Source organism: Phaenicophaeus curvirostris, chromosome 12 (assembly GCF_032191515.1).
Source record: "Phaenicophaeus curvirostris isolate KB17595 chromosome 12, BPBGC_Pcur_1.0, whole genome shotgun sequence".
Taxonomy (NCBI): Eukaryota; Metazoa; Chordata; class Aves; order Cuculiformes; family Cuculidae; genus Phaenicophaeus; species Phaenicophaeus curvirostris.
In genome coordinates this window covers 6,091,246-6,163,334 of record NC_091403.1, presented here as the reverse complement: position 1 = coordinate 6,163,334, position 72,089 = coordinate 6,091,246, and the positions used below count along the sequence as shown (strand labels likewise).

At 36.6% G+C, this 72,089-nt stretch overlaps 2 protein-coding genes across 5 annotated transcripts; both read right to left on the bottom strand.

The window, feature by feature from the left end:
• Window positions 1–15,861: 15,861 nt before the first annotated feature.
• Window positions 15,862–32,137, bottom strand: DTWD1 (DTW domain containing 1). Of its 2 annotated transcripts, XM_069866480.1 has the most exons (7): window positions 32,043–32,086; window positions 30,147–30,318; window positions 29,090–29,371; window positions 28,218–28,361; window positions 26,711–26,987; window positions 21,647–21,895; window positions 15,863–16,151 (listed from the first exon to the last, which is right to left on the bottom strand). In XM_069866480.1, exons 3-6 carry the CDS (start codon window positions 29,363–29,365, stop codon window positions 21,666–21,668), a joined length of 927 nt encoding a protein of 308 aa, XP_069722581.1. In that variant the 5' UTR covers window positions 29,366–29,371; window positions 30,147–30,318; window positions 32,043–32,086; the 3' UTR covers window positions 15,863–16,151; window positions 21,647–21,665. The 2 variants fall into 2 exon arrangements, with proteins under 2 accessions (XP_069722580.1, XP_069722581.1); XM_069866479.1 differs by lacking the exon at window positions 30,147–30,318 and having other exon boundaries at window positions 15,862–16,151; window positions 32,043–32,137.
• Window positions 32,138–39,678: 7,541 nt separating this feature from the next.
• Window positions 39,679–71,874, bottom strand: FGF7 (fibroblast growth factor 7). 3 transcript variants are annotated; one of them, XM_069867018.1, is made up of 4 exons: window positions 71,670–71,874; window positions 70,578–70,772; window positions 43,584–43,687; window positions 39,679–43,191 (listed from the first exon to the last, which is right to left on the bottom strand). In XM_069867018.1, exons 1-4 carry the CDS (start codon window positions 71,707–71,709, stop codon window positions 42,997–42,999), a joined length of 534 nt encoding a protein of 177 aa, XP_069723119.1. In that variant the 5' UTR covers window positions 71,710–71,874; the 3' UTR covers window positions 39,679–42,996. The 3 variants fall into 3 exon arrangements, with proteins under 3 accessions (XP_069723119.1, XP_069723117.1, XP_069723118.1); XM_069867016.1 differs by having other exon boundaries at window positions 70,578–71,162; window positions 71,670–71,872; XM_069867017.1 differs by having other exon boundaries at window positions 70,578–71,147; window positions 71,670–71,872.
• Window positions 71,875–72,089: the final 215 nt, after the last annotated feature.

Here is a 72,089-nt window from a genome sequence, read left to right as displayed (position 1 = left end):
TATAAAAGAAAGCTTTAGTTACTCATGTCTGCAGTAATATGCAAATTTGATTTACTGGCATGTATAAAGCAGGCATCAGATCTGTGGACAACATGTGAAAAGTTTCCAATACATGAAAGGTTTGACAATTATTTTCCTTTCTCATCAGGGTGTGGTGAATGCTGGTTACAAGGACTTGCCAAGCAGAATGGCTACTCAAGCCAGTAGCCTTTATTCCAATAACATCTTGAAATTATTAAAGCTGTTTCTCCTGAGAAAGAATATTTTCACTTTGAACAAAAGAATGATTTTGATTATGGGGCTATTCATGTCATTAGAGGAATTTTGGTAATGAAGGTGAGTTTCAACACCACTTAAACATTTTTGATGAAAACATGCAAAACGCCTTCTATGAAAGCAGTGATTTTGTTAGTGAGTCCAGTCATTCCAAGAAAGCATTATAATTCAATGTCTACATGATAATGAGGTAAAGGAAATTTCTGGCAAGTTTCAAGCACTAGAATATGGGGCAAAAAGATACTTATAAACAAATTTATGAAAATATTTTATAAAAAATATTTCAGCCCTGATTGGACATTGTTAAGCTGTATCCTGCATAGTCTCTGCTGAAAGAGCAGCAGCTCTCATACCTGGAGTTAGAGATACAGTTAAATTAGACATCAGCCTGAAGAAAACTGATATTTCTTGTTTATTGGCTGCAATTTTCTGTATGCAAGATGTTTCTTGAGATAGACTGTTTTGAGTTTTTTTTTCTGTTAAGTTTGTTTGGGACATAGTAAGAGGAAGGCTTGATTTCTGTAGTCATGGTGAGTTAAGATTGACAGGAATCCATATTTGCCTGCAGGTAGCATTAAACTGAAGAACAGTCATGCTTAACATTTAAATGTTATCTGAGGGTAAGAAAGTGTTTGTAAAGAGGAGTATATTCAAGTTCAACTTTTAGGGAATGTAGTCTAGAATTTAGATTGGTTTTCTTATTTAATGTTTGTTTCCTGGGCTACTTTTTTAAAATTATGTACCTGTTTTGAGATTTTTGTTTGTTTTTTCCCCCCTCCAGTGTCAGGTGTATAATGTTTGATGTAGATCAGGCCAGATTTGGTGCGGTATGAACACGAAGGTGGTTTTTACAACCGACTGAATGGTCGGTGCTGTTTTACAGACCAAAAGTTATCACAATCAGTATAAGATAAAGGCCAAATCCTGCTCTACTTACTCATAGGAGTAATCACACTGATTTCAGAAGGACAAATGAGTAACCGTGACAGGAGTTTGCCTGAAGGGTTAGTCCATAACATAATGAAAGGCATGATACAAGAGGAATCCATCACGATGATTGTTCTGTTCTGCAACAGGAAGGTATAAAATGTTACTTCAGTAACCTTTTTTTAGGAACGGCTCCCCTTTCTTTTCAAAGAAATGAAAGCCCAAGAAGAGGCAGAGCCGTGCTCTTACAGTCTGTTATAGGAAAATGGCAACCACAGTTGGGATTCATGTAAAAGGTACAAGGGAATTAATTCATCTGTATTTCTTGCTGCCACTCTGGCATTTAAATGATAAGCCTTGCTAGGAATAATGATGTAGAAATAAAATGAGCTCCTGAGAAGTATTGTGGATTAATATTGAAAAGCAGCAGGCAGTGGTAAGTGAGGGTTGCTAACGTATCATGTTGCTTTTCCATCGAATGAAAAGCTAAAAATTGAACTTTTCAAGATCCTTGGTGAATCTCTGTATAACTTTTGTTACCATGAAACTTCTTCTGATATTAATTACATATGAAATAAAGAGCCAATATGGTATAGGTTAGGGACCCAATCCAGAGCCAATTGGAATTAACACGGACTGTTCTTTAAAGCTTTTGGATCAGGGCCTGTACTGTATAACTCCAGATGTCATTGTCTGTGTTTGAGATATATGTATGAAATGGAAAATGAATCATATAGCAAGGTTTTGATTATGCTCAATTATATTTTCCTCATAAACAAGATTGTTGTGCTCTTTGAATTAACTACCTTTAAAAACAATGATAGAATGAAAGAGAATAACGCAAATGGTCACAGAAAAGTATACGTGCAGAACACCTTTTCAAGGGTTCACAACCTCCTGATCAAGGTAAATCAGTAACAGTAGAAATCTCTCTTAGTGAAAGGAAAGCAATTTGTGGTGGTACAGAAAGTTGATTTTAAAGGAAGAATAAAAGAGAAGAAAGTCTGGTTTGCTTAGTGAAGCATTCCATAAGCAAGCTTTGTACAGCATCTGAAAGATCTTCCTTATTGCCTCCTCCCAGGGTCACTGACTTACAAAACATTTTATTATCCACAGTTTAAGTTCTATTTTCTTCGATTTATGTTGGGAAATTTGTATACAGGCTTTAAGGTTTTTATTAAAATCTTCCTCAAATCATAATCCAACTGAAAATTAAACTCCTGTGATCTCCAAGAACGAGGTTGTGATATCTTTCTACATTGGGCTTTGTCTTGATTGGAGAAGTTCGTACTGCATGTTGATTTGCTGAGAGCTTGCTTGGGTATATTTAAGAAAACATTGTGCAAGTGATGACAAAATATGTCTCCAAGTAAAATATCTTATTATCTTGGATTAATGAAATGATCTAGTCTTTTTCTAAAGAGGGAAAAGCATTTCCTTAAACCACCAACGCATATGGTCAAAAAGACCTAGTACTGGGAGCAATAATATTTTTCTCTGAAGGAAGTATTGTTGAACTCTTTGTGTGGTCTGCATCTTTTAACAATGTTCAGATGCTCCATTGTGGTCTGTATTTCTACTAAAGCAGAAAAGGTTGTGAGAAATCACTTGGGAGTTTATGACATATTTAATTTTGGAGTATTTTTATGAACTATTTCTCCATATTTGCCCAAGTGGAACATTTTTTGTTTAAGTGATGTAGTTTGGCAGTCCCATATGCATCTGCCAGACTCAGGGGTCCCCACTTCATCCTCAGGTTGACAAAGATGGTATTATTCCAAAATTCATTTTTTGGCAAAACCAATGTATACAAGTTATGGATGTAACGGGATGTGCAGGAAATGCCTTCTGCTGTCATGGGTGTCAGCAACACAACTACAGCGGATGAAGGATTTGGGTTCTATGCTTGTTTTTGTTTTATGATTCATAAAGAAAAGAGCTTTTTTAATTCTTGTGAGTGCATACTTCTTTCTTTCTGGGTCTGGCAGGTATTTTAGGACTGACACTTCTTTCTCCTAATCTTTCTTTTACTCAAATAGCAACTAGACTTGTTCTTGCTTGGAACAGTAGGTATTGCACTACCCAGGGAGTCACACCTGGCCTCTGTTTACCCCTTTTCCAAGAAATTGTATTCATTATTGCTCAGTGTACTGTCTACTTCTTTATTTTGTCCTGTATGCTTCATTATGACAAATTTGCAGTCAACTTCATTAGGAGGGACCTACAGGATGTCAAAACGAGGTTAGCGACTTACTCAAAGTGAATTACAAATGGTATTAGAGTTTATGAGTTCCTGCATCAAAAATTTTACTGGAAACCCAAGGACTGTATAATGATCATTGCTTGTAAATATAGGAATGCCAATATAAGTATCAGCTTTATGTTTATACCCACTGCCTCTACATATTTTTCCAAGTGATAAGATGACCAGAGAAGAAAACGTTTAACTGAATTAATGGGAATAGTGAGAAGATGTGATGATGAAGCTTTGATGTCACCTCAGGTGTATATGTATCTATATCCATTGCTTTTTCATCTGCATAGAATTAGCTTCTTTCTTGTGTGGTCTTTTCCAAAGAGGAAGATATCACCAGAGAAGGAGAATGTTTTTCCAGTTGATGGAACTACCAGGTTAAATTTTCTGAAGATCATCCAAATAGCTAGGTGACGTTGCCTAATTAAGATAGTACATCCATTTGCCATGATGTACAAGTACAGAGCTGCATCTCTGAAGGGGCAATCTGAGCAGCATCCTTACTGAGTCGACTGCCAATTTCTTGGAGCAGAATGCTTTACAGACTTTTCCTGATGTTTTCAGCTAAAATTTCCATTTATGATAATAAAATAAATTAAAATTGGATTCTACTCTAAGCAAAGCTGAATGCAAGTGGACCTCAGCTTAGCTTTGGTAGCATTTTAATTCCAATTTAATATTTAATAGAAATTTATGCAGAAGAACTTCAGGCAGAAGATCTTCATCTTTTAATACAGCTGCTTACGTATAGTTTTAAGAATTAAATTGCTGAGACAGCCCCTGAAATCTCCTCATGCTCACCAGTTCTGTGAATGAGGCGAAAAATCATTTTGGACTTTTGGTGCGTGGGGTTGAGTGGTCAGGCATGGGAAAACTTCAGATTACAGAAGTGTCTGTGTCAGCAACTTAATGCCCAGAAGCAAACCTCTAACAAAAATGTTTGCACAAGTGTGCACAGTGGAGCGGGATAGATTATTAAGATAATTGATTCAAAGGGATCATTGTAAATCCAAACTTTCATGTTTTGTTTGATCACACTTGCACAGAGACTGCTTCTCCACAGACAGGGTTTCCTGCTGGAAGCCTCTCTTGGAATGGTAAAATAGTTTGTGTTGAAAGGGACCATGAATGTCCAGCCTGACACCGATAAAGGAAATCGAAGTCCAACACCATGTGGAACTGAATTTGCAACAGGAATAAACTGTGGTATGCAAAATTATGTTAAAACTAGTGTAACTGTTGTGAGTTTTTCCTTGTCAATTCTTACGGGTGAAATTTGTATTTCTGAACAGGTGGTTTCTGAATTATATGAAATGTTGGGTGCATTTGAATGCCCTACTACAGAATATGATTATCTCTGCCTTCTCTCTAAAGCAGGGTATGGTACGTCTCTACGCCATTGGAGAGAACATTGAACAGGTTATTCCATGTTAAGTTTTCTTCTATTCAATAGTTAAATAATCCAAAACTAGGAGGGTGGTCTTGGCTAGTGAAGCTAGTGATACAAGCAAGCAAGGAGCCTGATTCTGCCTGAAATATTAATGCTACAAGCGGCGAGGAACGAGGGGTATGTGCAGAATCAGGTCTTCCAGAAAAACTATTCACTTATATGGGCAAGTATTTGCTATCCCTCTTCATTAGATCATGGAATCTGTCGTCCCTAGGGCCAGGGAAGCATTTTTACAGCCTTTTTGTTTTCTAATGGCCTTATTTGAGCATATTTCTTTGACTGTGCTGTTTCATTCAAGAGAAAACAGCTTTGCATTTCCAGTCAGTTGCAAAGCAGTACCACATTCATCAAAGAACTTGTTTAATTTGCAGAAGTACCAATCTGTATTTAGTTTAGAGTGGAAGTGTATCAGGAGAGAGATAATAATTAGTTGTATTTGCTATTTTTTTAATCCATTTCCAGATGCTGTTTAATGCTTGTTAAAACTGAGCTTTTCTTGTTAGAGGTAGATTCTAATTGGCAATTATCTTTAATAAAAATGGAGAAAGGAAGTATTTTGGGAAGAAAAAAATCTGATAGTAATCAGGCCTGAACTGTTTCGCTTACCTGCCCTTAAGGCTTCCTACATCCTAGAAAAGTGTTCAGTGCTAAACCTGGAAGAAATGAGGTGTCGGATTTCATTAATACTTCAAAGTTTTGTTTTTAAGCAATACCATCACTGGAGAGAAATCTGATGGATGTCCTGGAACTTAACAGAACATTGCATGGCAGTCAATATACACGGTAACAAAGCTTGTTTTCCAAATGGTTGTTTCACAGTCAGTTTTACATTGGAACACCATACTTTGAAATGATATTGCATTACCATACTAGAACAGCTCATGTGTGCTAAAAGAATAAAGTAGAACACTTCCTTCTGCACTGTAATACGTGGAAGGACTAATAAATGCCTCAAAGCTTCAGAGTCCTCAGGCTGAACTGGAAGCGGTCTCGGATATCCTATTCTGCTTTATCCCAGATCTCCTCAGGATACTGTTGTTATAGACTTACTCCATCTCAGCATTGTTAATATCCTTATACTCTGGTTTCTCTTCTGTCAGACTTAACTCTTTGGACATAGATTTCTGAAAAGCCCATAAATATTTCTTGAAGATAACAGCTATCACATGGTCTTTGGCCTTTCTGAATCTTGCAAGAATGTCATCAAAGGGCTGTATTGGTCTGTTAGTTATGATTTGAGTATAATGGATTTTTCTGGCTACATTGCTTTTGATCAAATTTTTGACTCATTCAGTGTTATAGGTTAAAAGACTTTAATATTTTAAATTAAGTCACTATGTGCTGTTTAAACATCAGAAGGAAGACCACGTTTTTACTAAATGAAGTCATGTAGGTATTTCAGAATGTTTTTATATCAAAACATGTAAAATAATAAAAAAAAGAGAATTGGAACTTAATATTTAGCTTGATAAAATTCATTACTTTTACCCATAAAGTATATAATAGCTAAAACAGTTATAGATTTGTCCAGTGCAGGGCAAATCTAGCAAAGGTGTAATATCTTTCGGCTTCAACTAATGTGATAAGTATTTTTCTCTTGGGACAAAGTATTAAGAAATAAGCTTGAAAACAATAAAGAATAAGGCAGTAATTGAAGCATTGTAGACTAATATTAGAAAACAATATGTCAGTGTTGACAGTAATTGAAAACATGTACTCAAATATATGTCAATGGATCCTGCAACTGAGTTGCTGGCACGCTAATTAATTTCATGGTTGCTTGGTGGATTGGTGTCATAAAGAAATACAGAAACCAGAAAATGAGAAGTGAGGAATGTGGAGAAGTCTTATAATCAGAAATGGATATTCACTTGCATTAGTAAAGAAGAAATATTTTTCATCTTTAAAGATAATCTATTGGTCCTCAGTCCTGGGGATTTAAAAAGCCTTACAATGTCTTTATATTTCTTTACAAAGAGTAAAGCTTGAAGTACAGCAACCCTACATGTTCAATCTTTCCTTTGTTTTTCAGACGATATATTTCAACTAAGAGCCAGCAGGGTTGTCTAGTCAGAACACTTCTGGATTTGGGAATGCCCGTGGTATGATTAGGGTGTCAGAGATTTAGGAGCAAACATCAGTAGAAGCACTGAAATCCTCACTAGAAATGCTTCCAGAGATGTCTGCAGCCATGGCTGTTGGTGGCACAGAGGGTATGTACACTTCCACAGTAAGTGTCCTCTATTCACAGCACACTTGTTAAGCGTTATTAGATAATTTACTATTCTTTGTGAGGATAGGAAAATACATTATGAAAGTATAGGAATTCCTAACGATGGCACTTTTAATAAGGAGATAGTGTGAGCTGGAGTGCAAGATCTTAAAAGCTGAGAAAAAGCTCAAGTCAAATGTTGTTCTGAAATGAAGAAACTGATATTTTAAAAAGTAATGAAATCATTGGATGTTTTTGGAACTTCCCATCTATTTTCTCAACTGAAACAATTTTCTTGTTATGAATCTACCAACTGTCTCAGTTGATGTGAATTAGAATGTATTAATTTTGGGGAAAAGAAATATTTGAAAAACTTAATTCAGTTTTAACACTGATTCTCCAAGGAGGATTTTGTGTCTTGTGCTTTGGAAGCCAGTAGAAATTCTCAAAGATTGAGCTTGAAACTTGATAATAGAGAAGGGGGGAAGGTACTGCTGCTTTCCCAGTTTGTCACTTCAATTGTGGCACTTGTGCGCCACACAATATGTCTAGAGGCATCTGGCCTGCCTTGATTTGCCACAGGCGAAATGTGTTTGGAAACTCTGGTGGGTGCATTCACACAACTCTGTCCTACACGTAAGAAACAGTGGCTTCAAAAGAGCTGTTCTGGCTCTGTTTCTTACAAGCTGTCATCCGAAAATGTTCTAGCAATGTATTTTTGGAAAAAACTTAATTAGGTTAAAATTCCCTATAACTATTATATTTCTATTTCATTGTACAAAAAGGAAAACATTAAGAAGTATGAACAGTCTTTTCTTGCTCAATGGTCTGTTTATGCTTTCAGTATGAAACACAATATAATATTTCTTTTTTTTTTTTAATTGAAATAATTTAGTTTTGCAGGTCTCGCCATTGCAAAAGGAAGTGATATCTATGGCTTGCAGCTGTGTTTCACAGTCTGCTGTGGTGGGAGCTCTTACACACGTTGAGTAACGTGGTTAAATATCCACACCTCCATGTGCACCCTTCTGCCAGGGTACTCTTTAGTTTGTCACATGAAATTTAGGATGAGTTTTAGTAAAGGCACTTTTTTATTTTCCTCAGAATAGACTTGAATCCTAGGAGGACTTGGGGGCTAATTCTTGTAGCTCCTTTGCAAGGGGAGGGAATTAGCTTTATATGACTTAGCTTAACAAATTTAGTAGGACTAGAACACAAAGAGGAAATTAGGGAATTCGGTTTTTTTGTTCATTAGGAGAGATGTTTATGTTGTTCTCAAGGATTTGTTTTGCTAGATTTGCTAGAGACTAATTGTTTAATTAAGAGTTTGTTTTAGATTCCATAGAGCATTACTCTCAAGATTCTGATGGGGAAAGCTAGTGGCTAGAGGAGTTTATAGAATCACTGGGTTGGAAAAGACCCACCAGATCGTCGAGCCCAACCATTCCTATCAAATGGTCACGTATCTATGAGTTACAGTAAGAGATCTTCTGGGTCCCTATGCAATCTATTATTGCCTGCTGTGGTGATACACCATGTTAGAGCAGCGTGTGTGCTTCCAGGTTTGCTGAACTCGGCACCGTTTCTACTTGGGCACCACTAGCTGAACGCTGGCTTGCTAACAGCATCCATGGCTAGTATGGTAATTTTTACATTGGATCCAAGCTACGGCCCTGGATTAGTGTGTGGTCTTGGTGTTACAAGACTATCCTCAATTATGGTAACGATATTGAGAGCAATTCTTGTACCTCTTCATTGCAAATAAATACAAGTTATTTTGCCTACACATCCAGCGCTTGCTGAATGATAACCACAATGCATCTTGCATCTTAGCTGAAAAATTTGGCATAAATTACGAGGAATGAACAAAGAATTCTGCAGAATGTTTATCTAGCCCTATAGAAATTACAAAACAAGTCTGCAAGACCAGGCAGGATCCCACAAACCACACTGCAGAGATCAAAAACATTTTAGCCAGCAGCAGTGCTGTAAAATAAGCTGTGCATGTTTATCTAGTCGGATGCATACGTAATCCTAGCCATTGCTGCAATTGTGGACTAGTTTTGGAAAGAAGTAAAGGAGTAAGGGTCTTGTCCTACAAAAAACCAACAAATTATATCAGCTCCTATTATGCCTGTGTAATCTTTCAGCAAAAATTCTGAAGTTGTATCTGCTTACATGACCAAACCCAGTAATAACTGGGCATAACAACCTCCTGCTAACTGGGTGCTTGAATGAACTCTTAGTTGCTTTTGTTTCAGTTATTTAATATTTTAGGAATTGTATAATTTCCTGAAATATTAATTTAATTTTTCTTTCCCTTATGTGGTGTTTTCTAAATTGCCGGGGCCAACGCTGACATCTGCAGGTAGAGCAGATACACCTGTTAGTAAAATGCTAGTTTTAGGATTTCTTTTTGACAATAGTCTTGACTATTCAGGGTATCTTGATTGGTTCCCCTGGATGAACTCTCTGCCTTGCATGGTGTGTGGTAAGGAAATACCAGTAGTTTTTGCCCTTTACCGTGTGAAAGGAGACTAGGGCATCTACTTTGTAAACTTAGAAATGAGATGTTGCAGGAGACTGGATGACTTGGACTGGCTCCGTGACAGAATTTTGCTCATAAAGGTGGTAAATAATGAACAGTTATGACAACTGCATAGACGTCTGGTGGGTTTTCTAGAATTAAGATCTGGCACACGAACTCCTTAAATGCCAAGAACAGCAAAGAAAATAAATTATGTTTTGGTTGCACGATGCGGAGCTGTAGAGAGATATCCAGCCAACTGAAGGACTGTAAGCAAAATATGTATGTGCTAGGAGACCCCTTCCCCATTTTTACCCTGCTTTTCAGTAATGTCTTTACCTACAGCTCAAGACCTTTGACGTGGCACTTCACTGAAGAGTGTAAACATGCAAAAAATTCGGTTCCTGCTGGTCACAGGCATGGTGGACTGGGCATTGACTGGCATGGAGATTAAACTAGTGCCCTTGAGAGAGTTGATTCCCTCATATCAGAGAGGTGGTCTTATAACAGAAGAGAACTTGCATAGCTTTGCCCAAGGTCTAGCCATTCTGTATGCAAACAGTTCCTAGTACACTAAATCTAACAATTACTTTAAAAACAACTGGGAAAAGCAATAAGAACAATGTGATTTACTCATAAAACCAACAATGTAAGGTAATATTTTATAAAATGGTGAAGGATCTCACCCAGCAGCTGGTTTTGAGGAAATGGGAAATGTGCTGTTTCATAACAAGCAAGATGGGAGATGTTAGTTAAACAAAGAACATCTTTGTTTTGCTAGGGAAAAATGTTAAGGTAGTTTAGGGAGGAGAAGAAAAATTGTTTAAAAATGGCTGAAAAACAAGGCTTTTCAAAGGCATATCTGAAAAATCTGTTTGAAATGTGTGATTTTTATGCCAAGTGGGACGCTGAAGCTTTCCAAAAACCCAGAAAAGCAATGCGAAACTGAACTGTTGAACTATTGCTGTATCAGCTTCACAGCTTGTTAAAGTAAACTTTAATGAGCTGAAGAATAATGCAGCCTGCCTTCCCAAACAAACTACATGGGAATTTACAGCAAATGAACTATTTATTCTGGGATTCAATGGACTTGGAACTGTTGTTTTGACCAGTATGGTCATTTAATATGTTCACATTTAGGTTGTGATCAGATTTTTGCCAAATGTCATTTTTGGTTGGATAAGGCACAGTATCTACAGCAGGAAGGAAACCTATAGAAGTTGTTAGAGCTTGCACTAAAGCTGGATTAGACCAAGCCATTGAAATGATAATGCAGTCTAATTCTATCATTACGCTGGCTGAGAATTCAGTTGTTTGTTGTTCAATTACTCAGTTGTAGCCTTTTTCAAGATATCTTGGGTCTTGCACAACTAACTTAATTTCACTGTTACTTTAATCACGTCAAACTCATTTCCACTTTCTTTGAATCCATCCAATTCATGCTTGTTGTCCAAATATTAAAATTGTTAAATATCTCTTTCTCCTTATATGCCACTCGTGTCTCAGATGATGTTAGCAGTCACTCTTCCATGGACTTTTCCCATAAATACAGATCTTTACAATTATTAGTCAACCTCATGCCTAATCATCTGTGTTCCTGTGTATATGCTACACTTCCTTGGAAGCTGAAGCATTCTGGGCTTTCCAAGAGAGTACTGTTTTTCTTTACCTTTAAATGTATTTTGAAAGCCTAAGCCTGCTGAGTCGTTCAGCTGCAGATTACCTGAGCACACAATATTAAAGAATTGCCCAGTTCACCTTGACAAATCTACTCTTCTCTCTTTGCTTTTGTCCTTGATTTTAAGTGTTTCAGGGCAGAGTTTTCTTCGCTGTCTGTTGCAGTCTCATACCAAGTATTAACTGTTAATTTGATGAAGTCAAAATGTGCAAGAGACTTGAGAATTTGCATTGTAGACTATATAAATACAATATAAGCTAAGAAGGGGGTTGTAACAAATGTTTGGTCACAAACTACAGGGCTGTATTTCTTCTTTCTTATGTTTGCAGTGAAACCTTTCTCTCAGATGTATTCAAAAAGTACAACAGTTTGGTGACTTGGTGCCTATGTTTAATAGTGTCCGGGGACGTATGTGACATTAGTGACAGCTGACTGCCTCCTGATGCAGTGAATTACAATCACAACGAATGTTATAGTTCTAATGGTTGGACTCGATGATCCGGTGGGTCTTTTCCAACCTGGTGATTCTATGATTCTAATGAAAAATGTTGGTTAACTAGAAGCATCCCGCTTCATAATACAGCCTACAACTTGGCTTGGCAGTTCTACAGCCCTCATCCTTTTGTAACGATTCAGCATAGGGATAAAAGGTTCATCAAGGCGCTAGATCTAAGACTACGCTACTCTTAATTTCATCAGGTTTCCACCATTTGTCATATTCTGTAATTCTGAGGTTTTACTATTGATGTATATTCCAGCTATGATGTCAGTCAGTTTTGCTTATTATAATTAGATCTTAAGGAACAACGTTTCACTTTACATCCATGATCTCAGCAGGCAGCTTTTCTCATCTTAATAAATAATGAAGGTCTCTAGTGTAGACTTGGGGGTATTGGAAATATAAAGAATTTGGGCAATTTTTACCCTTTGAATAGCACTGGTTTATAGCAAAGAAATAGGAGGTGAAGTTACTGAAGTTACTTCACTGGGCCTCCCTCTTCAAGTCAATTCTCATAAAATAAAATAAAATAAATAGCTTGCTTTCTCTAAAAATGGGTAACCTGGTGCTGCCAAGATTTATGCAGGTAATCGGCTGTTCAGCTTGTTATTCCTCCAAGAAGGGCAAGCTTTGGCCAGCGTTCATTCTCATTTGGCAACAACAACAAAAGAGTTTGTGCCATGATATTTTTGGGAGAGCATAATTTCTGTAGAATAACTATACGTGGCAAATACTAGTGGAGATCAGGAAACATTCAGTTTTCACACATCTCACCTCCAGGACAGCACGGCCACTGAGTTGAAACGTGCCAGCTAATCATTCTTTCATTATAACAAATTAGAGAACGTTACAGTATTTTATGACTGTATGTGAACAAAAGTCTATGGTTCCAAATACACAGGAGAAAGTTCTTAAATAAAATAGCTCTTGCACATAAGATTTCCTGAATTTATTGAGCACTTGCTGTGTAGCTGGTTGATCTGCTTTGCACCTCTGCTGCGACCTGAGTGAGACTTCGGTCTTCAATCCTACAAGCTAAAGACATCAGGCACCATATATACCTGCAGCTGTAATCGAGCAAACTTCTTCAGCTGACCCAAGAATACAGTTGGCTTCTTTCAGATGCAGCTGCAAGCAGCACTAAGCCAAATGGATGGGTCAGCGCGATGAGGGGCCTCTGAAAGGAGAGGAATAAGGGGAAAAAAAGGTGCCTCCCCCAGCAAAGCAGGCTGCTGTAGAGAGTAACATTAAGTGCTGTTGTTTTTGTGTAATCACATTAAAAAATCCAATGGAAAACACTCGAAAGTACTAGAAATTTGCTATTAGTCAAGATGTTTATAGACTCTTCCCCAAAAGGTTAAAGAAATTATTTTTAAAAGGGTCAGAGGCTTTATTTGCAATAAAAATAGTGAATTCCAAACAGAACACTGCAACATTAAAGCTCAGATGCACACAAATCAGTGTTCAGGGTGTTAACGATTTGCGGTTTTAATTTTCCGTCACTTAATTGTCCCTTTTGGATTTTTCTTTTTTTTCTGTGTAAGTCCTAAGGTTGTGTGGACAGTAAATCTCGCCTAATGTATTCCACGCTGGACACGTAGGAAGGCTGTGACAGCTGTGATCATTTCTCTGGAGATGTTTATGGTCTGTAGCATCAGCAAGAAAGGCAAAAGTGGCTTTATAGTACCTCTAGACCTTCCCCCTCCTTGTGGGGCTGCTGACTATTAAACCGGAGACTACATAGGCCACTAATAGGTGGAGATGTGGTAATTTCAACAGCACCTTTTCCGATCTTTGTATCACCTTGCACTGGCATGTAGGAGTTCTTCTCTGTTTTCAGAGCTGCTTAGCATCACTGGACTCAGCTTAGTGGATGGGAGGCAAACTACATGATTTTGTTCCAAACAAAAATGCAGGTGATAGCACATAAAGGAAGGTTTACGAGCTAAGTTTAGTAGCATGGGATCTTGAATTTACTGCCTTTGAGAAGACTCCATGTCAAATCTTTTCAGCTTACAATCTTAAAATGTTTCTGACTCACTGTCCATCCCATAAACTGAGTCTGGAGAGGTAAGATGATGTGTCTGCTTTTTATAAACCTCTGAAATAAGCGTAGCTTCATTGCTGTAAATGAGGTTAATTTGCTTTTACTATTGTATCTGATGAAGTTTGTTGATGTTCTAGCTGCATGCCTTTTAGGAACATAGAAATAGCAAGGGAAACAGACATTTCTCTATTAGACTGCTTTTAGTCCCCTCTATGCTTAAAGTAGACCTATGGTTGTCTTAACACCTGGAGGCTGTTCTCCATCTAACAGTACACTAAATTCCTTTGGCTCGCACATCTCAGCCACTTGGAGGGCTCTTGCAGAAGAAATAAAAATGGTTCAGCCAGAACATCCTTGCCTTCTCTGGTTGCCAGGCTCTTGGGAGGCACAGCCAGCCCTGTAGTTTAAAAGGTGAAGTCCTTAAAGAGGACTGGAAGCTGGAATGTGATGCTGATTTTAATGAGGGCTGTAGGAGGCTGAGTGGATGTACAGACCATTAGGTTTGATTTTACTGGGCAAACTGTGAACAACTTAGAAAAAAAAAAAGAATTAGTAAGGCACATGGATGAGCATGTTTGGCAGAGGAACAACGTGCTTTTGCAGATGCCACGTTTCACAAACTCATTAATGGTTCGTTGAAGGGCTCAATGAACAAGAGGATGAGGGCATCTAGTTGGTATTGGTGGTGCTACAGCTCTGAACTAAGCCCTGTTTCTTTATCAGTAGAGTTAATCTACAAGTACACCATTCATGAGCACTGTGTTTAGAGGCTGTAGGAATTATTAGCAATTTGTAGATCTCTGTTCTGCCATCTTGACCCAAACTGTGAAATCTCTTGGACTACTATAATAAAATGTTGATTCCTGGATCTGCAATGGATTGTATGTAAATTGAGTGCTTCTTGCCTGCAGAGCCATGGAAATATGGAACTGAGCAGAACTGAGACTGTAGATTTGCACTGTGAGTAGTGTTGAAATAGACTCCATGTTGTAACATAATGGATGTCATCCTCAAATTCTACATATGTGCTTTGTTTAGTGACCTCACAAGAGCCTTGTGCAAAACTGCCTCTTAAATCTTAGGAGTATTTGTTTTCATAGCTTACACAGACAACGCACAAAACTTTTTTACTAGTTTTCATTAGTACATATAACTGTCAAGATTTGATTCTAGGTCTGAATACTACAAATGGACCTAAATTTTTCATTCAGATGGAACAACAAACTGTCATTGTTTATTGTACACTTGATTAATGTGCTTTGGTGTTGTCTTGATAACTTGAAGCAGTGGCTTTTCCTCTCATAATAGCGCATTTTCTATTGTATTCCCTTTTGGTCTCAGATACAGACTTGGCTCCAGTAATGGGTGCAAATGAAACAGTAATTTCAGCAGCACAGGAAGATCCCAATTCTATTATCTCTGGCAAGCTAATCCTGTATTTCTGGGAAACAAAAGAAGGTATAAAAACCAGTGACCGAGTTCAGTATGGTGTTAGCTAAGTTAATTTCTCAGAAGAAAAGTGCCAGTGCATCGAGAGATAAACAAGAAATGTCTTTTCAAAACTGCTGCCTCACAAGATGAACATATATAAGCATGTTCAACTGAAAATGGTCACTGCCTATACGCAGAGGGCAGAATTTTCAGAGGCGTAGAAAAAGAAATTCTGCTCATTTCCATAGGGCTATCCATATGTTAGAACACCTACAGTATTGCACGTTACCTTGCTAGCTTGAATCTACTGCGCTAGTTTCCATGGATTTCAAAAGATTCAAGATCTCCCGTTTCTTACTCCATTATATTTTTTCAATGTATTTTCCTTTTAAAGTGATCAAGATTGTTTAGGCTATGCCTATGTAAGAGAGTATCCTGCATTTAAGAGTTTGGCAGTATAAATTTGTTGGCAAATTCCCTGGCAGCTGCTTCAGGCATTGAATATAAACCAGTTCCCAGACCGACTAAGCCATGCTAGAGGAAATGAGGAAGCTTTTGGCAATGTAAAGGTTTCTATATTTTATTTTATGCCAACACAGTCATGATAGAAAAGAATGCAAACGTTTTTGTGCTCTTAATTGACATAGGTATGCAGATGGAAGCCAGTACTCTTAACACACTTAGACGTGTTTGAGGTTAACCAAGGAAGTTCAGTGATCCAGCTGCTTCAAGTAGACTGAGGTGCTTTACATGATATTTCTGAAAACTGAAGTTGTGTCACGTTGCTTCCTTATCTGCTGTAAATGTGAAAAATACTGACTCTGCAGCATTGATTCAGCCCAAAGGAAGCCTGTGAACAGAGAAAGCTTGTTAGAATGTTTCAGCTGCAAAGAGTAATCACTAGAAAATGGAGGTTCAGGTCACTGGGAATTCATGCTGCATTTGGTAAACAACTTAGTCATGAAGCCCCCAAAATAATTTTTGAAAGAAAGAAATCATTTATGATGTTTCTGAAATACAGAACTTATAGTTAGCTTTCACAGCAACATTTGAAATTAATTCTGCAGTTTCAGCTTGACCAAAGTATTTTTCTGGAACCCAAAGCATCGCTCTTCTGTAGAAAAGACACTAAAGATAGTGTCTTTTTTAAGACTTATGAAGAGCCTGATTCTGTTCAATTCATTAACATCTGTCTCCAAAGCAAATGGCTTCAGAAATGGTTCTGAAGCAGACCTTCAGGCTGTTAGAGTGGCACTCAAATATGGTTTGGAAAAAAAAGACTTGCTGATTATGAGATGCTTCTAAATAGTGTCCATAGGAATGTTTTTGATAACTCAAATTTTAATTGAGTAAGGCTTTCCTAAGTCGTTATGATGAAAGCTTCAAGAACCCTAAAGTGTGTTTATAACCAGGACTTGTGAATATCAACAGATATAGACATTATATGACTAGAGATTATATCCAATCATTGTTGATAGTATCGTCTTCAACAGTCATGCTGAGACACAAAATCTCATGAAAAATGAAAGGTCCGTGTTGTTTACCTCACAGACAACTTGTTTGATTAAAGTCACTTTTCATTCCAGGTCGTGTGCACAAAAATGTACTCTCCCAGAGCAAAGGCCAGGTCTTACCTCAGTTTGGTAGGACAGAAGGTATGTGATAACATTTAGAGTTACATTAATAGGTTTACATGTTGTTGTTTGTAAGAAAAGTACATTGCAATAGAGTATTTTGTTCTCCAGTAAGTGAGCAAATGGCAGCAAAAAACCCGTGATGTTGCGTTATATATAACATATGTTTTCCATCACAGGTGCCATCCATGTGTGTTCACTTTAGGTGTTCACACAGGATTTTCTGGGAAAAATGCACTTTCCTTAGTACCAGGGTGGGGACGCTTTCGCTCTTCTCTGCTAAACAGATGGCTGAGGGTGATCCATGGCATTTCTTCTGTGCAGGTGAGTCAGATTTTCAATGTAGATTAACCTCCCCAAATTTTTCTTTTCCGTTTTATTCTTTTAATTGTTTTGGAATAACCTATTTGCCCCTTTGGTCTCTTTTGGCATGCCTTGTTAGGCCTGGATGGAAGCGCTTAACCTTATTGCAAGGAGTTGATTTTGCAGCAGTCAGTAGTGTTTTTTAACAGATCTAACGCTGCAGTGTGCTTGGAGATGAAAAGAAAACGTGGTGCTTTACAAGACAAGAGTAGGGACCTACGCTAGACCCATTAGCAGCAATATTCAAAATGGTGAAAAGGTATGAAATGTTACTTGTTTTTCCAGTGTATTGTTTAGATGGATAATACAGCACTTGAGTTGGATAGTGCATCCAAAATTAACAAATTAATTCCTAGTCAAACTACTCATCTGTGTACATCAATAGGCTCAGCTATATGTTATATGCATGTATAACCGCATTCTTTAATTTTTTAAACTCTGATACCACACTGATTTTGTCTTTATGTTCCCTAAGATAGAAACAGCCTAGAGAAAATCTTTGGCTTGTGTCCCAATGCATTTATCACTGGGAGGGAGGTATATATTTATTCATATTTACACACCTACATGTTTCTGTATAGCCACCTGATCTTTTCATCTTAGTGGGAAAGCTTTCCTGTTTTAACATTGCTGCAGTCACCGTTAAGTTTTGTGTCACAAAAGAAGTTCTGATTAATTCAGCTGGTGTGCAACTTTTTGGAATACTTTGAGGCACAAATTAGCAGTATCTGGAAGTAACTGTATTATAGGAAGTGATACAAAACTAGTAGGAAGTTTTTCTCCTCCTTATTTTGCTATTTTCAAAGATAGGGATAGGTGGAACATTACATTTTATATAAGCGTGCTATGACCAGCATTTATGAAGACAGACTGATTTTTACAGCATTGAGGCAAAATACTGAAGCTCGGTGCAAGCGAAAAGCAAGCAGAGATCACTGCATTACTCTGCAATTGGACCTGAAGAAGCCTCTGGAAAATGAGATGGACTCAAACTGAAACAAAATGGCAAGGAGCAGTAGCAAAGGATTTCAATCAGGTGAGATTACAAGTGCTCTGGAAGATTCGGCTGTAGATTCCAAGTTGTCATCTCTTTTCAATCTCAGTGTAGCTTTACCCCATGCGCTGCCATGACCCTTTATTCAACCTAGGCTTGTTGGATGACTTTTGTGCTACCTTCCAGGAAAGGAATTGTTTTTTTGCAGCTCCCTCTCTTATTCGTTTTGAGAAAAGGATTAAATCCTCCCTCTGACCAAGCATCCAGGCATGCTAAAGTGAAGCCACTTCACGATCCTGGCCAAACAAAGAACGAAAATACCCACAATAAGCAAAAGCAGATGGCTTCAGTGGCAGGAAATGAATGAGCCAGATTGCAGGTAAAATGGTTCTCAGAACACATCGCGGAGGTTTGTAATGACAGGTTCTTCGTTATCTGGGGCCTCCTAACAGGAGGCCAGATGTCTTCTGTTGTGAAAGGAGATAGATAGAGATGCTCTTCCTTTTCCTCCCCCTTTAACTTATGGCTGTTTAAATTACTGCTAATGGAAGCCTGTTTTCCCCTTTTCTCTCTGATGTTTTTGGAAACAGAGGAGATAGTTAGTGAAGGGGTATTCTGATATGAAAGAAAAGGCCCAGAACTGGCCTTTACCTCCCCGTGACCCTCAATTTAAAGAACAGGGAGGTCAGTGCTGCTAATTGCGCTTGAAAGGATTAACCACTTGATCGCTTTCATTTGGTAGAACAAAATTATTCCTTAGTCTCAAAGCCGGAAAAATGTATAAGCAGTACTGAGACACTTTCAGAGTGAGGTGGATGACTTGGTTGGTTTGGTGTCTTATACCAGTACTGAAATTAAATAGAGGATTTAAATATTTACAAAGGGGAAAGCAGGAGAGGGGAGAGAAGGGGGAACTACATCTGCTGCTCAGACAGAACAGTTTTGCAGCAGAAGTCACAATAACCTCCTCCTGCCCTCATAAAAGGTTATCACAGGAACATCCACAGACCATAATTAATTACGGGTATTAGATGTGCTTTTGTCACTTGCTATAAGAATGACTCTTGCATTACGCTGAGGTTACACTGGAAGAAAAAGAATCTGAACCCAATTCCTGGACAGAGTGTTCCAGATTTAAAATCTTTTCTGTACATTGATTTCACCTGAGAATTAAAATCAATTTACTTTTGGAATAGATTCTTAACTCCCATTGTTCAAATACACAAAACTTAAATTTGGAAACCATTTTTAACCTTATGAAACTATTTTCCAAATGTAACAAAGAACAGCTTATATAAGTGTTTATCTGACCTCTGCTTCTTAAATAAAAAAACATGTTTTCAGGGAAATGTGTCTTGGAAGTAACTCCCCCCCGCCCCCAATTTTTCTCTCTGGTTCTTGTAAAACAAGGTCAGTGGGTTCATTTTATTTTTGTTTGTTTAAAGTGGGTGAAAGTTTCCTTCTCAAGCTATTATACTTGCGTGATTTTAAAAAAAATATTACAACAATCTTTGTTTAATACAAGAACAGATGGAAATGTCAGAAGACTATCAAAATTCATACCAAAGGAAATAGCATTAATAACAGTAAGATCCAAAATAACCTCTAAATAGCAAGAGGAACCAAATTACTAAGAAATGTGTTGTTTTATCTCATTGCCTGGCACACAAACTCAATGTATAGGTATATTTAAAAACTATCTTTCTCATTCTGACTGCAAGCCTGTGCTGCTCCTGGTGCTGTTATTGTTCACGCTTCATGTGCACTCACGTAACTTAACCAGCCTTTCTCTTTGTAAATGCAGGAGATGGGTTTTGTCCACTGAAATGCATTTTCATATGCGTTCACTTATATAGATAAGCATACAAGCCTGAAGATAAGTATACCTCGCAGAGAGAGTGTATTTGTGTCTTGTTTTAAGCAATATTAACTTTGATTTCAATACCTTGAAGCATTAAAAAGCATAGTATAAATAAGTTGTGGAACTGGTATGGATTGCTGTGAAAGTGTAAAAAGAATTTCTTGAAATATTTTTCACCAGGGTGTGAAAGTGCCCCTGGAGAGAGAGTCTGCTCCAGCCGAGAATTTAGGCAGATTTTTTTAAAGAAAATATACAACAAAAACTTCGGAATTTCTGTTTAAAAAATCTATTCTATTTTTTTTAATCTGTGTCACTCAAATAAGATTTAGGTTTTTCCTAAGTAGCACACTTCTGAGTGTATGCAGAAGTATCCATCCATCATATATTGTACCTCTAATAAACCACTTTTTTTCTACCATAAGAGTGTAATTTTTACCGACGTGAATTTTTCTGGCAGAACATCCTAGTACGATAAAAATATATTCGTATAACTCTGCTTGTAAAGCTACAGCTTAGGTCTGTTACCTCTGCCAACATTAGCTGTACTGGTATAGCTTGGCCAAGTCACACTTGTCTAATTACATTCACATGTGATGACTCTGCCAGCAGTGCTACACGTACCAGCAAAAATTTCAGCAGCACAGTCAGTCCTATTTATGCTATTCAAATTTGCACTATTGCTGTAAAAGAAAAACCACACCAGATTCACAGTCTGGCTAATTTAAGGAAGCCCTGTCAGAAATATTGTGGTTGGAACCACCATCTTCTTTATTTCTTGTCTCTGCAAATTACTTTGCCTTAGGTCCTGGGAAAAGATCTACATTTTCAGGTAATTCCAACAACACACTGAGCGATTTAGGCTACTTACAAGTCTGTGGCATCTACAAAATTTCACAGTCTATGATGTGCCATAGTCACATTTGTTAAATGATGGCTCCTCAAAATGATAATGCTATTATATAATAACGATAAACACTTAACTAAATTAATTTCTTTGAAGAAGTCTATACTTATCTATTTTGTATGGTGCCCCCCATTAAATAACACCCTAATACTTCAGGAAACATTTGATGTCGTGAAAGTGAAATCAGTATTACTGAATAAAACACAACAAAAACACCTGAAAGAAAGTATTACTAAAATAAAAAGCTAGCATACTAATTCCTTTGCAAAGTTAAGAGACTTCACTCTTTGCGGTGAGAGGGGCTGAGTCCTCCAATCCCCACCTCCAGTCACCTCACTGTGCTGAGCCTCAGGTCTGTAGGTTTGAACACAGCGATATTTAGCGAGGCATAACTGTTTTCAAATAGGTTATTCTAATCAGACTGCTCATTTGAGTAGTTATACAACCTCACGTGTGCAGGACATAAGGTCTGCAGATCACTTCAGTACAAATACTGTAAACCTTACTCAGTGCAATCGACTTCCAGACTTGTTAGTTATGCTTGTGCAGTTGATCATTACAAAAGAAACAAATCAAAACGCAGTGTTACTTACCTATAGACAGATATCTTATTGTTTTCCTGCACAACATTTGGCATTTTTAATCAATGTGTACATAAATGAAAAGAAGAAAAGCAAATTATCATATTGTCCTTTGTAGTTCTCTTTCAGAACCTCCTGATGATAGTCCACAAGGAAATAATAAATTGCTTCAATTGTGGAAAGGTACGTATCTGGCTTTCCCTTTTGATGACGCCAAAAGCAAGTTTTCCTTGTCTTCAACTCAATTTGCAGCAACCCTGTCAAGAAAAAAAAGATGACATAGATTAAGCAATGAGGACTGGTGGGATGCCAAACAGGTCTTTAGTGAACCTCCATTTCTAATCCGTGAAATGGAGGCAATAATTTTATTTTCCTTTGTGGACCACCTTGAAATTAGATGAAAAAGTGCTGTAAATGTTACAGTCCTCCTATTTGCAATTAAAACTTACTGGTTATCCTTTCATTCACCCAGCCTCACAGCCGTCAGTAAACTGTAGGGTCTATTCACATAGGAAGAGTGAAACCCACACCTACAAAGACTCATCAATGTTCATAAAAGGAATAATAACCCTCAACTTTTGTAAAGTTAATACTTTCCAAGCGTAAAACAGAATCACCCAGACTTAGTTTTGCTGACTGAGAAATATTTGCTAAGAGCCAGACACTCTTCATTTATGCTTGTTAAGTAACTGAAATCTCCCTGGGATTACTCAGGAGTAATTATGACACAATCTGGTCATTAATTTTATTAGAAACTAAAAGCATTCCCACTTGAGATGAAAGAAAGAAATAGGGTCTTTGTATGGTATATGAAAATCTTTTATCTACCATAGTCTTGAACTGTTTCATTATGCAGATGAATTTTAAACATTTATCTTGATTTTTATGTTCCTTAAAATGCACAAACTACTCAAAATTAAAGCCCCCTTAATGTGAAATCTCTTTGTAAACAGGATGGGCAGCTGGAATATAAAGAATAGTGTATACACCTGTCAATAACACCAGGATCAGGTTGTAAAATTATCTTTTTCTAAGTGTTTGTCATGGGATTGGTTTCATACACTTAATAGCATAAGTAACAATATGGTTTAAGAATTGCTTGAAAGTTGAAGGCAAAGAAGTCTGGACACAAAAGGCTCAGTAAGGTCCAAATTCAGGAGCGAAAACTGGCCTATAGCCCAGCACCTGTAATTCTATACTTTTTACCTTCAACCTATGTTTAATTCTTGTAGTGTAACTGCAAGATGAATTTAGTTGCTTGCTTTGCAGTTAGTTACGTGCGATACTCTGTGTAGCAGAAGAAATCTTTCTTAGAGTGTTTTTAAAGAGCTGAAAAAGAGGAGATTCCATCACTGAGTTTAGATGGTACTGTTGGCATTTTGGAACCAAAAATTCAAAATAACAAAAGTCTAATTATTAGTTGTAACAGTCCTATTCAAGTTTATTCAATATAGTAATAGGAACCTACATTAAGTTTGTTTCCCTCAAGAGGTTTCAATACTTGAATTCTCAGCCCTAACCAAAGTGAAAGCTTGCATCAAATTCAGCAACATTTCCACCATAACCACAGTGAACTAAATTTAGGGGATGACTCCTCCAAGGTAAACTCCAACCTATTTGTGGTTTGCATACAAACAAAACTTCAGTACAGGCAAGACCACTGATGCTACTGAGCTTACTACAAATGCAAGATCAGTTAATTTCAAACAAAGAATTTTAGGAGGTTTTTTTTAAAACAAAAATTAGAAGGGGCCTAAGGGTTAGAGTTTACTAGGCGTGTTTATAATCTGTACTGCATTTGTATCTATAAAGGTGAAGGAAATGTTTTTTAATAAATACTGATTGTTTGTGTGAAAGTTTATAATACGAAGAAAATGAACATGTTGGTTTTGCTTCTTTAGTATCCACATACATACATGGAGCTCATTAGAAATAAACTTTTCTATGAATCTGAGATCAAGCGAAATGGAAATAGAGCTACCTTTAAATCTGCTTAGGTAATGTAACCAAACTTGCTTACAGAAGTTGTTCTCCTGCGTACTTGTCTTAGGGCAGACAGTACCTTTCAGAGAGATCTTCCATCTTTCCATAAGCCTCCATTTTCTCCTGATACGCTACAACCTATTATCACAGCGCAGTCCCTGTGCTCCCTCCACTATAATATGCTCAAACCTGTAGGATCCTATATTAATGATGTTTGTTCACTGATGTTACATCTAAGAGAGTTCTAAGTTCTTATCAACAAGATGGATGTAAGTTGTAAAGTTTACACATGTGCTGAAGCCTGTTCCTTAACTATGAACCTTCCATCACATCTTTGTCCCTGTAGTTTGTACAGTGAGCTGAGATCCACCACTTCAAGAACTACTAGTGCTGAAAATGTGAAGTAGTTTCTGTTTTGCACCTATAGTAGCTAGTAAGAGTCCAAGCTCTGACTAATGTGCGTATTGTTATTTTCATTATACTATTAATTTCTTAAGGAGGTAGCAGCTTGAAAATACTATTTCAGACAGGAATTCTGCTCCTTCCCTAATCTTCCATAGTCCTAAGCTTTAAAAGTACCTTAAGGATTTAGGCTGAGAAAGAAGAGGTTTATCTACCTTGGATTCACCTTGCCTCTGCTACGGTCCCCTCAATCATGTCAGCATGTGTGATTTTGGAAAGAACTTTGAAACTTGTGTCAGAACTCCCACCTTGTCTTTGCATCACACCTCTAAGTATGATTTTTGAGGGAAGAAAATGAACATGTGATAAAAGGACAAGAGATTTGTCAGAAAAAGAGGATGAGGGGAGTTTAACTCAGAGAACACCAGCATAATGCTCTCAAATATCCTCGCTTTGCGTAGGTGAAGGTACCATTTTCTTGCAGAAATGAAAGCAAGCACAGAAACTTAAAAAATCCACACAACCAAAGCAGATATATGATTCAGCCCTGTAGAAGAGGATATATAAGCTAGTAAAATAAGACATTTGGATAATGCAAAGTAGATCAAACTTACAGGAAAAAATACCAATCAGTTTCTTTAACAACTATGTTGATGTTCCCAATAAGCTTCATCACTCATATGAGAAAGTAATCATTAACATTAGATGCAACTATTTCCTTTCTGATCTAACGATCAGTTTTAATGAAGTAATCAATCCTAGACATTACCAACTTTTAAATATTTCCTGTCTTTAAGACAACTGACTTAATTTTGCTTTCTGAAGATATATTACACCACTTTTCCGAGAAGAATATAGAAGTGAGGGGTTTGGTCCAAGTTTTCTTGGCTGTTTCTTCTTAAGGCTTATATACTCATTTGCTTTCTTTTGCAGCACAGTTACGTAGACTTATTCTGCAAATGCAGGCTTATAAAACACAAAACATTTCTTTACATTCTCCTGGCTTTCTTAATGTATCAATCCCGTATTTCCTGTAACTTCATCTTTCTGAGTAAGTACAGCAATTAGGTCTTGTTTGGAATTATGGACACTCCTTTTGTGATCTTTAATATACGAGGAACATTTTGTTGGATGATGACTTCATTCGCAGTTAAACTGAAAAATGACAGCAGTTCTCTATTTTGTGTGTATGAACAACGTAATTTAATCAGTTTATAGCTAAGAAAACTCTGCCCCATTCATCTTGGAAGGCAAAACTCTGCTCTCTAAAAGGAGTATTAATGCAACTTATGTCCTTTATGACAGACAGTCAGGAAAGCAATGAATGCACACGCTGTGCACACTGTTATACCTGCTGTATGGAGGGTAAAATTCTCCTCTGGTTGTGGATAAAAGAGACTGACTTGCATGATACTAGTCACACCTTATAGCAATCCTGAAAGGTGCTCAGGAAAACAGAGAGCTGGAGTACAGCTGGAACAGAGATGAAGTTCTAGAAAGGAGGGAAGAGTCCACAAGATCAGCATTTGCATGTGGGGTAACTGGAAACCACTCTTTAAGAGCTCCAAAGTTACAGCAATCACAAATTTTTTAGTGATAAACTGCATAAGCTTCCATGGAAATCTTCGGCTTCCTTGGCTGCTTGTTACTTTTCCTAAATTCATCCTTTAAAAATAAGTCCCAAATGCTTCACAAGCAACTTGCAACGTGCAATTACTCTAATCGCTACAGTAATATTTCTGTTTATCTAGTAGAGTATGTTTTGTGTTAAGCTAAATACTTAGGATTTTAATTAGCCAATACGTTATACTAACATGTGGGATTCTTTATAAACTGACTAGACAGCAAGACAGCATTAATCTTGCATGTAAGAAGTCTGTGAAATTCTTTGTAGGGTCCAGCGCAAAGCAGGCAGTTATGTATATTACATATTAACCTGATAGGCTGCCTCCCAGCTAAGTGCACCTTTTTCACTAACGAAAATATTTTCAAACTCCTATTTATCTAAAATGAAACCAAAATGCTATTGCCACATTGTTTTATCTTTTGTGGTTTTATTTAGAATACTTAACTGTAAACTTCTTGTAATGAACCTAAGACAAAAAACCTTTGCAGAATGACAAGTTTTTGCTTTCAGAGATGGGAGGATGTGGAGGCAAAGCAGGCATTCCCCTTTTGTCTGGTAAACAGTGAGGTCATTGGAATGACCATGAAACAAAGGACTTCACTAGAAAAATAAACCAAGCCATGATATACTTGAGCTGTATCTCCTAGATCCCTTGTTCACCTTCTAGCGCCTGCATGCCACTAGTGTATAAAAATGGTCCCATGGCTCTCCTAAAAAACCCACCTGCAAAGGAAATGTTCCTGGCTTCTTTTGAAGATGATTTGAAGAACTGTATTGCCTAACATGACAGCTTTCATTCTGCGAGACTATTAGTTCCAACAGAGAAGCAGGAGAAGAAAATGTAAATGATTTCTTATATTAGTCTTATCATTTTGCAAAACAAATTATATGACAGGAGAAGGAACAGGAAGATTTCCACACCACTGAAACAGACTGTTGAATCTTTCAAGTATATTCAGACACAGGGTTAGGTATACACTTGCATTATGCTCAAGTTATAGACATGCATTTCCCTTCATCGTTTCCGCAGCAAAAACAACTCAATATAAATGTTTTTTACCTTGAAGTCGTTCATCAGTTATTATTTTGTTAGTTTGGTTCCAGGTACTGTCAATAAATATTATTTTCCTCAGGCCAGTGCCTTCACTCCTGTTGCTTGAGATGCAGTCATTTAGATTTTTTTCTTCTTCTTTAGGTTCTATTTTTGCTTTCTTAAGAAATGGCTCTCTGGAACAGTCATCGTCACTACCACAAATGCCTTTCTTAGTGTATTTTTGGAGATAGAAAGGGATATCTTTTACTGAAACTGAATTTGGGCCAGGAAAGATAAGTGCTATCTAAATGGAGAAAAGAAAGAGATCTGAGTGTCAACAAAATCTAATAAAAAACCAGGCATTTTTTCATTAAAGAACAGAAAATTTCTATCCCTGCCCACACACATTTAAGTCAGGAGCAGAAGAAAGAGTATCTCTTAAAAATATTCTATTGTCTAAAGGATAAAAAAACTACATTAAAATAATAAAGATACTTATTAGAGATTTTTAATTAAATGTCACCTCCTTGCTTCTACTACCAATTCTAACACTTTTTCAGCCAAGCCAACAGCCTAAGGATGTTCAAATTTCACTTGTCATTGCATTGTATGGAGCAGGAAGACTATAAAGAAACTAATTTCATTCACAGATTTTAGATCAGACAAAGTAACATCTTCTGCCCCCGTGTCTGTTGCAAGTCCCACAAATACATGAAAAATACCAGTGATGGGATGACCTTACTTAGTATATTTCCAACAACTTACTGCAGCATTCAGAATCTGACTTGGAAAGCCTGGGCCCTACCAAATCACAGCAATCTCTTCCCACTTTTGTCTGCTTTCTACATTGCTCTTTCTGCTTTTTTCAGCTTCCAGCCTCTTCGCCACCTGTGCTTTCCTTGATGGCTCGTTTCTTGATGAAAATAATGTCTCTGACAAGTGTGTATTTTCCTCTTCTTCAGGTAGTCAAACAATAATATAAGTGTTAAAGTGTTATGACATCAAAAGTATAAATATTAGATTCCAGATCAGTCATACCACTTAAATAAGCATAAAAATCCAACTTCACAGCTTTTTTTCAGCCTCTTTGTTTGACAATAGTTGTATTTTAGTTGGTTTTCTCTGTAATAGCAAATACTATAATGTTTAAGGAGGTTTAAATACTACAGCTGCTGAATGTGATAAGCAACTGCTGTTTAACTCCCTGTCCGTTGAATGCTTTCATATGTTTAGGCAAAATATTTCTTACGGTACACAGTAAAGCAAATTATACATTATTTAAGGTGATGAATGTAGGAAATTTGAGGTGGTTGGATAGCACTACAGTTTTTCTAAGCTATGGAGGACAGTCCATGACCACAGTACGCTTGTAGTCCCAAGCTTTGAGAGAGCAAGATGGGGTGGACTGCATGAATAGAATAATGATTTTACTGTTCCCTCGCTGCAGAGTCCAGTACCACTGCAGGAGGAAGTATACAAGTTACCTCTGCATCTCCCCAGCAGAAAGCCCTGCTTTCTATATAGAACGTCTTACTTCATGTCTGTTTTCTTCATATTCTGGAATGCAAGGGTATTTATAAATTGTAACATCATCAGGTGCCAGGAGCTTAGCATGCACAGCGGTGCTTTTGCCATCAGTTTCATTTGGGTGTTTAATAATGTCAATCTTCAACGGTAACTATAGTAAAAAGGGGGGAGAAAAAAAAAAGAGGTATTAGGTCTTCATCTAATTCTGTTGCAAAAATGGCCATTTTAGTGAAAATACATCTAAATCCACTAGGTCAAATTTCCAAAGTACTTCTAAAGTATTTTCATAATGCTATTAAATTACAAAGTGATTTTAAAATGCATTTTAGTTCCTAGGTGATTTTGCAAAATGTCTCTGCTCTCTTTGACGGTTTCTCCAAGTATTTTAGCTGTTGGGCGTTAAATTTTTTATTCTTTCTTTCTATTTTAAGAGTGTTTATCTGAATTATACAACCATGACATTTAAGAATGCCATTTACCTCGCATTTTATGTGAAATTCAGTCTTGATTATGGACAGATACTCTTTTGTTCACAATATACTCTGCTTTTAGAAACTGATGAATGAAGGTAAGAGTACTTTAAAGAAACTTTTAAGTAGTAAGTGAAAATATAGCCATTTGCATGAGCAGCTGAGTGACTTCAGCTTACTTTCTCATCTACTGGATACGTAAATGTTTGTGAGGACTGGAGCATTGTCAGTGTTCGTATATGTAATTCCTCAAATAAGAACAACAGTTTTATCTAACTGTATAGGTGTGTTAAAGATGAGTGGCCATAAAGAATGAATCAGAAAAGAAATGGGCACAGACTGCCTGCTCCCTGTCCCCAGTAAATAAAAGGCACAAGAACATTATAAAAAATCTGTAAGAAATATTAACCTTCACAGTCGGGATTTCTTTGGTTGGGACAGTCTCAACAGGAACAAAGCACGTATAACAATAAAACATCCTTGAACTACTGCATCGAGGGCATTTTGATCTCCCACTCTTTTTTGCCTTTTCAAGCACTTCCTGCGATGCTAACTGTAATTGTTGAAGTGGGTGATCTTGAAACGATGATGGAGCCTGCAGTTCCAGACTTTCCAAACATTCAATATTTCTTTTTGGTTCTTGAGAGTTTTCTTCATTTAAAAGTGTAGATGGATTTAAAGACATGGTTAGCTGAAACAAAGAATATGTCGTAGCTGTTAAATAAAAATCCAATATACTTTGATTGGAAATAATTTTATAATCCTATTTAGCAACTAAATAACTCATCAAAGAAGGTATTTCCTGTAACAGAAAAATAATAAAATCATCTCATTCAGTTGTTAAAGAGCCAAGAACTCCAAACAGATTTCAGGAGAGCATGAGATAGACAGCTAGAAAGAACCTGAGATCTGGATCCTCCCGCATAAGCCCATTCATCATTTTCTTTAGGTAAGTTATCCCACCCACTTAACTGATGCAGAATTATACTTTTTCTGTTGGTAGGATCAGCGTCTAAAAGCTTGTGAAAACACTGGTAGACACTATCTACCTGGATGAGCAGTGCCATTAGTCTTCAGCATGACTGTTGAATTAAATGCCTACAGGACAGAAATTCTTAACAGAAAAGTTAATTGTACAACTTCAGAGATCTGCTGAAATTTATTGTGTGTGGGCAAACCAAACTACATGAATGAAATCTGTGCTGACAGATCTGCCAGGAACAAGGCTTGAGGCTGAAAAATTAGTCTCAAGAGCTAAAACATGGCTTTGGTGCTCCATATGCCAGACACTTAAATGCTAACCCAACTCTGCAAGTCTGTATTTATATAATAACATTAATTAATTTATTATTTTTTTTCAAGCTTTCTCCAAGACAGATGTTGTCTCGCCTTCTATAGCTGGCATAGAATTTTTATTGCGTACTCTGAGTACAACGTATCAGAAACATAGGACTGTGTGCGCATACCTGATCCAGACAGAATTCGTCTTGCTGTGTGCAGAGGGTCACAGTCACAGTTTTAATGAAACTCTTCTGGCTAGATGACTCAGGGTCCTCTCTGGTCTTTGAAGCAGCCCACAGTTACAAGCCTGCACAGCCTGCAGTAGTTATAAACTGCCTTTTGCACTCTGCTGCATCACTTGAAAAGAAAAAAGTCATTCTCAGTATTTACTTTCAGCTAAATGAGGTTTACTTTTTCATGTCAGGGATCACACTTGTGCAATGATGTAATGAACCAGTCATGTTTAACAAAAACAAACAAACAATAATTCCTGAGATGGGATCCAAAATTAAGCATTCAAATAAAAACAAGTGTAATTTAATTGAAAAATAACCAAACCAAAAGCAAAACATTTGGCTAACTTTCCAATAAAACCATTAACCCCAGAAACACTAGTTGTTATTTTCTGGTAAAATTAAATACTTGTGCATGCTGTGATACCTTCCCCTCCCCTGCTGACAAGCTCTAACTTTTAATAGGTCAGGGATGTCCATTCAAATAAACAGAAAATCTAATATGCATACAAATTTTATAGTGTAATTTGCTTTTAAATATCTCTGAGATATTTTAAATATCTCCTACATCTCAGATTAACCCATAACAATATCAAGTTTCCTCGAGAAGCAAAGAGGGTGAGAGGCCCTGTAATCAGTTGTTCTAATTAGCTGTGCATTCCGAGCCTGCAAACTGATTCCTATCAGTATCATCTCTTAGGAACTGCAGTGTTCAAAGAGGGCACCCACAAGCACGTTGATTATTGACACTGAGGAGAGATGCGCTGCTCTCAAAGCACAGAAAGGGCTTGGTGGTCTCAAAATAACAGCTGGTTACAGCAGGATATGTGCTGCAGACTTCTCAAAAATGGGGTGCAATAGAGTTTACACAACTTGTATGATTCTGCTGCCCAGGGGAGTTACAGGCTGCCCAGGGAAGCTGTGGCTGCCCCATCCCTGGAGGTGTTCAAGGCCAGGTTGGATGGGGCTTTGGGCAGCCTGGTCTGGTCTACCAGACACCTTCTAAGGTGTCCTTGCCCATGGCAGGAGGGGTGGAACGGGATGGGTTTTAAGGTCCTTTCCAACCCAAACTGTTCTGTGATTCCGGCAATGTGCACTCGCAGCCCAGACCAACCCTATCCTGGGCTGCATTGGAAGAAGTGAGGGTGAGGAAGGTGATTCTGCCCCTCTGTTCCTCTCTTGTGAGACGTCATCTGGAGGACTGTGTCCAGTTCTGTAATCCTTAACATAAGGAGATGGAGCTGCTGGAAGAGGTCTAGAGGAGGCTACAAGGATGATCCGAGGGCTGGAGCACCTCCCATATAATGACAGTCTGAGAGAGTTGGGGTTGTTCAGCCTGGAGAAGGCTCTGAGGAGATCTTAGAGTGACCTCCCAGTACCTGAAGGGGCTGCAGGAAAGCTGGGGAGGGACTGTTTGCAAAGGCTTGTGGTGACAGGACAAGGGGCAATGGGTATAAACTGGAGAGGGGCAGATTTAGACTAGACATAAGGAGGAATTTCTTTACCATGAGGGTGCTGAGGCCCTGGCCCAGGCTGCCCAGGGAAGCTGTGGCTGCCCCATCCCTGGAGGGGTTCAAGGCCAGGCTGGATGGGGCTTTGGGCAGCCTGGGCTGGTGGGAGGTGTCCCTGCCCAGGGCAGGGGGGGAACTGGATGGGCTTTAAGGTCCCTTCCAACCCAAACCATCCTACTTGCATGACTCCCCGGCAGGAAAGGCCCGGGGCGGCACCAGGGGGCCCCGAGCACGGAGCTGTGCTGCGGGCGCTCCTCACAGCGCGTTTCGAAGCCGCCGTGCCCCCCTCATCCCCCGCTCGCCCCCCGCCCTCAGGGGGCCCCGCGCCGCTCCTCACCCGCTCGCTCCGCTCCCGCCCCGCCGCGGCCCCGGAACCAAAGCGCGGGGCGCGGGCGCCGCGGGGAGGCCGGGCCGGAAGAGCGGCCGGACGGCGGGGCCGTTGCCGTGGTTACGGGCCGCGCGGCCCTGGAGGCGGCGGCTGAGAAAGTGACAAGGGAGCGAGGGGCCGGCGGAGAGAGCTGGAGCTGTTCAGCCTGGAGAAGAGAAGGCTCCGGGAGCACCTTAGAGCAGCTTCCAGTAGCTGAAGGGGTACAAGAAAGCTGGGGATGGACTGTTTACAAAGGCTTGGAGTGATAGGTTGAGAGGGAACGTTTTTAAATTGGAAGAGGGAGATTTAGATTGGATTTTAGGAAGAAATTCTTCACTATGAGGCTGGTGAGGCACTGGAACACGTTACCTGGGGAAGCTGTGGCTGCCCCATCCCTGGAAATGTTCAGGGCCAGGTTGGATGGGGCTTGGGCAGCCTGGTCTGGTGGGAGGTGTCCCTGCCCGTGGCAGGGGGGTTGGAACTGGATGATCTTTAAGGTCCCTTCCAGCCCAAACTGTTCTATGATTCTGTGACAGTGGCTGGCTGACAGCGACAGACTGACAGACCAGCTAAATGACCAACCAATACCAACTGACTGACCCTGACTGACTTACCAAATAATTAACACTGACAAACGCTGACTGATAGTGACTGTGAATGACACTGACCAACACTGACACTGTCCGACCAACTGACACTCAGTGCCTGACAGATTGACTGACCAACTTACTGACCAACTCATCCTGACTGACTTACTAAATAATTGACACCGACAGATGCTGACTGACTGACACCAATTTGCACTGACTGACGACTTACACGGGCTGACACACAGTGACTGACACAGGCTGCCCCGGCCGACTGACACTGACTGACACCGACTGACTGACTGATGGCTCGGAGCAGCCTGAGCACAGAGGCAGGGAGTGGCTCCTGACAGATTTTGTGTTTATTTTAGGGCCTCTCACTTGGAACCGACTCTTCCACGTTCTGTGTCACAAAAACCCGAGCAGAAACCACGTCCCGTTACCTGCAGGGCAGAAATCCTCCCCTTCCAGCAGGTTTCCATTCCAGGTTTTTGTAGCCTGTATGAAATGTCCCTTATCCTTTACTCTCCTTGAGGCGTTTCCTGCATGGAAGGTGGTAATGCCCTGAGGGGTGTGTCTGCTTAGTAGAAGTAACTGGGAACCACGGCTTGTGACAGGAGGTTGAAAGTTTTATTTCACTCCTTTGTGAACACCTGGAAAGCCAGATAATTTAGACTATTTACCTGTATTTTTTTCTTGTCTCATAGCATACTTTCTGCATACTTATGGTTGACACCAAGGGCTGGAAGAATTGTTTTGCCATACTCCTTTCTTGTTGTTTTGCATCTCTCTCTAAATAGGACATGGGATCTTTTCTGTGGAATTCCTTGGCCTGGTTGAGGACGCTGCTCTGCAGTAGCATTTACCCAAAGTTCAGTCTTCAGTAACTGCATTTTTAGGTTAAAGTGACTAAACTAAAGCTGTAATTTTGGTATAGAGAATATTTCTCTCAACTCAATGAAATAAAGTCTGTGATATATTAGTTGTAATAGCCTTGGGGGGAAAAGTTGACATTGTAGGCAGATTTTATGCCAAACTGTGATCTTGGTTACACCCCAAAAACCACACTGACTTCAGTGGTACATTCAGTGGCAGAGGATTTTTACCAGCTTTCTGTTGTCATTTGTTTTGTTTTGACTGGGATCAGCTTTTCATGCCAGCGGTTTGTAACGTACTGAAGTAGTAAGAAGAAAGGCCTGCATTTCACCATCCATGGTTTTTTTATCTCCTTATGCTGTGACATTGATGTGCAGTAGTTAATTATGTTGAAATAACAAAATGTTTATAGGACACAAAGAGACTTTTGTAATAGTTTCTAAAATTCTCTCTGGACAAATTTAATTATAGTAGGTTTTATGAAGTGTAGGATCTCTTATTTTGAATTATTTGTTTGGGTCCTTAACCCAGAATTTATTGTTAGTAGACAAACAGGGTTTGCTTGTGATTTAAAAGCAGGCTCTGAGATCTGAATTACCTCTTTGCCATACCTTCATTCTGCACCGTTATTTGCACGAAAGCTGTGACATTACAAACTGGTTTTTAGGAGTGGTTGCTTTACCATTTTTGTTTGGAGTTCTTAATTTCACAATTTACTAAGAAGGTGACTTTTTTTTTTTTTCAAACCAGTATTTCTTAGTTTCTGCTCAGATGTAACAGTGTAAAGTTTGAGTTTTTAATTATGCTGAACTCAGAAGGTACCAGTGGATTGATTCCAGTAAGCATTCTACTAGTCTGCAATCCTCACATTTCTTCCATTTTCTAAACAAAAACTTAATATGTAAGAACAGAGCAGATTTGCCAGGTCACCGGATGTTCACTTTTTCTTCAGTGTGTATTTTAGAAGTATGTAAATAATAGTTGCGTAGATATTTTGGATGGAGGTACTGAGAAGAAAATCAAAGTTCTGCCTCTATGTTTGCCCTTACATGCCTTTCACATTTTTAGCATGTTTCTTGATACCTAAGGATGTGTGGTATTCCTCTGTTTATTGGAAGAAATTACAATGAACATGCACTATATAAATGCTTTAGTGATACCTGTGACCATCACTTCTAATTATCTAAAATTTCAATATTCACTAGTATGTTATCTTAGTTTTTTTAAGGCAGTCTGGTGAGAACAATTCTTACTGTATGTCAGAAGAAAATGAAAAAATCTCATTTTACTTTTGAAGAACTCTTACTGTCCCAAGATTTGGTGATTATGACAGCTTATTATTTTGACTACCCATGTGTATGATGAAGTGAATATGCAGGAGTTGGGTCTTCAGCGGAATCATGTGGATGTAAATACTGAGAATTGGGTTTGAGCATGGATTGTATTTCCAAGACCCTCAGGCACTGGAAACTCGGAAGTTTGTAGAAATAGCAAATCTTTAAGAGGGCAGCCTGTCTGTTGTTAATGTCTCTCAAAACTAAACCACGGAGGAACATTTTTGCCTGGTGTACAGCAATTTTCTATTGTTGGAAGCATGCTTGAGTGATGACACTGGGTCAAGTTTTGTTTAAACTATTTGATCAGTCCACGGCATTACTAACAGACAGAGAAAATTGTATGTGGAAAAAGATCACCCTGAAAAATTTAATTTAGGGAAGGTTTTACATTCTTCAGAGTTATTTATCCACCAAACTCCATATGGGCCTTTAACTTGGAAAAGCTGGGTAAACCTGCAGTATACGCTGTAATGCGTAACCACTATAAGTAGATAATGAATAGAATTAACCAAAATTTAGGTAGACCAGAAAAAAATCCCAAGAAAGCAGTAGACCACTGCTATGGCATAGATTCTGTATCTGCATGAAACTTATGGTGTGGGAGCTGCTCAAAATTCTACTGGAGTGAATATCTAAACCCACAGAGTAATGTAAATTATGTATTGCTGCAGGAATAATTCACGACCTCAACAAAACATATGCAAATGCATTAAAGTACCAGAACTGGAACAACCACAAAGTAAGGAAATTCGCCCACGTACAAAACCAAGCACAAGCAAAAGGGAGAAAACAAAAATTGTCCTGTTTGACTTTTAAGTGTATGAATGTATTTGATTCAGTTAACAGTCTTAAATCCCAAGTCTAAAGTTGACCATAAGCATAAGAATTTTTCACATTACTTTATGCATTTTGGAATGAAAGTTATAGTATGTTGCAAAATATACCTTGCAATATAATTTATTACTGATATCTTCCACTCGTTTTGCACAAAATCAAAATGATTTAACAATTAAAAAGAAATTGTGGATTTTGACCAACTCTAAACATATGTCCTCTGAGTATGCCGATTCTTCCACTTGATTAAACTGTGAACAATATTACTAGGTATTTAAAGAAGCTGCTGACACTCCATCTAGTAAAATCTGGTGGGTTTGATTTGTCAGTTCCTCTAATATTAATGACAGCTATTCTACTCCTTTCTCTGTTACCTGGCTCCCATTTTCAGTGTCTTGCATTCTAGCCTCCAACTTCTACCCCTTTATCTTCCCTGTGCTGATGGATCATGTCTTTGACTTTTATTTTTTCATATTAGCCTGTTGTTCTTTCTAATTGCTGCTATTTTAACATCTTTCTGAGGCTTTTTGTGCTGATGTTTCTTCTGGCTTTCTAGAATGTTATCCAACTTTTTGCTTCTTCAGACTAGCCAGTTGCTTCTGTCTTCCCTCTGCCTGAAATTATTTCTCCTTCTAACAGCTACAGCCAGAATTTTATGATGTCAATCTTCTCTCACTCCTTTTTATCTTCCTTCTGCCTCAACAGCGACCAAACAAATTTTCCCATCCTTTTTTCCATGGGCCCATATGCTTTTTCTGCATTTAAATAATTCTCCAGTCACCACGGTTGGAAAACCTTAATTTTGTTGCAAATAATTCAGAGGGGAATATCTGAGAGAAAACTTGTAAATTTGATTCATAGGTATCGTTTAAGGTAGTGATGTCTGTCTTTGATTTTCCATTTTCTAGTGTATAATTGGCAATATGTATTAGGGGTATTCATTGCCAGTCTTAAAGATAACCCAAAGAATGATTTTAGGAATTCTTTAGTGATGGAATCTACCTGAATGGGAGAAGATGCCTCTGTGCAAATTTTCAAGGCTACGCACACTGCTCTGTTCATAAGAGTGTTCCCACTCCCCCAGCCTCTACCATTTTCAATGATATAACTCTGGCAAGTTTTCCTTAGATATTTTAAATGCTAAACGGAAGATAGAGGATTGTCTCTTGTATCTGTTGATATTAAGGAGAGAAGGTTCGGAACATGCTGTACTCAGAAAATCCTGAATTATTGAACTACTACAATATGTCAGAGGAAATGAAGTGTTCTGATGCGTGCCATGAATCCCACAAAGCTTTTTCTAGTAATATAGATGTAAGAGAACTGCATGGTTTTTTTTCCAGTGGAGCAGGCTACCTAGGCAAAGAGGACAGTTGCTTTTGAGGCCTAGCTGAAGGGTATGATCTCTACAAATGAAAACAGCTTTGTAGGATCTTGTATGGATTGCCTATGCATATCTGTGTGTGAACTGTCTTACTGTCATTATATATTGCCTGTGAGCTATCCTGAATATTTCTCCCTTTTCACTTCAGTATTTCTTTTCAAGTACAATTAAAAAACATGAAATGTGGTTTCTTTAAAACTGAAAGTCACTGTTGCTTCTTCAAGTTACAGTCTTGAGAAGAAATTCTTGTTTACAGAGTACAGAGGGGTTTTGTGTGTTGCTCAGTTTGCAGCACAGTTTTTAGAAACAGAAATGTATCTATGTCTTTGAACACAGGAACATTTGGATTTAAAAAATAATATGCTTTTACAAAACCTAAAACCAGTGGAAACATGTGCATGATTTTTATAAATTCCAATGCTTTTGTTCTGGTGTAATCATATTTCCTTTTGGAGTGTGGCTAGCAGGTCAAGGGAGGTTCTTCTCCCCCCTTCTCTGTCCTAGTGAGGCCACATCTGGAGTACTGTGTCCTGTTCTGGGCTCTCCAGTTCAAAAGACAGAGAATCACTGGAGAGAGTCCAGTGGAGGGCCACGAAGATGATTAGGGGGCTGGAGCATCTCTCTGATGAGGAAATGCCGAGAGAGCTGGGACTGCTTAGCCTGTAGAAAAGAAGACTGGGAGGAGATACTTGTAAATATCCAAAGAGTGGGTGTCAAGAGGATGGGGCCAAACTCTTTTCAGTGGTGCCCAGCAACAGGACAAGGGGCAACGGGCACAGGAAGTTCCCCCTGAAACTGAGGAAAAACTTCTGTATTGCGAGGGTGATGGAGCATTGGAACAGGTTGCCCAGAGAGGTAGTGGAGCCTCCTTTTCTGGAGATATTCAAAACCCGCTTGGATGCTTTTCTGTGCAACCTGCTCAAGGTGAACCTGCTTTAGCAGGGGGCTTGGACTGAATGATTTCTAGATGTCCCTTCCAACCCCACCATTCTGTGATTCTGTGATATGAAAAAAAAGAATATGAAACCAAGCAGAAAGTGATTATTTGTGAAGCAGGTTCAGTAAATCATCTCAGCTGCAATTATAATAACACTTCTGACCTAAATGAGTCTTTTTTAATGACAGAGATCTCTGAAGTCTGTGAAGCTATTATTATCTTAATGTTTCTCTCCAAAATATGACTTAATTTTTTTCCCATGACAATGTAGAGGCCTGAGCCTTTAAAACTGACCAGCCTAACTCCTCAAAACTGTTGATTTGTCTAACGTGAACTTGTAAATGAGTTTCACAAAGCTATCTGTGTAGGCAGATACCTACTTTCCTAATGTAGCCGAGCACACCAGATATCTACTTCCTATTGAAATCCATTGAACTTTGGCAACCTACTTAACCTGACACCTTCAAGTTCTCACTAGGTACCAATATGGACCATATAGGTGTCTGGTATCCTTTAAGATCTATAAATGCATCTTCACTTGAATTCCTCTGCTTTTCTGGTTAGCACCAGAGGAGATCGGTTTATTCTCACGAGGAAGTAATTTCCTCTGAATTAAGTTTTTTTTTCCCCCTTCTGTGTTAAAGTCAATCTTTTCAAGTGCCAGACCTCTAAATAAAAGAGTTTTCTTAATGAAACAACTGATCTTAGTAAGCTAGGATCTGCCTTCCAAGCAGAACTGAAGAAAATATCCCTTTTTAGGTCTGGAATGTAAGCAGTTACAGAATTTCAGTGTCTGGAATGCCTGAGATTTACAAGCTAGCTTTCCTCAGGCAGGTATGTGAAGTTATTTACAGAGCTCAAGTTTTAACACTAGGCAGTTTTAGTACTATATGAATTTCTTCTAGTTTTACAAATTTTTATAATCAAATTCTGCAGTTGTACTTTATGGAAGAAAATTAATTTAAATGTATGGTGTTAAAAAGCCTTCTCAGAAATTTTGATGTGAGAATATCATAAAAGTTAATGTAAGTGTCATGTTAAAAATCTCATGCAACTCCTTAAATATTTTCCCATCTGAGTTTCTGCTTTAAAGATACCCCTGATCTTCAGATTTATTCTCCTAACAGCACAACGAAATTAGCTTTTTTTCTGCTAATAAATTAACTTTCTCCCCTGTTTTAATGGGATTAACATATGATTTAAATAACTGTTACCTTTTAAAACTCATACAGTGATGTAGATGGTAGAATTATTTTTTTAAATTAAATGTTAGTTTTCAGTAAGTATAATATTTGTTCAAGATATGGATCTCCACTGTGATGATGACTGTTTCCCTAATTTGGGAAAAATCATCTAACCTGTTGCTTTCGTTTTAAATGACGTGAAGTTATTTTAATGTTATTTATGTATTTATATGTTGAATATAAATATAATATATGTAATAACATAATATGTAACATTATTTATATGTTAAATGTTATTAAATTATTATATTTTTTAAAGGTTAGTACTGAGGAGTTAGATTACGTAGTCTATGAAGTGTTTAGACTGCTTGGGTACTGGTCATTGAGTGCAGTGAAATACTGTTTTCTTATTACTTTATTGATTTTATGTTAACGTACATTTGGCTTGAGCTCATTCAAGGAGAATATACATCTTTTCTTCAAACATTAATATAAAACACAGACAAATGTATTTTAGTAATTATTCAATTGATTAATCATTTAGTAATCTGATTATTACAGAAGCTATGATAGGTGGTGTTTTAAACAACTTGCAACAGAACTAAAAGTGAGACCATGTTGTACTGTATCATGTCATTTTAAAGTCATGGAATTTGTGTAATTGTCACTCTTTGTTGTGTTATGGAAAGTATTTACAGCATTTTGCATACCTTTAATGACATACAAGTAATTCTAGATAAACTAGGAGGCAAGTTTTGATAGGAATGGTTGGACTCGATGATCCGGTGGGTCTCTTCCAACCTGGTTATTCTATGATTCTATGATTCTATGTGTGTAATTATCCCCTTAACATGGAAAATGCATTCTGTGTAGTTGTTCAAAGAGGGTGAACTGCACTATTAAAACATGGTTGTTTTACAGAAAATAGCTTTCATATGGCATCATAGTCTCCTTTCAGCTGGAAGGGTTCTGTAGGTCTCTTGTCCAATCTCCTGCCCAAAATAGGGTCCACGCTGATTTTAAAATAATTTGCTTGGGCTTTGTCCAGTCAGGTCTTGAAAACCTCAGAGAATGGAGATTCCACGGTTTTCTACAAGATTTCCCAGATAAGATTAGCTCATTTCTTTGTCATAAAGTATTTATCAGTACTATACAAAAGATAAGTAGAAATTTGTTAATTAAATTTACAGAGCCTGCATAATGCTGCAGTTTCTGGGAAATGTGAATGGTTATGGAAGGTGGCTAAGTAGAATGGCCATGTAAAGCACAGGAGTTTATATTTCAGTTCTGAACCGCAGGGTATTTACACTTCGTAGTATCTGTAGCTAGAAGAAAGCCAATGCATCTGAATGAAAAACAAAGACGTTACAATTGAGCGTGCCTCATATAGCCCACTTCAACTTTTCTTGAACCTTTAGTGTTACAAAGGTTAGTAATGAGCCACAGGCAGACAGGTATAGGTGGTTTTTTTCATACGGACTTGTTTTCCTTCCACATGGTACATGGCATGATTGATGTTAAGACTGGGCTGTGATATAATTGCTGTAAAAGGCTTTTGTGAGGTTTTCTGACATCTATTTGAATGATTCCTGTTAAAATCTAGTAGATTCTTTTTTTAATCCTTATCTCTTAATAGTTTTCTACAGTAGGTCATCACTATAAATGTTCTGATTTTTTTTTTGAGTCAACTGAAAATAAATAAATTTTATTTCAGAAGATGTTTTCTAAGTTACAAACACATTGAAAATCATTCAGATGAGTTGATCTGATCTTTCTTCTTGTTTACCTTTTCTATTATGTTCTGGAATAGAATAACTCAGGATCTGTTCTCACCTTTGTGAGAACTTTATTTCAGGGTTTATATATTCACAGAAAGTAGTGCAGAGAGTTATCAGCAAAAGTTTGTTTGCTAGTACCGTCTGTTGTGTTCAGTAAAAAAGTAATAGATAAACTCAAAAAAGTACAGTGAAGCTTTACTGATACAGCTGTATTGACAAATTTTTCTGCATAGACCCATTTATATCTACATGCTGATGTTTCATATTAGCAAGTCAAAAATCATAAATTATTTCCAAATGATAGTGTTTGTTAAACAAGTAATTTTTTTAAAAAAAATAATTATGTGTTAAAGAGAATAGTTTCTGTTTCTGAGAGCGCTGTTATAAAGCAACTGTCTCACATAGGGAAAAATAGCTGACTCTCGGCACTTGTAATAAAAAGTAGAGCATTTAAGACCATTAGTAATTTAACTTGACTCCATTCCAGTCACCTGGCAGCAGTTTGAGCTGATTTTTGGGTGATCTTTATCTATGCACAATTATCACAATACCGGGAAAACTTGTGGGCAAGCTGAACAGAAGGAAATTCTATAATGTATTAGTCATGTAGGGCTTGGTTGAGCACTTCAATAGCTAGAAAATTAACATGTCTTTTCTTCATCAGGTCAAAATGATTTTGGCTGAAATTTCAAGCTAGACGTATAGGCTCTTGCATCTTTCTGTATCTGTGAGTACAGGTTCTGTCATCTGAGGATTAGTCCCATTACCTGCTGGAGCTGTAACCTTCTTTTACCTGGTGTAACTCCGAGCCTGCTATTAGATTTAATTAGTAAGAGTGTGTGGCAAAGATTTTTTTTTACATTTTTGCATTGTTGCTTTTGAGATGTCCATTGTGTGATTTGCTGCAGGCTGTCATTTTTGTCTGCCATCCAATGTATGTTGGCAAGAGGGTTGTGTACTAGTCTTTGTGTCTGGTCGCAGAAAAAAATTCATGCATCTCAGCCAGACCATTTTGTTATTCCTTTAGAATTAAAAGCATATGAAACAGATGCAGCTTAATAAGTATTTTTTTTTATAAATAACATTTAAATAACTTAGAACAATAAAGTTCAAATACAACTTAAAATAAAGTTTAATGCTGTAACAACAGAAAAAGCATGTATAAGGATGGAAAAACAATATTGAAAGCTGTATGCCCTAACAGGAATTATACAAAAGATAGGATATGTTACATAAAAAACCTTAATATGTCTGAATTTTTGCTTCATCGTTATATAAAATGTTAATTTGTGAAAAGTGAGATGAAGTACGTTATTTATTCCTATTCTTATTTTACATACACTATTTGAAACATCTTTTAGAGCAGCATTAGGTATTTGTTTCATTAATAGATAGGAACATTTTGTAGTAGAGTAAACTTAAATTTTCCAAGCTAACTCTTTTATCTGAATACAACAATAAACATTTACAAGATTATATATTTTTTTCTGATCATATAGTTTATGTATAGGATATCAGTTTCTTGGGGGAAGTATTTAAAATACTGCTCAGCCTCTACATTTACCATTGACTTGATAATCTGACAACTCATTCCAGCAGCCTTAAAGTCTGACATATTTTACACAACATTGTCATCTGCTTATTATTATTATAGCAGCCATATTTAAGAAGCAGATAGGGTTTTTTTCTTTAAATAAAATATTATCAGATAATCAAGTCATGACTTATTCTTCAGGGTAAATTAATTTAAGAAACTACCTAGTTACAATGACTAAGATAACGATTGTACAACTCTTTAGAATTTTTTACAACTTTTAGTTAGTAAATCTGGTTTTGTGTATATTTTCAAATTTTTTTTTCATGTAGTCTCTTAAAAATAAACATAAATGCGCAAGTCCAGCTTGTTCAGTTTCTCAGTAGTATTCCAGCCTCTCTTGATATCTTGTCAAACAGTCTTCTTAAAAATAATCTTCCTGCTGGAACTAGTTCTTTATAGATCATTTGTGATTAGGATATTGCCAGAGGAAGAAAGTGGGATGCTCTATGTTCTTTCTTTGTTTTTTTACCTTTCATGGGAACCCCTTTGTGGTTTAATGTAATAAACATCTCCTTTCCTTTGTGTGTCCATTTTGCAGAAGCATATGTATTATAATGGTTTTCTTCAATCAGTTCTATGAAGTTGCAGTCCTCATTGCATACTTTCTGTTGAGAGTAAATAAAAAAACAGAGTAAAATAAGTACAGTTGTCATTTTAAATACTTGGATTAGGGAAGATGGGATAAGAATATGCATTATAAACTCCACATATTATTCATATTTTTACTAAATAAATCAATACATTCTGAAGTCTGACTACTGAATAGCTTTGTCTATTCCACCTTAATATTTCACATTTTGAAAAAGTATATAAGCTCTAATCACTGAATTTATTAAATGAACATAAAAGTCCAGTATGGGATGTATTGCATAAGTACAGGATACATTTGAATTTCTTAGGAATGTATTTTATACAAGCTATGCCAATGCTACATCTAAAAATACATATCTTTAAGGTTGTACATGATTATACACACAAAAGAAGATTACATCCATACCTTTCCATAGAGTCTTCCTGACTTGTTCATTGCCAGAAAGTATTCACTTTCCACTCCTTTGATTGCCACTATTCCAACTGCCACTGTTCGGATTTCTAGAATACCTGCAAAGGCACACAGTGAAGGATGTGAAATGGTTGGTTTTTCTCCTGTTAAGTTAGAAGGTTAGGTAAATTAATATTCTGTAACACTTATGTGTTTAATCAAAATCTGCAGCAATTGTTCTTAGAAAACAGAAAATATTATGCATTTATTCAAGTGAAGAAAGGGCTTGACTTTAAAAATCATCTGTATGTGATTGTGCCTGCACAGAGCCTCTTAAAAAATTGTATGGTGATAATTTTTAGGTGTATTCTGAAGTTGTGATGTTAGAATAATTATTTATGCTGATTCTTTGAAAACAGGCTCAGGTTTTCCTTGGGAAGAGTTATATAACTAGCTATCAAGGTTCACAGAATTTGTGTAAAACCTTTATTTTGAAGACTTGTGTAGCAGTATCATCTCCTTGAAAGAGTGCAAACCTTAGAACTTGTGAGTGATAGAAAACAGACCACAGTGTCTTAAAGAAGATAAAGTATTTGCCTGACCTTTGTATGCTTTTGTGACTGATCAGAGCTGTAAAGATGCATGTATTTGAAAGTAATTAGAAGCTGCTCTGAGAACTTTTTATTGAAAACCAGAAAACATTTAGAGTGGTTTTCTATAAATTGCTTTATTTTCATCTTGCTGATGTATACTTGCAATAGCTTTCTCTAGTCACTATCCTCCATCTCCAACATGAAAAATATTCTTATGTTACCAAAAAAAATGAGCAAGGGCAGGAGGATGGTGCAAGTTATTATGGAACTCCAGGTGGTTTTTAAGCTTCACTATTACTGTTGTTGTTTTAAGAAACAGTTTAGAGTTGTATTTCTGAGTTTGAGACATTTTCTTCCATATTGAGTCATGTACAGAACCCTGTGCAGTGGCACCTGTACCATGACATGTTCTCCAAAACAGGGTCTTTCAAAGCCAGCCAACTCCTGGCAAATTCCAATAGCTAATCTTGGGGGAGAGAAGTAAAAGAGGAAGAGAGAGGCTTGTGTTAGATTGTCACCTGAAAGATGACTTTCCCCTTGAATTAAACATTTCTTTTTTTCGCTTTCAGGTTTGAATTGACTCTTCACAGCCACCACACATGATAATCATTTTTCATTGATTATTTTTGTAGAAAGGCGTGAGATATCTATGATACTTCTCCTTCCTTATACTTTGTTTTTTATATCCTGATATCCTTTGATGTCTTTACTGCTCTGTTTTGCTTTCTTCCTTGATGTTACTGATGTATGAATTCTAGCCTGTATTGCTTACTTTTTTCTTCTTATTTTCCCTACCAGTGGATCAGTTACCTCTCCTCGTGGTGTGTACCTTTCTGGGTGCTCATTTTTGAACACTTGTACTGCTGTACTTCTCTATAATGCTAAGCCAGCTTTAAGTAAAGCTTTTAGAAGTCTTTGACAAGTTCCACTCTGCTGCAGGCCTAGCAACAGTTCTTACAGAGGGTAATTTCTAACTGAAACTTAAAAAATTATATTAACTTTCATTTAAATTTCACTTTAGAAAAACCACAGTGAGACTGAAAAACAGATGAACATCTGCATCTAGCCAAACAAAGAACACAACAGTGGAAGGGATCTCTGGGTCATCAAGTCCAGTGCTCTGCTAGCCTGGGAATTGCATCAGATAATTCTCTTTTCATAAACTTTGCCAATGGTAAATTGGAGTTGTTATTTCATTGCCCCCAGTGTTTCCGCCAAAGGCTGTTCCAGGATTTGATTTATTTTAATGGCTAGAGACTCTGTAGTAATTTGCAATCTGCATTTTTTCAGTGACAGCTTATATTCATTTGTTCTTTTGCCTGTGCTGGCCATTAACTTAAGAGGAGATTTTTTTTAAAAAAATCTATGTTTGAGTTTTCTATTTATACAGAATTAAATACATGAAAGATTCAAAATGACTTTTTAAAAGATGTCATGCTAATAAGAATTGAGATTTCCTTGACTAAGCTCATGTTGGCTGAAGTTGCAAGGGTAAGAAATACTACTGCTTTTAAAAAAGAAATGCCAAAAGCTTTTGTCCAAGGCAATATTATTATTAGAATTTTTCTGTTATTTTTTTAGCTTGCATTTTTCCAGTAGAAGATGGTGACGTTCATTTTTTTTTGGTTTGTTTGGGTACTTGTTTTTCCCGTTTTACTTTCAGTCAAGACAAACATTTTTCATGTGGAAATTTTATATTGTCCATACAGAATTTGGTATGGGATAGAAAATTGGGGAATGTAAAAATATGTAATGTCTCACGTCCAGCAAATCTGAATGGCAAAATGAAATGTTACCTATCAAAGTTATATTCTACTTATTATTTACAAGGGCAAGATGTGTGATAGATTTATTGTATTCAGATCTTTATACGGCTTTTCAGATTATTTGTTAAAATCCTTATTGTGCATAAAAAGCCATGAATTTTAATTGAAGACAGATGATTTGAGATTCATAAATTGTTATGCATATTCAGTACTATTTGCTCTATGTGCTTTTCACAATTTTAAGCAGTTATGTACCCCTAGAATTAGGGCTAGCACTCACATAAATATCATTTGACACCCTGGCTCAGAGGTGATACGAAATCCAGAAAATGTTCTAAATCTTTGAATGGCATATTTCTAAAGATGCTCTGCACATCTCTCCATAAAATTTAGTGAGGGAACACCACATGAACTCTCCAATAAATGTCACATTAAATTGCTGTAACATTAGCAATGTTAAAGAGAAAGAAACATGACAACAGATCTTGTGTATTCTTGATGCTTTGCTCAGAACACGTCTATCTCCGAATTAAATGGTCCGTTACAAACTGCAGGCACTCATTTTTCTATTCCCAGTTCTAGATCATGTCTCATCTGTTCTGATGTGTCTTAACATATCCTCAAAGGACAAACAAAGCATGGATTTTTCCCTTTTCAGCATAGCATTTGTGTGATTTAAGTCTCTGAGACAGCACTTTTGTATTTGATGTGCCAGTGATTCATCACTGAGTTCCTCTGTCTATTTTAAGGTATATGACACAAGTTCCTTAAACAATAAGACGGCATTCTGTAAGCTCCCTTTACTTCTTCTGGAGGCTGTGTCTCAGTAATTCTTCTGCTCATTTTAGAAATGTAATACTGCTGCAATTAACTGCATATTTTTCTCTAAATAAATTATATAGGAAACAGAAACACGATTTTCATCAAATTAGGAAAAGTAAGACTTTACTGTGTAGTTAGAACTGTGATAGCTGATTTTAGCTGAGAATTTTATGTATGATCTTTCCATAGATAGCCTTTTGCATGGAACTCACTTGATTTGTTAATTACAAAATATTATGTATATACACAAATTTGATTTATTTCTTCCTTTATTTCAGAAACTATGGAAAGAGACTGTTAATGTTGAGAAATCATATACTGGAAGTTCGTTTATCAGTGTCAATATTGCAGTTGTATCACTTGCTTAAATTGAGTATCTAATATCAGAGGTCCCTCATATACCAGGAATAATGATTTTTGGGTAATATTCCATTTAATACAGGCAAACATTTCAGTACTTTAACTGTTTAATTAGGTGCTTTTTAACATACAAGATTTACAAGGTGACCAGCTATTTCCTGCACATCTATTATGTGTTGCATAATTCTCAAAGCAGAAGTGTTTTGATGAACTCGTTAATTGAAACTTTAACGCTTATAATCAACGTAATCTCACTGTGAACACATCTGTACTACTTTTCTGTGTTTTGAATACTCACTTTGATATATAAACACTCAAAACAAACTTTGACAGTTAAGAGATGTGTGGATAGTGAAAATCACTATCTCTTCTCATTTTATGACTTATATTTATGTATAAAAATGAACGTATATACTATATAATTTTAGCACCAAGGCAGATAATTTCTAAAGGATATACCAAAGATAAAAATAATATCTCCAGAAAATTGAGAAAGTAAATTGTGTTTTCCCCTTTTTGTTTAATTTCCTTTCAAATTTTCTATTAAGTCAAGATATCACATTATATTACTGTATCTGACATTATAGTCATATTGGTCTGTCTTTATTTTGTATGTGTTCCTGGTACTCCATCACTGTAAGAGAAATTACATAATAGTAAGTAGACAGGATACTAATCCATCGGTAGGTGTCAAGAGGTAATAAAACTGTTCAACCAGAATTTTGGTCAACTGCAGATATTTCCTGTTTCTTCTGTACTTTCTCCCATCCTCTGCTACTGGCAATTCGTGCCAACAGGATGTTGGGCTAAATTAAATTCAGATCTGGGCTGATATGGTTCCTTATGCTTTTAGTGCATATGGTTTTTCGTACAGTTGTGACCGTTACATTCAGCCAAGTCTGTGAATGTGATCTTTTTAGTTAGTTCGTTTGGTTTCCTACACCACTTTTTTCTATTCTCTTTCGTTTTGAAATATTACATTATTGCAATGTCTTTAATAAGACGAGCCAGGAACAACATTTGGTGTACTGGATAGTAACACAATAATCACATTTTTCTTTAAATGCAAGAAGGGCTTTGCTTCTGAGTAATTGGTGTTCTTAAAATCAACAACAAAACAGTAAGATACTCTAAAGATTAACTTTATAAGGATGGTAATGTGAGTTAAGCAGATCTCACCAAAGCTAAAGAGTGTCTTTTCTAGTCTACCATTTTTGACTGCCTTTAAGATATGAACTGGATTAAAATGTATTAGTTTCCTTGGTGCTCTAATGTGAACCTAAGCGTAGCTGAGTGTCAGTGTTCATGCTAATTCTTGTTGGCTGATTCATTGGAAGGAGGTAAATCATGCTAATTCTTGTTGGTCGGTTCATTGGAAGGAAGTAAATCTCTATATCCATAGAAAAATGGTTATAGAGGTAAACCTACTACATTGTGTTATGTTTGTAGGCCCTTTTATAAATAAAAGCAAAACTTTTGTCCTCATTAAAGTAAATGGTAAGATTTCAGCTGATTCAGCAGACCCACAGGATTTTATCCCAAAGGTATAAAATCCTGTGGGGCAGGAGACGTATAGTAAGCTTAAAAACTTTTCAGAACCCCCATCCAGAAATAGAGAAAAGTGCTGAACAGGTAAACATGTGAGATTTGTCTGTGCAGTTTCTAAATGTTAGTTTTTGTAGCACCAGATACTTCAGAGAAATGATAAAGAACCGAAATCTGCAGTCAGAAATTCTACTGGGGAAAACAACTTCCTCTCAGTCTAATAGTATATCATTTCTTGTCTTATATTTGAAAGTGCATTTTATGGACTTCCTTTTGAAGTAAAAAGTTCTAATCCTTTCAATCTCTATTCATGAAAAGGAAAACGTCACCAAGCTAGGAGGGGAAAGAGAAAATTCTTATATGTAGGTTGTTTCATTTAAATACTCTTTCAGTACTCTGATAATCAAAATTACTTTAAAGATATGATTAAATTGATAAAATGCTGCTGCTGAGAGGTTCAGAAGTCTTCAACAAAGTCTTAAGTACCCTCGGTTTAAAAAGGAAAATATAAACTATGTTTTTCAGTTACTTTATCTAAAGCATCCATATAAAAGTTCAGAAGAGGTTTAAGAGAAGACTTGAATATACCACAGAGTAACTGGGAAAGAAATCAAATTAAAACCAGAAAGAAAAAAACCTGAAAATGTGCATACAAAATTGAAAACAACTGTAATTTCTATAAAATCAGCATGAAATTCCAAACAATTTTATATGGTTACATGGTCAGTGTATCAAATGTAGCTTAAAATTCCTGTAGTGAATGAAGTTTCCTACGGAGCTGAAATTCTGTCCAGCGTACATAAAAGACACTCAGCTGACATAGGCTACAGTTTCTCTTTAGAAGAAGAGGACTAGGGATGCTGGCAGCAGTCTTTTTAACCACTTGATGCAAAATAGATAATAGACAGCTCCAGCAGAAAAGAACAAAGAATCAAAACAACCGTTTACCTTGACACAACAGGTTTAGGGTTTTTTTATTTTTGGAGACAATTTACATAATACGTCAGATAATTTTCTTGGCATTCTGGTCTAGAATAACAGTTGATCAGTACTTTACAGGTAGACACCTTTATGCCTCGAGCTATTCCATGACTGTGGGCTTGGGTTGGGAATTGATGTAGAAAAAATGGTTGTTACTACATCATTGATACAAAATTGATCATTCTTATGGGAGAGAACTCTTTCCTGGCAAGTGATATTTGATAATTTTGCTTTTAATCACCTGATATTAACTATCTTTTCCTGATTTAATCAGTATTTTCACATTGGTGTTTTCAACTTTTTATTTGTTAAATGTTTTTGGCTTTTACAACAAAATAGTACTGCCACAAATCTTTGCTTGTATTGCTAGATAATACAGATTATATTAAACTAATTTCTAACTGTATGCAGCCATAGCTGAATAGGCGGAGTTTCTTTGTGTTTGCCTGTAAAATCCTCAAATTACAATATCCTAGCTCTAACAAAGTAGTGAGAGCCTTGTGATTTAGCAGGATCGGAGCATTTTGTCTCTAAACATTTTGCAGCCAAGAGGCTGAAAGAGCAATTGCGATGCTTGCTTCTGAGAGCTGTAAGGAAAACTTTTAACTGCAGCATATTACTGAAGATCCAGCAGGTGGTAGTAACCTGTCCAATGGATCTTTGGAAGAGAAGAGAGAGCAGAACCACACTCGAGGGAGCTTCTCCAATATTTTGGATGATAAAAGTGTACAGGAAGATTTCAAAAGAGGTTATAAAGTACACATTATTTTCGCTCCTTCACCAGCTAGCTCTTTCTCCAAAGATTTCATATGTTGCTGATATCCCCTCGCTATCCATCTCATAATGTTCCTGGTCACTGCTTCTCAATTTGTTAGTGTCGGAATTTCTTGTAGACATTATTTCAAAGAGAAATTTTGGCATCCGTTATCTTTTTCAGCAAGGCTGACAGCAATTTCATCCCAGTATTCTTCTGTTCTGTCAGATACATGTGTTCTGAGAAAATGTTTAAGGGTAAGATAGAAACTACTAAGAAGACTTCTGTAGTCTTCTAAGTGCTGGAAAGAAGGGAGGAAGAAGAAAAGGAAAAGTACATTTTTTAAGGAAAGAAAAGCAAAAGAAAATATCTAGAGGCTACTTATTATTTTACCTTCTTATTTGCTTTTCAAATATAGACAACAGATAATATAATAATGCAAATTTTAAAAATATTCTAAATGCTTTACAATATCAAATTTTATGTGATATTTACAGCACTTTAATTTTTGTGGCCTTTCTGTGCACAGAAATTGAAAAAAACCCAGTCTGTTGCTGATTTTTAGGGGTGGAGAGGCTGGCACTGACAATTAAGCACTTGTGAGGAATGTGTTTGTGAAACACCCTTTCCTAGGCAGAATTGTCTTTAAATAAAGTGTGAGAAACCTTAAAAAGGGGAAGAGGGGCAGGAGAGACTTGGATGGGGAGTAAGTTAAAACAAAATGAAACTTCTGAATTTCACTCAATTGTGTTTCTAATTAATTAATTGTGGAGTACGTATTTATTAATTCAAGTTACCTTTAGGCCAACAAAAAGGCTTTTGTCATGCTTACAAGGTAGTATTTAATTGTATTTAATGTAATTTGTTCTTTCTGGCATTTAATATGTTAATATTTGTTCCTCTTAAAGCAGGAAAATACACATCACGACAGTCAATCATACAGCATTTTGGAAAACTTTCATTGGGTTATTAGGACGTGCGTGCATCAGTGAGCCAGAACAGTAAGTACGTTCATTAGCTGGCTTATTACATTGAGAAGTTTTTCCAGAGGACTCTATGAATATTGTTTTCTTCAGAAAATGAATACTTTGATTGGATAGTTTTGTAAGTCATTGCTTTCAGGAAACATTGCCACTTTCCATCTCTTTTTTAAAAACATAGTGTGTATCTTGTGAAGTATGTATTTGTGCTTAAGTTATTTTGATTTTTAATAATCTTTTGAAATAGGTGTGTTATAAAGTTCATTTTAGGTAGAGCAATTTGTGTGCTCATTCTCTGTCAAATATAAGATCCAATGGTAAAAAAATGACTGCAACTAAAGGTATTAATTTCAGAATATTGCAATATGATTTAATTATTTTTTTAACCTTCTCCATTATTAAATTACGGTTAATAAAGGGGAGAATTTGCATTTGTATTTTGTACTCCCCTTAGCACGAGATTGAAAGAATTTCCCAGATTTTTCATAAGTTTCAGAAGCTTTTAAAATAGAAATAGATAGACAAGTATGTGTTATAATGGTTTGCAAAGCAGAGATAAGATAGTCTCCCCCTCAGGAATTTTCTGTCTGTGGATATGATCTTAATGAACAATTAATTATGGTAACAGAAAACAAGTTTCTTTTTTTAAGTGCCATATATTTGTGTCTCCTTTTCATGCTCAGAAACTGGATTTACGGCATAAGCATATATAAAACAAAATATATGATATTCACAGCATGGACCAACATGAAAAGCTAAAAAAAGCTTTTATTTAGAGGCTTTGTGCTGTATCCATGCGTGCATTTGCCGTGCACATGAAGATTATCTGAAGCACTCTCCATATGAATATGACTGTAAAAATCATCTGCACATAAACAATGGATCTGGGATTTTCAGTAGAACAGTTGAAGCTACTGCTTCAATGAAGTGCCAGACATCTGGATATCATGGACAAATATTCAAAGCACTCAAAACTCCTGATTTTGTCCCGTGTGTAATTTCCAAGCAGGAAAATTTGTAGTTGTCTGAGGAAACATGATTAACAGTAGAGGGATATTCCTTGAGGACTTGACACAGCGTTTCATTCAAACATCCTCAAGTAGCAGAATTTGTTTATAAGATTTAGTTTGTGTGCCAAACATGTTTGATTAAGCATAAGAAGCTATTTAATTAACTTTTTGTGATTTGTTGGGCACAAACCCAGTAGACATACTGCATTAAAAAAAAACCAAAAATCAACTAATCACTAAACAGAAGTATGTCAAAGTATTTTTTGTACTTTGGTGGATTTTCATTTACTGCTCGTTTTAAAGATTCCTTAGTTGCCATTACATTATCCATAAATTTCTTCACTGCTTGCCAATCCTACAAACCAATTAATACAAGCATTGCTAGATAGAACAATTTTGTAATAAACCATTGTCCTAGCAGCGTTCAACAGCTGACTGGTAAGATAGTTACAGAGCCACGTTAGGGTTCCTGGAAGGAACTACTGACTTAACAACTCTGTGAAGATACTATAAAAAATGCAAGATGAGAACCAAACAGAACAGAGAGGATATGGCAAGGAACTAAAATGAGTGTTTAGAAATGCTATTGGTTTACTTACAAGATCTGTTCTTTGCATGTGTACTTGGACTTGTGGGTGTTTACCTTTATGACAGAAAAGGAAGGAGTAAGCTGAGTTCTGCTCTTAAGTCTGCATCGTTCAAAGTATTTGCACAGTTTCACACGCATCATCAAATGTATAATCTGGCCTTCTGAATATGTATCACTGGTATGATGGCATGAAAAGAAAAGCCTGGTTTGAACTTTGGGGTGATGTTTAGGAAATACATCTTCCTTTTTACTTACAAACTTAGCACATTTGATTTGCATTGGGAAATACTAAAAGCCATAATGTAATACCTTTCCTAGTTATTTTTCATAATGAATAAATATAAAGCAGTGCTTATCAGTTTACAACACTCAGTAAGGCTGATCTCCACTATATACAGTAGCGAAGATTTCAGGGACCATATTGCAATAAATTATTACTGAAGAGAAATAGCTTAGAATTTCCAAGTATTTTTCCTTATTGTGCAATCTGTTTAGCCTCAGTTTTATATTAACTCTCTGTTAATGTTAGTGAGTTAGATACATAGGTTGGTAAATCAAATGCCTTGTTCTTCACTGAAAACATTAGCGAAATAAGAATTGGTCTAGCTTATTCTGATTCTGAACTGCCTTCTTGCCTCCTCTGTATGTCTGTGTGGAATATTAGTATGTTGAACCATACTAATGTCCTTTATTTCTCTTGGTTTGATCTTGAAAACCAAAAGACTGTGACTTTTCCACTGAAGTAGATTGTAAACTATGGGATTTTTCAACATAGAGGTCTGACTTTTGAATCCAGTATATAGTAACAACTAAATAACACACTGCCCAGCCAGTCATTAATTTGTGAATTTCTCATTAAACTTATTAGAACCCTTCACTTTCCTGATCTCTGCTGTGCATTTCACATAAATACTTTCTTGATCAGTCTTTTATACAGCACGTAGTCATTTCTCATTTTTGCGGAAACTACATTTGCCTCCAATAAAAATTGCCTTGGAGCTAAACATATGGTCGTAATGAAAGATAATATTATTTTTTAGAATTAATGGTGTCATGTAAAATCCTCTTATTACAACATTAATAATTTAATGATATTAAAAGTAGAAAAAAGGGTGGAATGACTGTTTACAAAATATGTTTCCAAGCAGTAAGAAAATTAATGATTTGATAATTTAGAGCTAAGTTTGTACAAGAAATACTTTCCCTACAGCTCAGATGAAGGATATTTCTGGTATTTAAATCTGTTGTGCCAGTTTCACTAGAACAAATGATCTTTTTGAGATTTGCAGACTTAGGATCCAACTTCAAAATAGCAAAAGTAAATGTAAACCACTGCCAATTAACCTTTTCGCAGCAAAATGACATAAAAGCATTTAGTGCTGCAAAAATTCCCAGATTTAGAGTTTCAGTGCCTACCACTATTTTGATTATCTGAAACCTGGGAAATTCTAGATATGACCATAGTCTCCTGTCTCTCCAAATTCTTTCATAATCCAAAGGTCTTTAAATGTATTAAATTGTTCTTTGATATTTGTTACTATGCTGTTTTGTGTTTTCAGTCTAGTAAAGAGCTAGTGTCTTGGCATCTTGCCCTAGCATTATTGCTGAGTAAATTTCCTTCTCCCTTTCCTGAGCAGAACTAGTGATCAGAGCTGATATAAAATCAGTCATATCCTTTCTATGGAAGACTTTTTCTTCTGTTTTTCTGAAGAAAAGAGGAGTGCATGTTTACACATTTTTTTTGTTTGTTTAAGAAATCAAATAACTCATTATCTGAATTGTGTTCTGAAGAACTTCAGTTCCAGGTGCATTTCTTGTGCTGTTACAGCTCATCACCTGTATAAGCTGGCTGCGGGCAGTTGCAAAGGTGGCATAACCACCCCTTAAAGGGGGCAAAAATATATCTGGGATAGAACCTGTTATTTTTTATGTGAAGTATTCTCTCACACTTAAGTTCTAGCTGTTTAGTTCTGCATACTTTACTGTCTCTAGCCATTCCTGTGGCAGGTTTTCTGAAACAGGCTTGACGAAAGGAATTGCAGAGCTGTATTCTGGGGACAAACTGAATCCAAGAACTGCTTTCCAGTTCTTTATTTCGAACTATACAGTGTTGACAATCATTACTAAAAGGTATTACTAAATGCTTATAGAATGGGCATAATGCTGAAAACATCTTTTCCCCCTCTTAACCTGTTCTGTAAAATGCAGGACAAGCTCTACCCAACTAAGTATGTTTGAGTTTGAATTCCAAATCAGATCTGCTATATGGTACAGGAACAGCTGACGCCAGCCTTCTGAATACATCAATGACAGCATCTACAAGCAGGGAGTACCTAATTCCTTCCAAGGTACAAAATGCAAGAAGCTGCTAAGAAAATCATACTAACCCCTTGCTTCACCACAGAGTGGGAATGATAGAAACCATCTGGCTCACTCTTTCTGCCTTTAAAACACTACTGCATGTATATTTATGATATGGTCTCAAATTGTTCCAGTTTGCTGCCGAAATATAGATTTAGCTGAACTTTCAAAATCGCTATTAGACCAAACACTGAAATATAAACTAACAGAAGGAGAAAATTAAAACCCTCTCAAAATAGAAACCAATCTAATAATTTAATCCAAGTTTGATAAATAAGTAAGGATTTTTCTACCTGATGTTTCTCCTGTCTTGCTGAGGATATGGATGAAAATGTGTGTCAATTATCTAACAATTTTTTTTTCAAATAGCTTAGTAATTCCTTGTCTTAATGTTGTCTAATGTCATTTATTTACTTCTTACACATTGTTTTTACCAGTTTAAATATTTTGTCTAAGATGAAAGCCTGACTTCAGGGATATCAGTAGAATATTTGCTATTACACACAGGCAGCACTTTGAAACCTCTCTCTCTGTTTACATGATCAGATATTTATAAATGTGTTACTTTTATCCAGTTAAGTTTCAGTTGTCTTCTAACTTCACAATTCAATATCAAACCAGAAAAACAGCAGCATCAAGAGCAGTGGAGAAAATTGTTCGTATTGCTATTACAGGAGCAAATATACTATGGGAGCTGTAGCCAAATTTCTCCCTTAGTTTGTGTGGGTTTTAAGCTACCTTTTTATTTTCAGCTGAATTATGCAGTATGAAAATCAGGGGGACCGGGGCATGTGTTCAGTTTTGACCTAAAATGCTAGGATGTAGAGGAAATTAGGCGTTAATGAGTCTGAGTTTGACAGTACAAATATTCATGCACACTCTTAGTTTTGCCCATGTGCATAATATCAGGATGTCAGTGAGAAAAATCCTGCAACAAGTGGCATGTAAATATTTCCTAGAGTCCACAGCCTTTCTGTGCCTTGCTTTTCTCAACTGTTATATAGAAATAGTGTCCTAGCTTTTTGGTGAAAGTTACTTGTGCCCTAAAAGTAGAAAGAAGGACTCTAGAAATAAGGGCTGCACACATTCCAGTGTGTTGTGACAGAATAACATGATGCTCTTCTGAAGAGAAGTTTTCAGTCAGAGCTAAAAGGTAAAAAGTCATGGAATAAAGATAACAGTACTGAACAGCTGACAGAGCATAGGGTTAGCTAAGTTATATGAAAAGTTTCTTTAAAGTTTCTTACGAACTTTAACACATTTCTGTTATGTATTATTAGTTTGTACACAACCCAGTTTCCTGATGCCTTTGTTCTAATTTTTTAATTCCCTTGTGTGAATCAGTGCAGTTATGTTTATTTCAATTGAATTATCGTTGTTTATGTCAGCTAAAGATCTGTCAAGGGGACATATAAAAGGGAAACTATGAAGTCATAAAGCTGCCTTGGGTTGTAATCCACCGTTCCTTTCCATCATCACCAATAACTGCACCTACAAGCTATTTTAAAAGGAGGATTTTCATATCTATCTAATACTCCCTAACTCCACCTTCAGTTATGGAAACATTTTTAAAAATCTAGCTCTTAGTAACTTAGAAGATCAAGTCTATTAAAAAGATTCTTTAAACATTTTAACAGCAGTTGCCCTAAAGCATTTAAATTAAATTATAAAACATTACTAAAATGTGTATGCCTTAACAGTTGTCTCTCAGTTAATCAGAGGAAAGTATTCAAAATATGATAGAAACTACTTCATTTTCTGTACCAACTGAGCAAAGTTTCTGATGGCCCTGAACTGCAGAAGGAAGGAAGGATGTGAGCTCTTCTGTGCCTGTAAGCTGCAGTAGTTATTTTACTTGGCTCTCAGAGCACACAGGTACTACTATATCACTGTATGGTGACTGTTTACAATTAAGTTATCTGTGGCCAATCTGTTGAAGTATTTAATATCTTAAATTCAGTTCCATCCTAGCAGCCATGTTATTATATTGGCAGAATTCCAAATTTCCATGTCTGACAATCAAACAACCTGTTTGACGGGCTACGGTGCAGTGCACTGGCACTAAGTGTAAAGACATACTTTTCTCATGATCTGGAGACAAATGGAAGATTTCATACCACTCAGGCATTTGATACCAGCTTCGAATAGGAGGCTTTGGGAATGCTTTGCTTTTCAATTTCTCTCCTACCACTAACATAATTCTTATTTTGCTTTTATATGTATTGATGTCATGAAGTTTTGATGAGCTCCATAGAAGTAATACATAAGCAATCTGTAGCAGAAGACATGAACCCCTTTAAAATCTGGAAACCAGCTGGTCTGTGATTTGTGGATGTTTGAAAACATACATTTTAGCTAATGGGCTTAAACAAGGACCTTGTTTGAGCAGGGAAGAATAAAATGTTTTCTGTCAGGAAGCATAATAGCATGGTAGAGATTTCTTCCATGGGCTCATAGGGCTAGAGGACTCAGATAAAGATTAGTGGTTATTACATATTGGACCACAAGACGGGTAGTGGAAGCTATATATGAAAATAAAGGGTTTGCAGACTTAGGTTTCTGTGTTGTGAAGGATTTGCATTAAGCTTTTACGTTTTTGTGATTGGCAGACTCAGTTTGCAGGTCTTCTTTGATTCTGCATTGAATTTATGATAATTTCTACGCTTTATGGTACTGTTCTCTCCTAGTGTTTGTGACATAAAAGTTACTCTGTAATAGTGAGCTCAGTCAGAGATTTTAGAACTACCTTGAAGCCCATGAAGTTACACCAGCACAGAGCCTGGCAGTACCCATTTTAGTGTGTTCTAAAATATGTATATATAAACCTGTTCTTGGTAAAAGATTTGCTATATTTTTTACTGAAACAATTACAGCCATTCCAAGGACCGAAGAATTTCTTTGCATAGAATATTTAGAATATAATAGAATATACAAAGTGCTTCTGCTGTTCTTAACTTGGTCTTTCTATGCCAGCATAATTCCTCCATGCCCATCATTGTATTCTTAAACTGTCTGTGAATGCCAATCCTATACAACAGAAAGAATTTTACAAAAATAGGTAATATTTCTACTGTTAAATATGTATTCAGTACAAATAATAGAATCCATTTCTACTCAGTATAGATATGTGGATCTGTGGTTTTAATATAGTTCCAAAAAACTTAGACTAAACTTCCATTTATAGCTTCCATACAGAAATATAATTTTGCACATATATTTGAAAAGTAGTAGCTATTTCTTTAGGCTGAATATCCTATTGAGTATATTCTGGTGCGTTGTGCTCATATCTCGAGTAGAATAAATAGAGATACTAATCTTACTCCTGGATAGATGTTGGTAAGATACAGATAAGTCATTCTGACTTGAAAGGCAGGAAGAGATTCACGGTGGAATAGGAATCTCATTTTTCTTTATGCCCAGCCGGTATTACCAATATTATGAAACCATCTCTTAAAGTAAAAACACATGGATTTGCAGAAGCAGTAGTTATTATTTGGAATCCTTTTAAATTAGCTCCTCAAGTCATTGATAGGCATCAGTAACAAAACTCTTACTGATTTCAGAAGAGCCAGGCTTTTACAAATGACAAATATATGTCTTTCCTAATATGGGTCTTTCAGCTCTTGAGCAAACTTTCCCTAATGAATCACAGGGTTAGATAGCTTTTCTTCCAGTCAGTAACTTAACTCCTCCGCAGCTGTGCAATATTTTTTTACTTTCAACAGAAACTATTTAGACTGTTAATGATAGTTAATCAGTAAGTCAGTATGAATAGAACTGCCATGTTTTGACTGTACATTGAAAATAGTGTGAATGCTGGACTTTTGAACAATTACTTTCTCATGCTCATCCCATTTCTGTGTTGTTGAGAATGTATTTCAATCAAATGTTGCACACACAGAGAAGAAAATTTTTTTTTTCTTGTAGAAATCTATGTTAATGAAATAAATATGGCACAATCTGATAGGACTCTAATCAGCCTTTTTTGTACAATATCACCTGTGAAGTAAATTGCAGCACATGTGATTATAGTAGATGATGTATATATAATTCTTTAGGGATCCACTAACAGAGGCTCATTTGCAGTGCAGCTGCCAGGTAGCTGTAAAGAGGAAAACAGAGAAAGAAACCATCCCACTGTGATGGGTCTTGTGCTGGAAGAGAGTGAACTCACGAAACGAGAGCTGTAACTAGCAATTTTACTTTGCTAAGCTGAGTTCAGCTAAAAGTACCCACAACCGCATTGGTCAAGTATGAACAAGAGGACAATGTAATATAATAAATTGTGAGCCAAAATCCTCAATATTTACTCTGCTGTATATAGGCAGAAATAGCCTGTGTTTTCCTGCATCCTCTACAAACCAGCGATCACCTGCACTCTGGTTTTGGAATTCACATAGTTAATTATTTGAGGAAATAAGTATGATTACCTTCATGTACCTTTGTGCAAAACTTATATTTGTTAATATTGCCATAGATGGATAAGGATGCTCCCAACAAAATGGTATCACAGACAGAAAAATGTGAAAAGCTAATGCGGAGACGGAGAAAATATATTTGTAATGGCAGTCCTAGCAGGAAAAAAAATTTATATCTTATGAATGCAAGATGATCACTGCAAGTGATTAGGAGAAAGTCAGGAAATATGGATTCTATTATTTATTTTGCCTCACACAGTTGCATAAGAGTGGCTACTTGCGCACTTTTGAAACTGTCATCTGAGATGATTTACAAGTGTAAAAGTAGCATGTATATGCTATGATGTTTAGGCCTAAATATTGCTTTTTGAAATGTAATTTGAAGTGTCCTTTGGCATCACTTTCAGAAGTGTCTCTGGGACGTCTACAGATCCTGTTTGAAAAGCATAATGTACAGAATACCTACTTTATAAAATGTGTTGTTATATAAGAAGTTGTGTTTTGGCCAAGTTAAGTATTTATTACATTCCAAATGTTAAACAGTTTTGGACAATTTCTCCAATAATTATGATAAATGTATCACTAGATCATTTTCTGTTTAAATGATATAGGCATTGGAACGCCTCACATTCTCTTAATCTGATGCATCAGAGCTAGGCTAGTCACCGCCTTACTAAACGTAGGGGAGTTATGCCTTAGATGTTATAAATCACCTGAGAAGTTCTGCTTTTGGTCTAGTTTGGTCTAATGATAGTTCTATGATTTTGGTATAGTGAGGGTTTGCTTCCCATGTTCCTTCTGGATGAAAGTGCCATTTCAGAAATTCTTTAAATCATACAGAATGTGTCCTAGATAAATATGATCAAAATAGATACTTCAAATACAAAATGCTGGATTACTTAGCTAAAAAAATGAGAGCTCAATTACCTTGAAAGATGTGATAATATTTTTTTCTTTAATTTTGTTGCATGACAGTTATGTTCAGTAATATAGAATTGAATTTCCTAAGTCACACAAAGACATAGTAAGAGGTGATAGCATGTTAAGTAATTTTACTTTCTTATTTATAATCAAGCAGCCTGAGTACCAGTTTGCTAATCTGAACATTCTGATTGAAACAGGTGTGCAATAATTTAAAAGAATGGTTTTGTTAATAGTTGTATTTTAAGGCATTTTAAATGGATAAGTATAAGTGGCCTAGAACTCTTGCCATTTACTTTATAATCTGAGCAGGCTCTTCTAATTACTCTCAAAATTCACGTAGCATTTGGTTTCCTTTGACCTAATAAGTAACTACAAACTTCAACACTAATCCCCCAAAATTTCTGGCTGTTACACTGTTAGTAAGGTAGGAAAACACGCACAGGCTGTCTTTTACAGCCTTAATAAGAAAAATTCTTTCCTACCTGCTGAAACAGATGCTTAGACAGAATGTTCAGCACTCTAAAACATAGTGCCAGCACTGTAGGTGTGGCAGGATGAAAAAGAGAGCAAGGACTCCAAACACCTGTGTAGCTGATTGCATTAGTAAGTGGGAGGAAGGAGAGCACAGGCTGCCTGGTAGCAAGAGAGGAAGGTTCCTGATGGGGAAGGGGCTTTCTACGCTTTTCATGTCATCTCTTACCTGATGAGGTAGGTGGCCTTATTTGTTTCCTGAGTCTTTTGGGGATCATAATGTGGACATAAGGTATAAGAAGTTTTCTTTCTTGTTTTCTGACTTATATGCAGTGTTTTGGAGTGCTCTGAAGAAGACTTTGCTTGCCCTGGAAATTATGTAACTTTTAAGTTGGTTTTGGTTTTTCAGTCTGTGCTGGAAATATTGACCAGGATCTCCACATGGAGTGATAGATGTAAAAGGTTCAATTAGAAAACTGGAGTTTACGTTAATTGGAAGAATGTTTGGTTGTTTTGGGGTTTTTTGGTTTTGTTTTTGGTTTGGGTTTTTTTACCAGTTAGTTTGAAAATAGCCTCTTGAAGATGTTTCCAATTTCGTTTTTGATTAGTAACAACGTCTGTAGACAGAGTACTGTTTGAGTACTTGTCATTCTTACAGTTCATGTACTTAATATATGGCAGAGATTTCTGTTTTGTGTTATGTTCCAGCACGGTGTTGGTAAAATGGTGCTAAACCCATACAAGTGCTGGGTGGGGAATTCAGTTGGGATGAATCTCACTTGAGAGACCAGTGTTTCTTCCTGCCCTTGTGTAAAGGTGTAGTATCAGAATTTGTTGTGGTGCCACTGGAAAGTGATATAACTGTGATGACTTCAAGGCTTGTGTAGCTTCCCCACATAAAGGATATGTGGGGATAACATAAAGAATGTACGCTGAGGAAGATCTTGTATTGGGTGTTCCCACAATATAAATCTGTTTTTTGTTGCATGGTGGCTCTAACAAGCAAGTTTAGTTGTTTGAATCACTATGTGCTGGATTTACATGACTAGTTCCATAAATACTTGTAAAGTCTCACCATTAAGCACTCAAGAACGACTTGGATTTTTTTGTATCATCCTGCATGTTATGTGTAGTATTTAAGCTGCATGGGCCATTCCAAAGGAAATAAATTAGCACGATGGAATTGGAGTTGCTTTTGCTGGTGAAAGTTGTGCTTTCTAATTATACTAGTACTGGCTGCCCTCTCTGGGATTCAGTTATCCTTTCTATTTTACCTCAGAGTTTCTATTGGGCAGTACAGTTCTTGGTTTCACAAGGTCTTTGATGCAGAAGCTACACAAGCAATGGATGGAATCAATCCACTCCCGCTCTGTGCTGCCTTCTTCCCTTGACTTTGCTAGATCCACATTTTCCCCCAAATCCATCTGCTTAGTGGCTAGCCTGAGAACCTGAACATTGCCACCCTCAGAGTTCACGTAGACTACTCACAGGCATCATCTATCATCACAATGCAATGTTATGCATGTGTTGTGCAAGAAGCCAGAAAACTCTTCTACTGAGTATTTATGCTCACCTGACAAGCATCTAAAACTTGGCACTTGGCACTATATTGCTTACAGCTGTACAGACAAACAGCACACAGAACCATGGCAGCAGTTCACCTGAGCAGCTCTGGGACTTCAGCACAGGTTCACATGCAACCTGTTCAGAATTTGGTAGTAATTGTGATTCTGTCCCTATCTTCTCTTGTGATTCTCCTATCTTCTGTTCTTCAGATAATAGGTATGTTCATCTATAATAATTTCTATCTCTAACAATCATATACTTCATTATTTATATCTTGTTTCTGATTTAGATATCAAAACCCACTTGTCATTTAAAGGTCATAATAAAAGCTTATAAAATTATTGCAAGTTATTAATGAAAATATGCTTCCTGTTAGCAGGTGTTTTTTTCCTGTTTTGCAATACATTAACATCTAGTTAGACAAATATCGAAATCCCAGGGTATCCAAATGAGTGAAAACAAGTCTGATCAGCTTGTTATAGTCTATAGCAACACCCAGTATCTATTAACACATAGAAATAAATCAAACCAGCTTACAAAAAACGGAAGTAAGGTAGGGCGTGTATGCTATTAAATGTTGAAGTAGTAATGCTAGGAATCTCCTCCAAAAAACCCCACAGGTAATGAGGTTATTCAAAAGGTGCTTTGATTGAAGTGATGGAGATGGCTGACATTTGTTTTACTCCCTGTTTTAGAAGTCGTTCTTGTTCTAAATGCTATGAAATGGGCACGTTTTCTGTGGGTTTGTTTATAGTTTTCCAGTGATCTGTCAATGTCCTAAGTGTGCTTCATTTTGAAAGATGGCATCCTGAAGGAAAGTTTCAGTGGTTTTAAACAGAATATCTAGACTTTTTAATCATTTCAGACTGTTGTTTTTGAATTATCAGATTCCCTCTATAACTTTAAAAGAGCAAATGCTTGCTTGGAATAAGCTGACATAGCTTTGCCAATGTGAACTAGGATCTACCTGTCGGATTGTCTGATTCAACGTTGTAGCCTTCTGAGGATAAACTGTGCCGGCACTAGATTCATGTTGTAGGCAGTGTGTGAATACTGCAACGTGAATCTCATTACAAATCAAGCATCGTTTTGTTCTTTGTTTCAGAAGCTAAATAATAGTCAAGAGAGAGCATATTGATTGCATTGGTATTTTTATTGCTTTTTCTGTGTGCTTTATGAAGCTGTGGGACACATCTGTGAATATCCACTTCCAACTTTTCAGCACCAATTGTTCCAAGGAATTTTTTCCATTTGTACAAATGATGTCATGTGTTATGAAAGTTTTAAAATGTGACAATTCAGCTCTATGATTGTTAACCTCTATTATGTTATTGCCATATGAATTTTCACTGTTAACTTTTTCTTACTAATGTTTCTAAATTACATTCACAGAAGGCTAACTTGACCTTTGTGTAAGCTCATATCCAGAAATAAATATTAGCAATAAAGTCAAAGGTCAAAAAAGACAATTGAAATACAGTTGCCAAATATAGTCATAGACAGTCAATTATGCAATGAAAGCAGTGTGCCACCCAAGAAGAGTAACAGTCTTCCTGTGCCTAAACTTATTCTGTTTTGATGAGGAAAGTATTCCAAAATATACTACTAGTTGATAGGCTTTTGTAGTGTGGAACAGTATGATTGCATGCTTTAGGATGCCTTGGTCTTCTTGACCTTTAAGGAAGATGGAGGGGAAAACCAACTTTATTGTGTACTCCAGGATCCTAGAAATCTAAAGTGAAATCACTTTCACATACTCAGTCAATACAGAAAGCTGGAAGCCATGAAGGGAGAGGACTTGGATTTTGGTTTTGTTTTGCAAGACTGACCATCTAGAGAATTATATTTTCTACCAAATTCAATTTGCCTATATGGAAAATTGCTTCCTTAAGGTTTATTTGAGCTCTGTGCTTTTCTCCCTAGCTACTGACTTTGATTACAGAATATTGAGTAACAGACTATTAACTAAAATAATAAAAATATTTGATATCTTTAACACACAGTTCTTTGGAAGTCTGGAAGTTATTTCACCAACAGATTTTAGAGCCCTTTACATAGGGGCAAATCATTCTTTTTCATAGAGGCACAGAGAGTTTGAAGAATTTTCCCAATGTCTGTAAGCAAATTGCTTAGAAGTTTGGATTAGCCTCAAGTCTCTTGAGTCTCAGGTCAGGGCCACTTCAGCACTTTTTCTTCAGGATGGAGCAATAACATGCTTAATGCTACAATACTGATTTTTTTTTTTTAATCCAGAAATAGTAAATAGTGGGGAGAAAAAGCTGAAGGGGGAAGAGGCTTCAATTTGTCTTTTTAAATGTATCCTGTAACTGCTTCTGCAGTCGGCTGCAAGACTTGAGTGATGGTTCCATAAAAATATAAGGTTTCTCATTTCTGATATATCTCAATAATAAGAGATGTAAAAAAACTGCCAAGTCACAGCTGAATTACAAACTGTATCAAGGGCAACTGAATCAGTTTAAGCACACTGTGTAGATTCAGCTTAAATGTTTTTTTCACTACTCATTGATTTTTAGCTCATTCCCCAGTTTTGAAGCATACACAGGCAGACGTAGCCTTGCTGGTGTATGTTAACTTGTGAAGCTGCTGCCTGTGCCTGATCTCAGAGGTCTGATTCTCCCGTCACAGAGTTTATACAATCACTTTGCATTCAGAGTGAGAAGAAAGAGAGTGTAAACTGCTACCATTCTGACTCTACACATTTTGTGGCTGCTAAATACCATGGAATAGACAAGGTGATGAAGATTCCGGGAGTAAATTCAGAAGTGATGAACCGTTGTAATTGTTTTTCATGGCACCCTTGTCTTACTGTGTCAGCTGAACACTGATTTGGACATGGATATGTGAGATCTAAAGAATCTTGCTGCAATGGTTCAAGAGTTTATTCTCCTTTCTTCTCACTTCCCACGAAGGGGACTTTTATCAGAAAAAGTCAATAGAAGCTGTAAGAGAGGCATAACTTAGCTGCTTCTGTTATTTGCATCTTTACTAAAACCCATCTTCATCAGCGGTTTATGGTGAAAATCTGGAATTTGTGATAAGGTGTAGGCTAAGGTATAGGCATAGAGTGTCTTCTGCTGGATGAAACTTGAGGGTTCCATACCCTGTATACAAAGAGCTAGAGAAGGAGCAGGGAAGTCTGTTATAATTAGATCTGATTAATTGCTGTAGGAGGGAAAGTCATCCTTGGCACTGCAGGCTACGTGTTAAGAGGATACACATATGCTGCCATTTGAATGAAATCTCTGTTATTAGCAGTGCTAATGTGAAGCAAAAGAGCTTTCACATTAGTGAAGGTTTGTCTTCTCCCAAAACCAACTTATGTGTTGAACCAACAGCCTCTTGACAAAATCAAGAATGCAGTTGCAAAGACAGACTTTGTTTGGTTGGAACACACATAACGCTTAACTGAATCTGGTACACCAATACCTGCCTTGAAATATCTGATTTTCAGATACTGAATCTCCTTGCTTCTCTATGTAATACATATTTAAGCAACAGAAATAAAATTTACATGGTTGCAAAACATACATACTTCTATATGTATATAGAAGTACTGTTGGAAATTTAATTTCTAAGCAAGTTTGGGTATTTAACCACTAAGTTGCATAAGTGTTTTGTCATCAGTTGGGGCTTAGGTTTTAACAGAACTGAGTTAGAGTTCATTTAATATTGCTAAAAACTGTGACTTGTTGGATTTTGTTCAAAATAGTAGTTTTCCAAGATAAAAATTTTGACCAAGATTTCAGCCATTTTATGCCTAGATCTTAATACACTATCTTATGTTCTTATCTTTTTGTTGTTGTTGTTTCTTTTTTCCTTGGTTTTATCTGCAAAGAGGAGGAAATAGGCACTTTCTGGGTTTAGAGCACACATGGAATATGATAGGATCAGACATCTTAGGATTCAGGTTCCGGGAAGGCTTTTCAAGTAACTAAGAGACCCTTTGAAGTCTTGAAAATGAGATTCCAAAGGCAACAGAGCGTGGAAAGTCCTAAAACATCATCCAGTCATAGTTGTAAATCCTCTTGGATAGAGTCAAAATAAACTCTGATTTTTGCTGCCTTTCTTTCTGAACAAAATCAAATAAAATCTGGCAAAATTTATAAACACAAACTGAAATGAAAGGAGTAAGCAGTAAGGAGGAGGCATCTGTTTTTCTGTCAAAGATAAAGGGTTCAGTTGCCATATTATCTTCAAGATATTTTCATTCACTCTCACTTATTACTATCATGAATTCAGAAAGGCTGTTTTCTGTGCTCACTTAGATTATCTTACATGAACAAGATACAAAAATTAGTTTTTAATAAAAAAAAAATAAGGCTTGGACAAAGTATAAGAAGTGATTGTCAAAGAGGGAGATTTTATGAACAATGACAAGTTTTTCTGGGTGACCTCATCTCTTGGCTGCTTCCTGATTCTTGCTTTAGTTTTTCAGTATGTGACTCAGTTCTCACTCTGCCTTTTAATTTTCAGAGTAAAACCAAAGCTGGCAGGTGCAAAGTGATTTCCTATGTTTAGTGGAGATCTCTGTCCTCTGGTTTTCTTAGTTTACTCTTGAGTTATTAGCCTTATGTCCACCAGAAGGCTCTACTGCTTTCTGAAACATGCACAGAATAGTATCCTTAAGATAACTGCTAAGTTCATCACTGTTGTAAACAGGATTCAACAATTTGCTTTCACTGAAGGGCTACACGTGTATTTCTTGGACTAAATGTTTACGTGTTTTGAAACAAGTGAATTATAAATACAGATTAATTGCAGTTGGTGAGTGAGGATTTGATTTAGTATTTAATTTTGCCATGGAATTTCAACACACACACATTTAATAGAGTGGCTTTTGAATTAAAAAGTGAGGAAATTTTAACACTTGCATGTTTTTGCTGTTACTTTTATAGGATGTGTGTATACGTATTTTATTCTGTAACCTACTAGCAAAGTCTGAAGTGCAGACACCCCAATTCATCACTGTCTTGGCATTCTTACAATTATAGTCTTGACTGATGAGAGAAGCTCTTAGTAAATTTTGGCATTTGCCAAAGTTATGATGAAGTTATCATTCTACAGACACTTCTCAATGTGAATATTGCTCTTCATTAATGATGCTTCCCAATTCATAGCCTGAAAAAAGTGTGTGCTGACTGTGTGCAAAGCTGTTGATGTGGCTTCCTTTATGAAGCTAAGTTATCATAGTTAAAATATGAAATTTTTCTTGTTTACATTTTCGTAGCACTTTAGTGATTCAAAAGGGGTAAGGATTACTTATTACGGAAGTGGAAAATTAGGATAAAATAAGAAGATACTTCTCAAAGCAATGATTTTTATACTTTGTTAATTTGACTGCAACTGTTCTGGGATTCCATCCTGAGAAACAGGTCTGATTCACCTTTTACTGACTTTCAAAGCTGGAAGTAGCAGAACAAGAACATTTGAACACCCAGATTAGTATATCTTTAATGGGTATGATTTTAAAATTAGTTTTTATAGACATTGGATAAAATTATCCTGTTTAGTCTACTCTAGTAATATTAAAAATTTTGCTTAGGAAGAGTCTGTTGGTCCAGGTGGAGTGCTTTGTTTGTTTTGGTATTTCCACCACCACCACCCCCCCCGCCCTCATATCTTATTGATTTTCCTTACAGGTACCCATCTTTAGAAAAGCTTCTTGCATATTCTGTTGAATAGAGGATACCATGAAAAAGGTTTTTCACCATTTCTCAGAAAATCCAAATTTAATTAGTGTCCATTTTCCAGTCTTCTTTGTCTATATTTCCCCTTTCTACTTGTCCAACAAAAACATTAGGATATTATTTCCTAGTATATTACAGATAAATTACAGCAAGAGGTTTAAATTTAAGATGGTGGGAGACTTTTCACATACTTTAGTTAAGTTTTGTGGAGGCAGCTCATCATGGAGCACATCAGCTACTAGATAAACCATTCCAGTATTGTTTTCTCTACTGACAGTCATTGCATTTACCAGAAAAAGAATTTTTTTTTTTTTTTACTGCAGTATAAATGTAAGAGTTTAACAAGTCAGGATTGTCTTTCTGTGATTTGTAATAAGTTAGTCACCACCACTAAATCTTCTTAAAGTGTTCAGAAAACTACAAGAAATGGATTGCCTTTAGCGCAAGATGATCTGATATCCTCTAATGGTTTCACTACAGAATGTTTCAGGGTGTCATTAGTGTGCTTCAGCAGCATGGGATCCTGCAGAGAATTGAGGCCTTTACTTGAAACTGAAATAATGCTGAATTACTAAGATTTTAATTAAGCATTATGGAAATAAAAAAAAATCATGTAATTGTTCAGTTCTATATGCTCACATAATCTTTTATATTGGTTGTAAATAATTACAGAAAAAAAATTGGGTCCTGTGGGTATTCACTTATCTACAAAAATTTAGAAGAAACTATTTCAACAGTCGATACCAGTTTTTTTCTAATAATTTTCATGGGAGCAATATTTCACTTCAAACCTCTCCCTATGGATATCTGTTGTAGCAAAGTCTTTCTGAAGCTCAATGGGAGTCTTCCTGAATATGGACTAAATAATTTATTTGGCTTCTGGCCATGTGTTGCTTTCAGAGGAATATGGTTGTTCACTATGTAATAGTGTAGGAAGAAAGGAGACATATGGAAACAAATTTTCAAGGAAAGAGCAACATTAGTCAACTAAGTTTTAGCCATGCAAGTTGCCAAGCACTTAGTGTAGACATGAAGTAAAGAAATAAATTATGAAGCCCACTAGCCAGGTGCTTAGCATGCAAAAGTGCTGTTCTTATAGAAAATAAGCAGTCAGCTTCAGCTGAAAGCTGCATCACACTAATAGTTCTTGTAATTTGATTTATTGATTTCTTTTGTTCTTGCTGTTATAAAAAACACAATAATGCATACAACCTACATTAAAACTGTGTTTAATAGCGTCCTTGGAAATATATTTGTCCTTTCAGTTGACTACAAGCACTAGACCAGCATTTCTGTGGTTTTTTTTCCTTATAATTTTGTATTGAAATATGCAGTATAATCCTATGTATTTTCCTGTTGTATCTTAAGTGATGTCTTTTCAAGTAGATGTCATATTTCCTTAAATAAACAATATATTTGTAATAAGACAAAGTGGGCAAAATAGTGACTGTAAAATTCATATCTTTAGGTGTAACTGGAAGATATATAGGTATTTGTGTGAAAAACACATATTCGTCCAGCAATTCTTTTGCTAGGTCTAAAATAGTATTTGGTACAGCTTTGCAAAATATTATATGTTCATTCTCTCTAGATGAGTCATGTTTTTGGAAGAAAGGGGAGAGATTATTTTTTCAGCATCATGATCATTGTAATAATGAACTGCAGAAACTATAATAGATTTTGTTCCTGGCTTGGCAAACTATCTAAAAGATTTTGCAAGAGAGTTTACATAATTCTTTCCATTGAACTTTCTAGTATTGCATATGTTTTAATTGTTAACTCAGACACACCAAACTTTTAGGTAGGTTGTGGACTACATAAATGTGGTTTAATGTTTCATAAGTATTTTATGAGCAGAGATTGTGGTTATACGTTTTCATACTTACAACTTTAATTCACTTGTTAAAATAGGCTCTCTGTTTGCTAATAGTTACCAGCTGCAACCAATATATTAGCAGATCTACAATGTAGCATTTAAAATGACGCATTTCAAAATCAATAACAAATGTCCTGCTGTAGGATTAATTGGAAAACTTGTCTTATACAAATGTCAGCACACTGTACAAAATTCTTTTGGAATTACAATAAATCAAGGAATAGGAAACAATAATGTGTAAATTTCTAAAACTTAGAAATGGGAAGAGCAAAAAATATTACTTACTGTAGTTGTTGTTTGCTTCTCGTGTCCCTTTTACTTTGCCTCGCTTATCAATCCTCATATACCACTGAGTTCGACAGAAAAGTCTTCTCACTCTTACATCCCCCCCTTCCATATAATCATAGCTTCTGGTATGTCGCTCAGGGCTGGAACAGTTCACATTTGTAGCCATTTGCTCTGGAGTCATGTCATTGCAAGCTAAAGATATAGTGCCCATTAGAAAGATAATGTAAAAGTATGATCTGTAGAGCAAAATTGGCAGGATCCATGTCAGTATCCATTTGTGCATTATAGTGCAGTGTTCTGGGTGTTCATGAACAACATAATGAAAATTAAATCTGAAGTAGGCTGTTGGTCTTAGGTCACCGACCTGCCTTCTGTCTCTGTGAGTTACAGATTCGTTTAAATGAGATTGTTCCCTCTTCTAGAATTCTGATCGTTATTCCTTAATAGTTAATGGCGAAACGGAAGAGCTTCTTAAATATCTCTTCAGTCAGAATATCCTTTAGAGACACAAGTTATAAAAACCTTTGTTGTTGTGACCTTCTGTACTACTTGAATTTGCTGCTTGCACTGAAAGTAAAAGATCTGTGAGAAAAGGTGTGTAAGTCTTTATGTTCAATTGTTACAAAGGTGCAAGGATATATTATGCTACTGAAAAGCACTGTACACAAGTGTATGACATGCTAAGCTGATTTTTTTAACTATGCAAATATATACACAATAGCTATCACTCACACAACATACGGAGACATTTAATCTGATTGTAAACAGTTTGTTTTCAGTATTAAGTTGTTCCAAAAATACCCCATTGAATCAGTTGAACTACTTTCTCAGACATGGTAAAATTCTGCTGATTACTTCATACCTATATATTCAGCATTAGCACAATCTACCAGATAACTTTTCTCTAGTTCAGATTTCAAAACAGACCTCATAGTCTTAGCCCTGTACTTTTCACTCCTACCCTTTTCAGTTTATTAGTAGAAATAGTTTTCTTAATGTTTTTTTTAGTATCGAGCATATAGAAATGAAGATAAAAGTTATTAGGTATTAGAAACTGTTTAATGTTCTTGTAAAGGACAGATAACTTACTTGTTCCTGTTGATAAGAGCTGGATGCCCAAGTATTCCATTTCTGTTGTCTGCTTTTTGCAACATGAAACACACCACTGTGGCTACAAACTTTCGCAGCTCAGAAAGACTCCACCAGAATTATAATTGTTTCCATAAATCAACACGCTGGAGAGATGGTGTGTATGTGCTTATGCGTGCGCGTGCATGTGTGTGGTGAGCCTGTTGTTCAGTCCTTTTCGATAAATACCTTTGCTGACCTCACTTGGAAGCAATTAGAATTTAACCAGTCAGCTGTCAGTTGAATGCACGAACAAAAATAAAAGGGAGACTTGCATTGTATCGTGTCCAATGGTCATCAGAGGGAGCTATGTACATAGTTTATACTTTAAATCTCCAAGAATCTACTTTCTAAAAACATATATTCCGTGGTGTGTGGATA

Bases quoted from the DNA above. Each gene is read 5' to 3' on its own strand.
- DTWD1 (XM_069866479.1), bottom strand. From the start codon at position 29,365: ATGTCTTTAAATCCATCTACACTTTTAAATGAAGAAAACTCTCAAGAA. The intron at 28,362-29,089 runs GTTAATATTTCT...TTTTTACTATAG, and splicing joins AAGAAATCCCGACTGTGAAG to TTACCGTTGAAGATTGACAT. The intron at 21,896-26,710 runs GTAAAAAACATT...TTTTCTTGACAG, and splicing joins AACTGATGAACGACTTCAAG to GGTTGCTGCAAATTGAGTTG.
- FGF7 (XM_069867016.1), bottom strand. From the start codon at position 70,863: ATGCACAAATGGATACTGACATGGATCCTGCCAATTTTGCTCTACAGA. The intron at 43,688-70,577 runs GTAAGTAATATT...GTGCCTTTGCAG, and splicing joins AGAAGCAAACAACAACTACA to GTATTCTAGAAATCCGAACA. The intron at 43,192-43,583 runs GTATGGATGTAA...TACTCTCAACAG, and splicing joins CAGGAAGACTCTATGGAAAG to AAAGTATGCAATGAGGACTG.